The sequence below is a fragment of the Saccopteryx leptura genome, chromosome 10 (genome assembly GCF_036850995.1).
Source record: "Saccopteryx leptura isolate mSacLep1 chromosome 10, mSacLep1_pri_phased_curated, whole genome shotgun sequence".
Classification (NCBI taxonomy): Eukaryota; Metazoa; Chordata; class Mammalia; order Chiroptera; family Emballonuridae; genus Saccopteryx; species Saccopteryx leptura.
In genome coordinates, this window is record NC_089512.1 from 45,351,200 (window position 1) to 45,422,976 (window position 71,777).

At 44.8% G+C, this 71,777-nt stretch overlaps 1 protein-coding gene and 2 pseudogenes across 1 annotated transcript; all 3 read left to right on the top strand.

Annotated features, from left to right (window-relative positions):
• The first annotated feature begins 2,289 nt into the window (after nucleotides 1-2,289).
• GRK7 (G protein-coupled receptor kinase 7) lies at nucleotides 2,290-39,355 on the top strand. Its single transcript, XM_066350486.1, has 4 exons — nucleotides 2,290-3,047; nucleotides 5,277-5,714; nucleotides 26,989-27,263; nucleotides 37,682-39,355. Exons 1-4 carry the CDS (start codon nucleotides 2,436-2,438, stop codon nucleotides 38,016-38,018), a joined length of 1,662 nt encoding a protein of 553 aa, XP_066206583.1. The 5' UTR covers nucleotides 2,290-2,435; the 3' UTR covers nucleotides 38,019-39,355.
• Nucleotides 13,702-15,030, top strand: LOC136382404 (secretoglobin family 1C member 2-like; annotated as a pseudogene).
• Nucleotides 39,356-49,580: 10,225 nt separating the features above from the next.
• Nucleotides 49,581-59,269, top strand: LOC136381844 (large ribosomal subunit protein eL36-like; annotated as a pseudogene).
• The last annotated feature ends 12,508 nt before the right edge of the window (nucleotides 59,270-71,777 follow it).

Genomic DNA, 71,777 nt, shown 5'->3' on the forward strand with positions numbered 1-71,777 from the left:
TTCTTTAGGATCTATAATTACTGTTTCATTAAGTTGGAACATGAACCCTAATTGTTAATAATCACATAAAGTGTTTCATTTTAAGCAGACCTCTTTTTTATCCAGGTAGGTAAACCACAAAACAATGATACTCTGTTTACAATTGCCAGAAGACAACAAATAGTTATTCTATAACTTCTAAATTGTGTGTTCAGATATTATCTAAATTTTGTTCTCATCAGTCAGGTCATTTTAATTACTACTAGAGTGCGGTTATTTTGTTTGTTGCATTTTGTTATTTTTTACCCAGGTTATCTAAGTTATTACTCATTAGAAAACAAACAAAAATAAGAAAAACTTTCTCTTATTTATGAATGGAAACTCCGGACACAAAAAAGGACCTAAAACTTTGACATCAACTACATGGTGAAATGATAACATTTTGCATACATTGGGCTAAATAAAATTTATTATTAAAATTAATTTCACTTGTTTCTTTTTACCTTTTTCAGGTGGCTACTACAAAATCATGAATTCCATATGTAGGTTTGCATGTATCTATTGAACAGGACTGGGAGAAAAGAAAGTATTTGTGTGAATGGAATGAAGCAGTTTGTAGCATATAGATTCATCAGTGAAAAGCATACTTTTTTCAGTGACAAGGTTAAATATCTATGTGATGACAATTCTACCATTTTCTCAAAGTTCTGCCACATTGGAGTGCCACTGTATTTGTAAAAACCTGGGGAAAGGCATTTCCTCCTCAGGAGAGTCTCAGACTAATTCTTCACTACTGGGAAATGTGCTTAGTTGTTTAGAGCATCATCCGAAGTGCAGAAGTTGCCAGTTCAATTCCCAGACAGGGTACATACAGGAACAGATTAATATTCTTGTCTCTTTCTCTCCCTCCCTTCTTCTCTTTCTCTAAATCCAATACAAGAAGGAAGGAAGGAAGGCAAGAAGGGAGGGAGGGAGGGAGGGAGGGAGGAAAGACATGTCAAGTACCAGCATTTCTTATGTGGGATTTAAAATATCTGGCACGGTTCTGAGCAGTGGTTACCCGCCCAGAGCATTCATCTCTACCACTGGGGTGATGGTTTCCAGCGCAGCAGTGCTAAGCCAAAGGGCGCCCACGTGTTCATTACATAATTCCTGGTAGCATGAGACCGCATGGTATCTGCTCTGGAGAACATCCGCAGGCTCTGCCGTGCAGACTGGGGGGTCACAACGATGTTTTGACAGAGCGTGTGCTAGAGGTTGTTTGTTTGGAAAAAGACTGACCAGCTTTTCCCCCACCTCCTTCTTCTCTCTCTCTCTCCCCTCCCCCATCTTAAACACTCTGGCATAGTACTGAATGACTTTGTTTTCAAGCTGCCTTAGCCTTCCTTTGTGAAGAAAAAGCCTGAGTATTCTTTCCCTGTAGGACACAAGTGTTATTTTTGGAGCAGAGGTTCTTAGCCTGATCTCTGTCTAAACCAATTTCTGTTCTTGTGAGGTCGTGGTCTGGGGCGGCTCTGAGTGATCTCGGGGGAGGGAGGCTGCCTGGCCAGTGAGGGAGCCAGGGCCAAGGTGTCACAGGGCACCCTAAAACTGCACCGCTCTGGGCTCAGTGCAAGTTTCCTTCGCACAGCAGACTGTGCCCTGGGAACAGTTTCGACCATGTGATTGAAGTGGTGTGCTTTTCTAGCTTCTCTGTCACTTCACCCATGAAGTGTTTGGGGTCAAGGTGACTATTTGTAACCGGGACCTTAGGTCATAGACTCTTCAGAACTAGGAAAGCCATAGTTGGACAATCTCTGCAGAGAGTTCAGGGTGTGGTGGCTATGGGAGAGCCACAGGCCACTCTGAGGGTCACAGGTTGAGTCCCCGAGGGCCTCTGAGAACAGGTCTCAGGACTCTGAGTTCAGAGCCTCCTCTCCTGTAACCCGTTCTGCCCCAGGCTGCGGGGCACCGAGAGGAAGACCTCTGCAGCTTCTCCCAGTGCCTCCTCCTGCCCTGTCATGCGTGGGGTTCCCAGAGCTGGAGCCTGCCAGGAAACGTGAACTGAGAAACAGTTTAAAACACTGCTGGCCCAGCAGGTAACACCACACCTCATTCTGACTTCCTTCCTTCGGAAATAAAATCGGTAGCGGTGTTTCTGGGAGCAGGTGTGTGGAGAAAGGCCGAGGGATGTCCAAGGAGCCCCTGCAGGTGTTTCAGGCTGCCCCCACCCCTGGGGACCGGAGGTGACCTGTGATGTGGCCTTCTCTGACCAGCTATACATAGCCAGCAAAGCTTCTTATAAGAGAAACCTCTTTCTGCAGCCCCCACCAGTCCCACCCACCGGCCAGAGGCCTTCCTGTAAATCCCCTGGGAGCTACTGAACCTCGGAACCGAAACCAGCCAGCTGGCACCCCGGACCTGACCGAGTCCCCCGGCAGGCCTCCGTCCTGCCTCTTCTCTTCCTGTGCTCAGCCATGGTGGACATGGGGGGCCTGGACAACCTGATCGCCAACACGGCCTACCTGCAGGCCCGGAAGAGCTCGGAGGGCGACAGCCGGGAGCTGCAGCGGCGGCGCCGGAGCCTGGCGCTGCCCGGGCCGCAGAGCTGCGCGCAGCTGCGCCAGGCCCTGGCCCCGGACTTCGACAGCCTGTGCGAGCAGCAGCCCGTCGGCCGCCGCCTCTTCCGGGACTTCCTGGCCACGGTGCCCCAGTACCGAGAGGCCGCGACCTTCCTGGAGGAGGTGCAGAGCTGGGAGCTGGCTGAGGACGGCCCGGCCAAGGGCCTCATGCTGCAGGCGCTGGCGGCCACCTGCGTGGCTGCCCCCGCCCCCGGGCACCCGCACCCCTTCCTCAGCCCGGCTCTGGCCTCCAAGAGCCAAGGAGCCAGCACCGAGGAAGAGCGAGCGGCCCTGGTGGCCCTGGCCAAGGCTGAGGCTATGGCCTTCTTGCAGGCCCAGCCCTTCCGGGACTTCCTGGCCAGCCCGTTCTACGACAAGTTTCTGCAGTGGAAAGTCTTTGAGATGCAACCGGTGTCAGACAAGTACTTCACCGAGTTCCGGGTACTGGGGAAAGGCGGCTTTGGGGAGGTAAGTGGCCCAGACAGCCAGGCTGGAGGATGAAGGATGCCTTATAAAAGGGTTTTTGTTTGTGCCTCCCTTCTCTGCCCCCCAGGAAACTTCCTTAAAACTAATTTCAGTGCCACCTGTGGAGAATTCCTAGCTCGCTCTCAGCTCTCACCTCTTTTTTCTCATCACCATGGGAAATAAAGTGAGGACGGCCTAGGAATGACAAACAAAATGTGGAATTGGCCAAGAATCTTTATCTCGGGGTCCACACCAGGAACACACTGACATGCCCCGACATTTTGGAGAAGGATAGCAGCACAGAGTGGGAGAGCTCCCTTTCCCTCTTCATTGTAGTAATAGAGGTAATGTGAGGGAAAACTGCAGATATCTGAGAAAGCCCTCACCTTCGGGTAAAGCTGAGAACTCATGTTCACCACTGCTGTGCTCTGCTCTTTTCTTATTTTTCCAGTGAGAGACAGAGACAGAGAGATCCAGAGAGAGACAGATAGGAACAGACAGGAAGGGAGAGAGATGAGAAACATCAATTCTTCATTGAGGCACCTTAGTTGTTCATTGATTGCTTTCTCACATATGGCTTGACTGGCCAATCCAGTGACCCCTTGCTCAAGCCAGTGACCTTGGGCTTCAAGCCAGTGACCATAAGGGTCATATCTATGATCCCACCTCAAACTGGTAAGCCTGCACTCAAGCCGATGAATCCATACTCAAGCCAGAGACCTTCAGGTTTCGAACCTGGATCCTCAGCTCCCAGGCTGACGCTTTATCAACTGCGCCACTGCCTGGTCAGGCACTCTGCTTTTTCTTAAGTAGAAAAATATTTTTGAGGTAAAATCACATAACATAAAATTAACCATTAATCATTTTAAAGTGTATAATTCAGTAGCATTTATCATCTGTTAATGTTGTTTAACCATTGCTTCTATCTAGTTCCAAAAGATTCCCAACACCCCTGTACCAATTAACAGTTAATGGTTCTCCGTCCCCCTTCTTCCCTATGGATATGCCTATTCTGATGTTTCATATAAACGGAATCATACAATATGTTACCTTTTGTGTCTGGCTTCTTTCACTGAGAATAATTTTTGGAGATTCATTTATGTTGTAGCATGTATCATGCTTTCTAGGGCTAAATAACATGCTGTTGTATGGGTGTACTGGATTCCAATTAGCCATTCATTTGTTGATGAACACTTGTTTTTTTTTTTCTACCTCTGGCTATTATAAATAGTACCACTATGAACATCCATGTACAAGTATTTATTTGGATACCTGTTTTCATTTCTCTCTCATGCATGTCTAGGAGTAGAATTGCTGAGTCATATGTTTAACTTTTTGAAGAACCACCAAAATGTTTCACATAGTTCCAGTGTCTTCACATCTTCTCCAACACTTGTTATTTTCCCTTTTTTCAGTGTGGCCAACCTACTGGGGGTGAAGTGGTACCTCATTGTGGTCCCAGGTGTTTCTTTTTAAAAAAATTATTTTGTGTGTGTGTATGTATGTAGTTTTCCAAAGTGGGGGGGGAGGGTTTTGCAGACAGACTCCCGCATGCGCCCAACCGGGATCCACCCAGCATGCCCACCAGGGACCAATGCTCAGCCCCTCTGGGGTGTTGCTCCGCTGCAACCAGAGCCATTCTAGCCCCTGAAGCAAAGGCCATAGAGCCATCCTCAGTGCCTGGGCCAACTTTGCTCCAATGGAGCCTTGGCTGCGGGAGGGGAAGAGAGAGACAAAGAGGAAGGAGAGGGGGAAGGTGGAGAAGCAGATGGGTGCTTCTCCTGTGTGCCCTGACCAGGAATCGAACCCAGGACTTCCACACACTGGGCCGACGCTCTTCTACTGAGCCAACTGGCCAGGGCCAAAAAAAAGTTTACTTTTTATTGATTCATTTTAGAGAGACAGAGAGAGGAAGGGAGAGAGAAAGAGAAGCATCCATTTGTTGTTCAACTATAGTTGTGCATTCACTGATTGCTTCCCTCAACCGGACCGAGGATTGAACCCAAAACCTTGGTGTTTTGGGACAACGCTGTAACTGACTGAGCCAACTGGCCAGGGCCCAGATCTTTCTTGAAGAACACTTCTTAATTACAGTTTCTCTTTTCTCCAAAGCCTGCTGTCTTTTCACTTTGGCTGATTTCCCCCCTCCACCTTCCATATCATCCTCTCCCCTTCTCTCTCTAGTGCTTTCCACTTCTACCTTTTCCTCTTCCTTTCTTTCTCTCTTTTAAGGTATGTGCTGTCCAAGTGAAAAACACTGGTAAGATGTACGCCTGTAAGAAACTAGACAAGAAGCGGCTGAAGAAGAAGAATGGCGAGAAAATGGCCCTCTCGGAAAAGGAAATCTTGGAGAGGATCTGCAGCCCTTTCATTGTTTCTCTGGCCTATGCCTTTGAGAGCAAGTCTCATCTCTGCCTGGTCATGAGCCTCATGAATGGGGGAGACCTCAAGTTCCACATCTACAGCGTGGGCACACGAGGCCTGGCCATGAGCAGGGTGGTCTTCTACTCAGCTCAGATGACCTGTGGGGTGCTGCACCTGCACTCTCTCGGCATCGTCTACCGAGACCTGAAGCCTGAGAACGTGCTTCTGGATGACCTTGGCAACTGCAGGCTGTCCGACCTGGGGCTGGCTGTGCAGATCCAGGATGGCAAGCCTGTCACCCAGAGGGTGAGTGGCTCTCCATCTGCCCTTTGGGTGGGGCACAGAGTCAGCGAGGAAGGGAGAGGGCTGTTCTATTCTCAGGGCAAACAGAGCCTTGAACTTAATTCTTCTAATTTCCTTTTCCCTAAAGCCCTTATGTTGTCATCTTGCCTTAAGAGGATTAACTTAACTGGTTATTTGGGGGCTACTTAGCTCTCCTTTCATTGGAGGCCAAGGGGAGCCTTCTTTGTGAGTTGGAGGTGGTCCACTTTGAATCTGTAGTCAGGGCCTGGGTTTGTTCCACTGATAACCACCTCCCTGGTGCCATGTTCTTTAGTTCAGTGGTCCCCAAGACCTCGGGCTGCGGACCAGTATCGGTCCGTGGGCCATTTGGTACCGGTCCGCAGAAAAAGAATAAATAACTTACATTATTTCCGTTTTATTTATATTTAAGTCTGAACGATGTTTTATTTTTTTTTAATGACCAGATTCCCTCTGTTACATCCGTCTTAGACTCACTCTTGATGCTTGTCTCGGTCACGTGATACGTTTATCTATTCCACCCTAAAGGCCAGTCCGTGAAAATATTTTCTGACATTAAACTGGTCCATGGCCCAAAAAAGGTTGGGGACCACTGCCTTAGTTAATAAAGCCTTGGTTTCCTTTTCTGGAAAATGAGAGGGTTGGACCCTAAAATTCCAGAATATTTGCAGGTGCACTTCAATAGGATAAGACAGAAGAAATTCCCAACTCTTAGTATATTAAATTAATTATGTCCTTGCCTGTTGAGTGTGGAATGGGGGAATGTTTTATATTAAATAAAAATGAAATTTGAAATGAAAATATGTAGAAGAGAACAAAGGCAATTGATGTTTATTTTGAGCAATGTGGTTCAAAATTGCGTGCAGAGAATTATTTGACTAAAAAAGGAATTATAAATAATTAAGAAATTCTGTTAAGTAAACAATACAAAAATCGCTAGAATTCTGACTGGTCTTTACCACTAAATTCTGTGCATGAAGGTGGGAGATTCCCCAGGAAGACAAGTGTCCAAGTCACATTCTTAAATAGTCACTTAAAACTTTGTCTTTGCACAGTTTCCAGTTTACAAGGAAGAGAAAACAGTGAGGCAAGGAAGTGAGGAAAATTATGGCGGGTTTGGAAAACTGCAGGTGATTGTACATGGCTGTAAGGTGAGGGATTTGGACAAGGTATGTAGGGTTCAGATGATGCCAGGGCACTGGAGTGCTTTCTTATAGGGAATAAGGAGCTGCGGAAGGGTTTTAAGAAGGGGAATGACATGAGCCAATTGGCATGTTTAAAGTCCAACCTGGGCTCTGGCTGAGTGCATCATCCTGGTACACTGAGGTCACGAGTCCGATCCCTGGTCAGGGTACATACGAGAAACAATCAGTGAGTATACAGCTAAATGAAACAACTAAGTGGAACAACGAATTGATGCCTCTCTCTCTCTCTCTCTCTCTCTCTCTCTCTCTCTCTCTCTCTTCCTCTCTCTCTCTCTCTCAATCAATGGAAAATTAAAAATAAATAAATAAATCCTTCTTTAAAAAATAAATAAACAAAAATAAAAGGAAGGTAGATGAGAGGCAGAGAAGCAAGTTCGGAGCTTCGTGTGGAGCACCCGGAAGGGATGACAGAGGCCTGAAGGAGCCAGTAGGACTGAAGAAGTGAGAGTAACTTGGAGCTATTGGAAAGAGAGCTGTGAGGGACAGTGAGGGACAGTGAGGGACAGTGAGGGGTGAGGGACAGTGAAGGTCTCTAGCTTTAGTGATCAGAGGAGGAGCAGAACTGTGGGAAAGCAGACAAGTTCCATTGTGATTGTGTTGCATATGAGGCTCCTGCATGACAGGCAGGTGGAGATATTCTCTGGACATTTAGACCTGAAGGTCCGCTGCTGTAGAGAAAGGCCTAGGCTTCACGTGAGGACCCGGAGTCATCACGGCTTGGGAAGCAGCAGGCACCGCCGCAGCCTCTGCCGCAGGAGCCGAAGGAGAAGAGGGCTTCAGGAGGGAGGGTGGTCAGCACTGCCAAATGGTGTGGCGTGTACACAGTCTGCGGGGTTTGGCAATGAGGAGACCATAGTGTCCTTGGTCAGAGCAATTTTCGAGGTCTACACTCAGTCTATGGAGGTTAGACTGAACTGGAAGTAGAGGGTAAGACTAAGGATGGAGGAAGCTGGTTGCTAGAGAGGAACACGGAGGAGGGCGGGGCTGTACAGAGAAAAGAATGGAGCAGATGGAGATGCCGAGGCAAGAACCAGGAGAGCAAGTGCTGCTTCTATGGGAAGGAAACAGGGTGCATGATAGAGGAGAATCCAAGGAAGAAGGAGGATGGAATGGGGGCCTTCAGGGAGGAGGATGGGTGGGGAGGAGGCAGAGTGTTTTATTGGGCCTCACTGTGGAAATAGAAATGTCTGTCTATGCACGAAAAATCTGATGTGCATTACTTCAGGGTTTGGGATTTGTTCTGTCAATTATGCAGAGTAGAAATGTTACTTCTGAGTGTCCCAAATGTATGTATCATGCTAAAGTGATCTATTTCTACTTTGCTGGAGGCTCAGAAAACATATAGCTTCATATCCCTCCATCTCTCTCTCTCTCTCTCTCTCAGAAATTCTTTCTCAGTCTTCCTTTAGCTTCGTTTAAGAGCCAAGAGAATGTTTAAGGAAGGACAATTCCTTTAGTGGCTTCTGTGTCTGGCTCTCCAGCTCTTTGGGAACCCACAGACACTTTCTGTGCCCCCTGGTTATTATCCACTATAATGAATACACTTGGTAGGGAAGTTTGTTGCCGAGACCTCTGACCCTTTTGTCTTCCCTGAGTCTTCTGTCCCATGAGACCAAGCTTCAGGTTTTAGACTACTTGCCCCATCTAAGAAGTTTTATGTCCCTGTCCCCAGGCCTGCCACTGAAGCCTAGGGGATTATCAAGAAGAGTGGGGGGGAAAGAGTCAGAGAGCAAGATCAGAAGCCAAAATAAAAAGAAGGAGAAGGAGAAGGAAAAGAGGAAGAAGAAGGAGGAGGAGGAGGAGGAGGAGGAGGAGGGGGAAGGAGGAAGAGGAAGAGGAGGAGGGGGAAGAGGAGGAGGAGAAGAAGCTGCCTCCTCCCTCCTCACTGTTTACCCCTCTGCATAGCTAAGAAAAGCCCCTCCATTTCCTATTTACTGCAGCTCCCACACATATAACGGGGCCCCCAAGTGAATTTGAAGGTCATAATATTCATAACATGTCACAGAAGAAATGAAAAATAACATATTTACAGGGATTTTGTGACCACTAACATTGTTTTAATACCAAGATACTATGTAAAGAATGACTGTGAACATTATGAAGAGGTGCAAAGGAAAAAATCACCCTGATTATAAAGGTTGATAAATGTGTTGACTCTGTGCAGTCCTTCCAGAAATATTAAGTTGCCGTGGCTTTGGAGTGTTGGCTAGATTCTTCTGATTCAGCTACTCATTTAGTCTTGTATAAGTTAGGGTTGCTCTCTGCTACCTATAACAGAATACCAGATTCTCAGCAGGCCAGGGCCAAGGTCTCTATAAAAATCTCCTGAGCCTTTCTTCCTTGTCACAAGATGGCTTTTGCATCTCCAAATATCAAGTCCACATTCCAGGATGGAGGAAAGGGGAAGAATGAAGCAATATCAACAGACTTCCACTGACATCCATTGGCCAGAACCAGGCCACACGTTCACCCCCAGCTGCAAGGAGCCTGAAAAATTGCTTTTCATTTTCAGCTTCTGTTGCAGAGGAGGTTAGTGAGAAGGCGTTGGTGAGCTGATGGCATCTGTTACACCAGCACCCCCCCCATCACCACCACCAGGAAAAGAAGTATTGATAAGGACTAGGAAATCTTATTCAGCTATTTACTCACTGAGGCAGTAAGTAAAACTAGAGAATGACTTACAAGGAAGTGGTAGGCAGAATGCTAAAGTGACCTCAAATAACCCTTGCCCTTTATCACTTCTTCCCCTTGAGTGTGGGCAGGACCTGTGACTATAATGAGATACCACTCCCATGATTATATTATAAGGCAAAATGTGTTTTAAAGATGTGATTAAAGTTACTAATTGGTTGACTTTGAGTAATTCAAAAGAGAAATTATTCAGGTGGGCTTGACCTAATCACATGAGTCCTTTAAATATGGGAATGGAAGTCAGAGACAGCAGAAGTCGGAAATTCAAAGCATGACAGGGCTTCAGCACACCACTGCTGGCTTGGGAGATGGAGAAAACCATGTGGCCAGGAGCTGAGGGCTGCCTCTGTCTGACAGCCAACAAGAGAACAGGGACCTGAGGGCTACCACCACAAAGAACTGAATTCTGCCGGAATCATGTGAACTTGGAAGAGGATCCTGAGCTCCAGATGAGAATGCAACCTGCCAGACATCCTCACTTTGGCCTTGTGAGATCCTGACCAGAGAACCCCACCATACTGCACCCAAACTTCTGACCTACAGAACTGTGAGCTGATAAATGAGTGTTTTAAGCTACGAAGTCTATGGTTATTTGTTACACAGCAATAGAAAACTCATATAAATCATTACTGAAGGAAGGCAGCCAAAGGAAAGATCTCTTTGAATGACACCTTAAAATTAATGGAGAAACTAGCAAGGTGCTGGACCTTGTTAAGGGGACGTTTCCTTTCTCAAAAGGCTCTGCAGGCCTACCGTTTATTATAATAGAACTTGAGGCTATAAGGGAATTTGAAACTCTGGACTTTATTCTGCCAAGTGGGTAACTCTTTCCCAGGTAGAAGTTGGGCCTCCCTGGAGGGGCACCCATCTTTTCAGGCTATGGAGGACACTAAATGAAGAGCTTTGACCTCGTTCTATAGGGAGGAGGGAACCATTTAAGGTTCTTCAATAGGAAAGTGGCATGACCAGAGTGATTCTTTAGGAAGATGATTCTGACACTATATAAGATAAATTAAAGGAAAAAGCGTCGGAGGTTGGGCAGAAAGAGGGACCCCCAGAGAGTTACTGTAATGATCCACATATAAGGTAATGAAGGTTGAGGCAGCTCCCTGGGCTGCTAACTGTCTTAGGTCTGAACGCTCTCAGCCTCCTGGCCTCTCACCTGGGTTCCACCAAGCCCTATGTCTGTACTCACTTCTCTTTAAGTATGGCTGCCCTTGGAGGAGGAGGTGAGGAGGTACCAGACCTACTCCTGGAGTGTGGTGACTGAAGGAGGCACCTTGGGGGTGGAAGGGCCCCAGGTGGCCCTGCGGGCTTGGAAAGGCTGAGGCAGGCACACGTGGAGAAGCAGGGGCGCTTAAAAGCACTGGCTAAGGTCCCAGGTATAGCACTGGGTCACCGTGTCCACTGTCTCAGGCAGGGCCTGGGACATCTTTATTATTCTATAAAATGGTCTCTGGATTATTTAGAGGAAAAGACTTATAGACTCAAAAGATTAATATATGGAAGTTACTGTGATTTACTGGACTCTCAGTCTTTTTTTTTTCATTTTTAAAGAGGAGAGAGAGAGAGGGAGAGAGAGGAGAGAGAGACAGAGAGAGAGAAGGGGGAGGAGCTGGAAGCATCAACTCCCATATGTGCCTTGACCAGGCAAGCCTCAGCATTTCCAGGTCGACGCTTTATTCACTGCGCCACCACAGGTCAGGCCTGGACTCTCAGTCTTTATGGTACAAAAAGTTACTTAAGAAAATGAAATGCATGGTTTACATAGCTAAGGAGCCCAGAGGCCTGGCCTACTGACACCAGTGTCTGAGCCATGTCCCTGGAAATCTCTCCCTCCGTTTCCCAGCTCCAATCTCCTTGGTGTTGACCTCACTCTCAGGCCAGTGTTCCCGCATAGAGGCCCCTTGCAGCTCCACACATGTCCTGCCAATGGAGCAGACCCCGTGGAAAGAACACACTTCCCTATTAACAGTTCCTCTATGATTCCCAGGGAAGACTCTCAATGGATAACCCAGGTCACATGCCCAACCACAATCAATGCTACAGGCAAGGATAAAATGGCTGCTGTTCCCAGGAGCCAGGAACAAAGTCTGTCCCACCTGCTCTCACAAACTTAAAGCAGAGGAATGCATTCTCCAAAGGAAAGTCAGGAGGGAAAAGAATGCGAAATAAATGTCAGGCAAAAACAGTGGAGGCCTCTCATCATTGCTATTACCGCAATGATTTAAAAAGCTCAGAAGCTTTCTGACCTTTTAATTAAAGGGTAATGGGATTTAGATCCTCTACAAAAGCTTCTATGAGATAGAGACTAGTATTAGCTCCATTTTACAGATTGAGACTCAGAGAGGTTAAGTTACCCACCCAAAGTCACATCACTAGTATATGATAGGTACCAGGTACGTCAGATTTGAGAGCACTTACAGTTTTGAATCAAACCTTGTTAAGTTCTCACATAGGGCAGACCAGCCTGTGGCTTTTAATGCTATAAAAGGCTCTCTGTTCAGGAAAACTCAGACAGAACAAATGCATGTGATGGCATCAGCATATCTTCCTCAGCCTGGTCTGATGTGGACGCCAATCACAAGCCTAGCTGAACCACTAGCAGAGTTATGACTTCAGAAAACAAGCACCGTCACCGACACATGGAATCCCATGACAGTCTCAGTGCTGGCCTCCCACACAGAGACACAATGTCATTAAGCATGATCTCAGCCACTGTCTAAGTTCATTTGTAATAAATGTAATAAGTGCTCCTGCCTGTTCTCAGCTGACATGGACATGCACACAATAAAACAAACTCATATCACTTTTTAGAGGCTCCAGAAAAATATAATAGGAAACTTGGGAAGTGGGGCTCGTGCTGGGACTTTTCAGATTCAGCATTCTATGTAGAGAACAGTGACCTTCAGATTCTATGGAACATGAGTCCTTATAAATTGTTATTTTGTCAGGAACGGGAATAAAGTTAGAATAATGACCCAAAAGTTTGAACTTAGTTGGTTGCCTTGTCCAGCCTTGAAGCCTCTGACCAACTCCTTACATTCAGAAAGATAATGGGTGACAGAGGTTAGGCATGATCATATTTATTTTTAAAGCTTCTACTATACTGAATACAATGATAGAGACACACTGAATAAGTGGTTTTTAAGAGATCTCTGCATGCGTTTCATCAGAAGTTAACACCTGCATGCAGCACAACCATTCTGACCCTGTTCCAAAGTTTCTCTTTTTGAAAGTTACTTCTGGCCCTGGCCGGTTGGCTCAGTGGTAGAGCGCGTTGGCCTGGCATGCGGAAGTCCCAGGTTCGATTCCCGGCCAGGGCACACAGGAGAGGTGCCCATCTGCTTCTCCACCCCTCCCCCTCTCCTTCCTCTCTCTCTCTTCCCCTCCCGCAGCTGAGGCTCCGTTGGAGCAAAAGATGGCCCCGGCGCTGGGGGACGGCTCCGTGGCCTCTGCCCCAGGCGCTAGAGTGGCTCTGGTCACGGCAGAGCGACGCCCCGGATGGGCAGAGTATTGCCCCCTGGTGGGCATGCTGAGTGGATCCCGGTCGGGCGCATGCGGGAGTCTGTCTGACTGCCTCCCCATTTCCAGCTTCAGAAAAATACAAAAAAAAAAAAAAAAGAAAGTTACTTCTGAGTAGCAGTTTAAGAACCACACAGGAGAGGCATTCTGGTTACTTCGAGGTCACACATTGGTCTCCGCCAAAATTATAACCACCGTCATTAACTAAATTAGTTCCTAATAACTTTTTACCACTACAAAAATTTCAAGTCCATTCTCAAAGTATTTATACTACTATTAATGGCATTCAAAAATCTTCACAACAGTCTCAAAATTATTTTTGTTAACATTCTTGCATTGGAAAGGCAGTCATTCATTCATTGACTCAGTCAGGCAAGCATCCAGCATATATTTGTTGAGCATTTCCCAGGACTGTGAAGCATGAAGGCTAGAATGGTGAGCTAAAAATGGACATGATTTTCTGCCCGCATGGAGCTTAGGGTCTAGTAGGAGAGATAACACTTAATAATCATTCGAATAGATGTAGAATTTCAATGATAAATTCTGCGAAGATGTGGTATGGTACATGGGGCTCTCCAAGGAGGATTTGACAATGTGTAAGAACCAGAGTTAACCACAGGGAAATACCAATTACTTGTTATCAGAAGGTAGACTGGAACTCATTCAGCAAAGTAGCAGTGGCGGTGTCTTAGGCTGAGTTTCCTGGAAATGGACTGTAAGACAGATCTACACGTGGAAGATTTATGAGGGTATACTCCCATGCAGTACATGTGCAAGGAAGGCAGGACCGGGCAAAGAGCGAAGCTGACCCACAAGGAGGTTGAACTAAGACCTGGGGCAGTCCTTCAGCAACCTCTGGAACTGAGATTGCTCTCAGAGTTGTCTCAAATCAAGGTGGGATCCAGGCTTTTGTATCCCTCCATGAGCCGGCCGATGACCTTGGCCAGCTGCCAGAATGGGGGAACCTCAGGCGAGGCAGTTCCCTGCTGCGCAGGACAATTTCCAGGGTGGGGAGCAGCGGGGAGCCGTCAGCAGTCAGTGGTCCCAGCCGGGAATGGCTACATAAATTTCACTGCTCATGGCGAAATGAAAATGGGGGTCCCTTACTAAGATATCAAAGAAAAGCTTTCTCCTCTCTTTCATGTTCAATCTTTCAACCAGTCATGGTTTGTTTGTTTTTTATTGCTATTCAATATTGCACCCCCTCAAGCTTGGAGGTACATGAGGCATGAGGGAACAGTGGACTGACCCCAGCCAAGAACCCATCGCTAGGAGGCAAGAAGGTGACGGGGTAGGATTCCATGCGTGTGAGCCAAGGCTCCAAGACCTGCTTGCATACTCCATTGTCTCTCTAGATTTAACTTACAAAAAAAAAAAATTTTTTTTTAAGCCTTTATTCATTTTTAGAGAGGGGAGAGAGAAGGAGAAGGGAGGAGCAGGAAGCGTCAACTCCCATATGTGCCTTGACCAGGCAAGCCCAGGGTTTTGAACTGGTGACCTCAGCATTTCCAGGTTGATGCTTGATCCACTGCGCCACCACAGATCAGGCCCAGAATTTGTTAAGACAACCTTCAAAACCTTCACTGTCTGCTAGGCAGGGAAGCAGCACCATCCTGCTGGTGGACCTCCCCTTGCTCTGCACCTGTGGGCTGGCCACAGGAGAAGGCAACAATGAGGTTTTTCACGGACTTTTGATAAATGCTGCTGGTGGGTTCCCCAGAGGAGCTCTATGAGGGGGCCCAGGGCAAGTACCATGTCAGTGCAGACGTCAAGGTGGTGATGACAGAGCTCAAGTCCTGCAGAGATGTCGGACAGCTATGCACAAGGCAGAGCTGGTCAAGCTGCTGGTTCAAGTGTTGGACAGCCAGGATGGTGCGTAGCTGACCCCAAACATGGCTCCAAGAGGCCACAGGACCGGCTACAAAAGCAGCCATGGCCACACCATCCCACTTCCCCACGTGGGAATTCATCTTCAAACGCTTCCTGCAGCCGAACAGTATTTAACCCCAGCACGGGGCTGCCTCTGAGCACAGGCCCTGTCTGACTGCACTGGCTGGCCCTGGTCCCAGCGGCTGGGGAGTGGAGGCCGAGGACCTGAAGAGGGACCTGGGCGGAGTACTCCAAGATGCCCTCCAGGAGGGGCAGAGCACGTCAGGCGATGGGAATGGCCAGTGCAATGGACCTGCACTAAGGAAAGTGAAAGGGAGCCGGGAGAGGAAAGCACGCAGCAAGAGGACACGCGGTCAGATGAAGCTGCAGGGACACCAACCTGGCGTTACAGGCCGTGCACAGGACTGGCTTTTTGCTTACAAGCACTGGAAAGCTTTTAAAGGATCTAACCAAGAGGGTAACATGCTCAGAATTCTCTTTTGAAAAAAATTACTCCATCAGAAATGAAAATAGATCCGAGGGGATTCAAGTGGATGGTGGTCACTTGTCACCCAGGTGAGAGTTGATGGCAGCGCAGGTCACAGCGAGGGTTGGTAAAGCCAGAGCGCAGTTGGTGAATTAAGAGGAAACTTCAGAAGGAACAGGACTCAGTGATGCCTTGGATATGGGGGAAGGAAGAGAGAGAGGTGTCCAGAGTGATTTATTAGGTGAGGTTTTGTTGCAGGTACAGACTTGGCTCCTGAGTACAACAGGGAACGAGACAGACAAACACCAGCTTTCATGAAGCGCCAGGAAGGAGAAGAGACCCACAAGTAAAAGGACAGTGCCATTGCAGTGTGCTCAGGGCTGTCCAAGTTGGGTGCGTGTGAGGGCGCCCAGCCTGACATGGGGACATGGGGTAAGGAAGGGCTTCCAGGAGGAAATGACAACCGAGTCACACTTACCAGGCAAACAGAAGCTAGGCAAGTACAAGAAAGGGGAGTGGATGAGGCAAAGGAAGCAGCACGGGTCAGTGGTCCACAGCTGAGGGTGATTTGGGCCCCCAGGGGACATTTGGCAATGACTGGCGACAGTTTTGGTTGTTATGTCTGGAGAGTTGCTACTGGCAACTAGTGGGTAGAGGCCAAGGATGCTGCCAATGTCTTATAATGCCCAGCACAACGCCCATCCCCAAACAATAATCTGGCCCACAATGTCCATGGTGCCACAGTTGAAAACCCTGGCCAAGGTAAAGTCATAAAATGAGAATGTGAGTTCAGTCACAGAACAGAGTGGTTCTGCAGCTACCTAGAGTGTGGCGTCACAGGTGTGAGTGGTGACAAAGGGTACCACTAGAGATGCCAGACCCTAGGAGGCTGGAGCAATCAGACAAGGGCATTCGAACCCGATGACTAAGGTATTAGGGAGCCACTGAAGGCTTTCAGTTTGAAAGTGACAAAACTAGTCTTGGAAGGACAGTCTGGAAAACTGTAAACAGAAGGGAGGTGAAGCAGAGGGTCTGAAAACTGGGTGGGTTGGCACATTGTCTGGTGAGTTGTGGAGGTAAGGAGAGAGTTAGGAAGCCTGCAGGGTGCACCACAAAGGGGCTGCCATGCAACATGGTGCGATCCAGGGACCAAAAGGATGCTGCATCATCTAACTTGATATAGACAGGTGTCGGAAGCCCAGAACATCCCTTCAGATCAAGTGCAGCTGATGAAATATGGTCCACAGGATCATAAGATGGGAGGAGCATGAGTGTGCCGACGCATCTGCCACTTACTATGGCTGCTTTGTACAGATGCACAGTCCTCTTCTCTAAGCCTGGTTAATACCGCCTGCCTCTTAGGCTTAATGAGAAGATTAAGAAACAAGGCAGATAAATACCTTGCATTGGGTCAGCCACTTGGTAAGCAATCAAAAAATGACTATTCTGATTATTCTACAAGAAGTCAAACGCCAGCCCTTCCGTCCCAATTTCTACTGTTGCATTGTTTCTGCCTCACCTGATGGGCACTGTACCCGCTCAGGTGACCTCTGCAGCTGTGCTTTGTTCCCCGGGGAGAGGCACGGGGAGCCAGCAGGAGGCTGGGACTGCGGGGGCGGGCGAGCAGGGGCGAAGGCGCAGCTCACCTCCTGGCGGAGCAGGGTAGGCACACGCCCTTGTCTTGCTCCCTCACAGCCACGTGGAGCCTCGCTTGTGGTTTTATTTTGAGCATCGTGGAGGCACCATGGAAAATATGCCTCAGCCCACAGCTGGATAGATTCACAGAACATGAAACCACCAAAGAACACACTCGGGTGAAACAATCACAACTACTGTACTGATTGATCTCGGGTGAAATGCCAGGCCCGTCTTTCAACCCAACGGAGTCTTAAAGGGTTCTGGGTTTTTCTTCTTGTGCAACTGCCCTGCCAAAGACGGCCAAAACCCAGGCTTCATGAGCATCACAGCTAACCTACCAGGGCCTGTCAGGTGTCAGGTTTCTGGAAGGCACGAATTGGGTGTGATCACTTTCATCCTTATCACAGTCCTATGAGGTAAGAGCTGTGCAGCTCAGAGAGGTTGAGTAACTGGTCCTAGGTGACCAGCTCTTAATGGGTAAAGCTGGGATCTGAACCACAGCAAACTGACACCAGGCTTTATAGCTCACAAAGCATGACTCCAGGGAGCCTTCTTTTGGGTTCCCTGTGGGCTTTTTGAAACTGTGTCCTCCCAGGGGTGTCAGAAAGAGCAGAAAGCCACCTCCGGTGCGGCTCCTGCTCCCCAGCCAGGAAGTGGCGGCCCCGCGCAAAGCGGCCCGGTGAGCGGTGAGCCGACAGCACTCTGGAGGCGGCTGCCTGGGCCCGAGCACCTGGGCGGAGCCTCGAATTAAGTCCCCTGGGGTCTTGGGCCGCATTCCTCAGAGGTCTGTAAAGGCCACCGCTTAAAGGCGCAGAGGAGCAGCTGGGAATGAGAACAAAGCGGCCAGGCCCCCCTCAGAGGAAGGAAGGAGTGAGCCCCAGGAAACAGCTGATAGCGCTAAGCTCAGCTTGTTTTTTTCCTCTGCTCAACAGTTCTCCTGCCACGGCAAACAAAAGATGTACATTCTGATTCCCTCTTCTGTTTGGATTGTGCTGTCGAGTGGATCTGGTTTGTGATGAGCTTGAGGGGGTAGGGAGGGGGGGAGAGACATCCGCGGGCGTTTCTTGCTCCACTGTCCAGTTCGCTGGGCTGCCGCTGCCAGCCGCCTGTAAAGGCAGAGGGCTTCCTTTCTGTGTTTTTCCCCACCTGGTCATCAAATCCAGCTTGGCCTGGCCACGCCAGGGGCATGACATCAGCATTTCTTCTAATGATTGAATTTAAGGGTGCCAACTATTCAGATTCAGTGGAAGCTGGAGGTTTCCTCCTGACCTTGACCTTGAAGGACCTGCATGTACGTGCAAGTATGCACACACACACTATTTTATGGATGTGTAAAACTATTAAGATATGAATTGTGCCTTCTCAGACCTAGTTCTGAAAGGCTCCTCCTAGTTCTCACCACATCCGAGGTCACAGTCCACTACTGACCAAAACCACCGTGGGACTCCTTGGAGTGCAGAGTTCACCCAGCCTGGACACTGCCACTTAGCCCGGTGGGCCCAGGGATGAGAGTGACAACAGCTACAGGATCAATGGAAACCAGCATCCAACAGTACAAGAAATGTAGGGGATGTCTGTCTGCACAGGTCCCAACAGGCTGGCTCTGATCCTGATCCCAACTTAGAATGTCCACCTTCCTCAAAGTGTGGACACCTGTAGGTGACAAGTAGCCCTGATGGGACTAAGCAATCCACGTGCAATGACTGGTAGAGGGACTTCTTGCCGCTTCCTGGAGAACAGTGGGGGAAGGGGCAGCCTCCAGTGGCTTCCTTTTAAACCCTGTGAGGTCTGGTGCTGGAGACCCTGCAATGCTGGGTATGCTTTGTTTTGCCTGACCAGGTGTTGACTGTGTGAGTCCGCAAAGGGCACAATACAACCAAAAGCAAAACAAAATGAAGCAAGAGGGAAAAAAAGAAAAAGAAAAACCACTCACGAAAACGTCCATTAAGATTTCTGTTGCTGCTAACACTTGGGTGATCCCTACAGCTCTGGCAATGGCACTTCTGGTCATGCGAACTGAAAGCAACTGTTTGATGGCACAGAGACTGCTGTGCGGGGGCCCTTTGTAACTGCAGGAGTTAAACTGAGCGGAGAGGTCAGCATGGCTGGACCCCGCCCCATGCTGCTTGGCCCCTTCTCTCCTCCCACCCTGCTCTGAGGAGGCAGTTCACAGGCAGGAGACAAATGGCATAAAGGGCAGGCAATTAATTTTTTCAGCTGGAGGCTGCGATGGAATTTGGTGCTTAGACTCTCGTGTGCGCCTCTAATTCCATTCTTTTCCTCTGTGAAATACTGCCATTCTTCAAGGAGGTGGTGCCCTTCAGAATTCCACTGTGACATTTTCTGTCTAGAGCCAAGAGGTAAATTTAGTCCTAAAATTATTTGGAATGAATCTCAGGCTACCCTGCTGTCTCGTGCTTTTTCCACTACACCAGAAGGCTATAGTGTTGTAAAGATGGTGGCCAATTCTTCATTCATTTTCTCCAGGGGCGGGGGGCAACGTGTTCCCAGAGTACTACTCGGGGTCTGGCCCCTACCTCCCAGCAGTCTTTGTAGTGTGGAGCAGCCCAGCCTGCCTCTGAAGAACAGAATACAGGAAAAGAATGGGAAACTTATTGGGAAAGGGGGAAGGGCAGCAGCTTAATTAAGCAAGACTGGACTTAGTACTTGGCAAATGGGAACGTGAAGGATGGGATACTAAGGGGAGAAAATGAATCCTAAAGGGGACTTGGAGAGGTAAGAAAAGCCACTTCACCTACTTCCATAGAGACAGTGTAATGCAGTGGTTCAAAGTGCAGACCTGGGTGTGAATTTGGGGTGGGTAACTTTGGGCAAGATTTAATCTCTCTGTGGCTCAGTTTTCTAATCTATAAAATGGAAGATAAAATAGTTTCTATCTCATAAGACTATCATGAAGCTTAAACAAGAAATTCATGTAAAGCACTTGAGAAAATATTTAGCATGTAATAAGCACTCAGTAAGCATTATTCGTGATTATTTCTAATTTTTCTCCCAACATGTAACTCACAATCCATTTTTCAGGACAAAGCATGTTTTCCATTTTCACCTTATACCTTCTACTGAGCAACTGATGTTTATCTGGTTTTTTGACTAGTGATTTTAATCCTTAAAGTCACTCACCTCTGAAATTTGCTCATTAAGGGTGCCACACACAGAGCAAGTTCACAATAAATATTGTTGAGTAGATTTACCAATCACCACCATCTGACCTGCAATTGGATGTTGTTTGTAGTCTTTCTGTGTGCCTCTCCCACCCCAGCATAAGAGACTGAACAAAGAGAAGCTGGATAGGAACAGGAAGAACTTCAGCCCTTTCCCTACCTCGGGGTTCAGGATAAGGGTAAGCAGGCTGACACCTCCCAGGTAGGGTACTGGAGAATCTCTTATGGGGAAATGGAACCGCCTAACAGAAAAGGTCAGTGTATCCTCGCAGGTGAGGTCCCCATTGAAATGGCCTGGCAGAATCACCCTACAGTGAAACCCATTCATTGACCAACTTCTTGTTAGCTTTTTAGTGTGCACTCTTACTTGTGCACAGATAGTCAAAGATCATTTGTCATTTCAAAAAACATTCTAAAGTGAAAGACAATGCAACAAGAAGAGAGAGAGGGAGGGGAAAGAAACTTGTAGAAAACAGAAGCAATGCAGGGAGTAAGAGACCATTTTTAAAAACTTATTTTTAATATCCTTTGAGATTTAAGAGAAGATATCAATTGCATCCATGAAACAAGAACAGATGCTATGAAACAAGGAACATTCAGAGAAAAACAATAAGGATATGTATCTACCATTCAACTTTATTTATATGAAATCTGAGAACAGACCAAACTAATTTACAGTGACAGAAATCAGAAAGCAGTTGCATGGGAAGGAAGATGGACTAGAAAGGGACACAGAGAACTTTCTTGGATGAAAATGCTCTGTATCTTTTTTGGCTGGCCTTTATGTGGGTGTATTCAATTATCAAAATTTATTTAACTGAATATCTAAGATCTGAGCACATTATTCTACACTAATTATATGTTAATAAATACGTATTTGCAGAAATGACAAGTTCAGTAGAAAACTTAAGCCTCTAGGTCTAGCAATCAATATACAGGAAATACACTGCTCACAAAAATTAGGGGATCGGGGAACGTGCAGATACTCCAGTACTTTCAGCCTTTTGTATAGTGTATTTTCACCAATGAAATAAGAGTTGGTTTTGCAATTCATTTGCATAATCAAACAACTTTCTTTGACTTGTTATTTGCTTTTCTGATGTTCTTGTTTAATAATAAAAAAAATGCTTCTTTTTTTTATCACTTCATATTCATTTAAAAATGTTCCCTAATATTTGTGAGCAGTATACATAGAACAGAGGAACATGTTAAATGACACCACAGAGATGCAGTCAGTCAGCAAAATCTGAATGTGGCAAACTGCAGTTCCGCCAGTTTTTTCCAATACAAGCTTGCAGGAGGTGTGAAAGGTGGAAACTGGCCCTGGCCGGTTGGCTCAGCGGTGGAGCCTCGGCCTGGCGTGCGGGGGACTCTGGTTCGATTCCCGGCCAGGGCACATAGGAGAGGCGCCCATTTGCTTTTCCACCCCCCCCCTTCCTCTCTGTCTCTCTCTTCCCCTCCCGCAGCCGAGGCTCCATTGGAGCAAGGATGGCCCGGGCGCTAGGGATGGCTCCTTGGCCTCTGCCCCAGGCGCTAGAGTGGCTCTGGTCGCAACAGAGCGACGCCCCAGAGGGGCAAAGCATTGCCCCCTGGTGGGCAGAGCATCGCCCCCTGGTGGGCGTGCTGGGTGGATCCCGGTCGGGCGCATGCGGGAGTCTGTCTGACTGTCTCTCCCCATTTCCAGCTTCAGAAAAATACAAAAAAAAAAGATGGAAACTGCCATGGACTAGCGCGGCTAGCAATTGTCCAGGTCCTGAGTGAGAATGGTGTGCAATGAAGAAATAAACTCAGAGAGAAAAAGGATGGGAATGGGAGGTCTCTGTACAGCCCATAGCTTGCAAGAGCAAGTCTCTACCCCAAAACCACTTAATTTATAGGGCAGAGCAAAGACATTAGCAAATCAAAGAGATCTCTGATACAAAGTCACATTTCTAAGGCAACTCAAGAATTCTTGCAAGTGCAGAAAACCCTCCATCCTGCATAACATCTTAACTTCACAAAACAAAGAGTAAACACAGCTAACACGGAGGTGTGGAGAAGGGCATGTAAATTGCTCTTACCAACTTAAACTAGTCAGAGATTGTGGGGAAGAACTTAGCCTTTAGCAACTTAAGCAAGTGAGGTGGGAGGATGAGCCCAGTAGAAATACTCAGCTTCATAGCCAATATGGAGGTGTGGGGAAGAGCTTAGCCTTTAGCTTAAGCTTTAAACTGGGAGGGCTTGGCCAGCTTGCAGTCTCCCACAGGAAACCACGGAGCTGCACTAAGAACATGAAGCCAAAATGTATTAAAAGTGAAAGTATTACAAACACCCGGGTGTGAGTGGGCTGACAGAGACTAAGCCTAGTCAGCCCTGAGCAGAGAAAAGGCACTTCCTTTTATACTGAAAGGTGGGGAATGGGGAGTTGATCAGCAGGTGGGTTTTGGTTAACTCCCGGGTTTTCATTTATTTTATTATTTTTTTTTTTTTTGTATTTTTCTGAAGCTGGAAATGGGGAGAGACAGTCAGACAGACTCCCGCATGTGCCCGACCGGGATCCACCTGGCACGCCCACCAGGGGCGACGCTCTGCCCACCAGGAGGCGATGCTCTGCCCCTCCGGGGCGTCGCTCTGCCGCGACCAGAGCCACTCTAGCGCCTGGGGCAGAGGCCAAGGAGCCATCCCCAGCGCCCGGGCCATCTTTTGCTCCAATGGAGCCTTGGCTGCGGGAGGGGAAGAGAGAGACAGAGAGGAAGGAGGGGGGGGGGGAGCAAATGGGCACTTCTCCTATGTGCCCTGGCCGGGAATCGAACCCGTGTCCCCCGCACGCCAGGCTGACGCTCTACCGCTGAGCCAACCGGCCAGGGCCAACTCCCGGGTTTTCAGTTCCCAGCCCAGCATGCCTCAGTAACTGTCTTAATTGGCCTGTCTTCAGGTGATTGATTAACAAATTTCTCCCACAGTTTGATCTGACAGCAGTCAAACTGATTTCAAGCTGTAGAATGGGAGCGAACTGCTTCTATTTACCTAAGAAGGTGATAACAGACGACAAAATAAGAATTCAGATATTCACAGAGATTTAAGAGACATATTAATCACCCATGTTGTATGAACTGTATTTGAATCCAAATTTAAAATAAACTGTTTAGAAGACAAATTTATAGGACATAGTGAAAGTGTTAAATATCCAGGTTTTTGATAATACTAAAGAATTGTTACTTGAAGTGAGATAATGGTACTGTAGTGCTTGGTTCTTTGGATTTTTTAAAGCAATCTTATCTTTTAGAGAGTCATAGTGAAATACAAACAATACAAGGTCTAGGATATTCTGTGGCAATGGGAGTGGGTAGGGGTACAGAGGCAGTGTGTTTAATATGGAATTTGGGTGACCATATATTCCAGTTTGCCTAGGACAGTGCCAGTTTACATCTGTTACCCATCCCTTTGTTAATCTACTAGTCCATTATATCTTGAACGTATTCTCACATAAGCTCTCGTCCCTTTTTCCCAACCTTCATCTTGCTCATATCACTTGATCACCCTTAGTGCAAAGGATACTGGGAGGTGGAATACTTATGCTTCTAGTTTCTATAATAGAGGTATGCAAGGGAAAAGGGAAACTGGGAATGGCCGTTTGCTACCTTGGCTCTTACAGCATTTCTCAGACTCATCTACATCTCCCCTCCAGACTCCCTTCTCACTATTTTTGCAGGTGTTGCTCCTGAGTGAAGTATCTACACACACACACACACACACCCTCTGGCTTCCCTATGCTTACTTTACACTCTCATTATGGCATTTACCCTTCTCTATTGAATTAGCCTTTTGACCTGTCTGTCTCCACCAGCCTGTAAGTTCTCAAGGGCATGGCTCAGTGCTGAATGGAGAGCATCTAGTGACCACCTTACTAGTGCTTATTTAACAAACGTTTTGTTGGGCATGCATCAAGTAAGGCAGTAAGGACCCGGTTTGGATACAATAATGAGTAAGTATATCCTGGGCCTCAGAGGATCCTACAATACACTCCTGTCCAGGCAAATGCAAAACTAGACAAGACACCAGGACAACAGATGTAAACTGGAACCATCCCAGGCAAACCAGAATATATGGTCAGCCAAATTATATCTTCCAGACACTCACTGCTTCTGTGAAAAAGCAGTGCCATGCTGACTCATACCCAGCCTGTCAGACCCCAGTCATTTCCAGAATTTTCTTGCACATGCCAATTACTCCTTATTAGTACTTGGGTCGTTTAACTTTTTGTTGTTGTTATTCATGTAAAAATTATTATAAGTGCAATATTCCTAAGGCATTACATGCACTGTGCAAATAAAAAATACATACTTAAGCAATTAGAAAAAAATCACATCATGAGTAGCTGAAACACTTTGCAACCTTTTTCGTGTACTAAAATGCATATTAATAATCAGTATGTGAAACCCATTACATATATAAATTTCTTGGTACTAGCACTAGACCTTGGTCTATTGTCTCTATTGATGGACATTGTGGGTATTTCCATCTTGTGACCACTAAGAATAATGGAACAAAGAAATCTCAAAACACATCCCTTTTCCTTTCTTCTAAGTCATTTCTTTGAGGTATGTACTCCAGTTAAGTAATGTAGCCAAAGGACAGAAACAATTAATGCATCCAATTTTGTACTCTAAGTCTTGTTGCTCCCCTAAAAGTCTGGTTCAGTTTACGAGTACATTTTTTCCTTACAACTCTGCCAATAATTTATATTATCATTTTCATGTACTAATATGAGCTTATTGTCATTTTAAGGTATTCTGTTTGCATTTTTAATTGCTGTACACTCTAACCAAAAGCAATTTAGTTTGGGGGAAAACATATTATGTAAATATGTATTTTATCATTGCAAGGTAAGTTGTAAGTATTCATTAAATATTTGTTGAATGAATAAATATATTAAAATCACACAGTCGCACACAAAAAAAATACTACATGATTCCAGTTAAGTAAGGTACCCAGAGTATTCAAATTCATAAAGACAGAAAGTTTCATGGCGGATTCCAGGGGTCAGGGAATTGTTGTCTAAGGGTATAAGAGTTTCAGTTTTGCGAGATGAAAAGAGTTCTGGGGACTCATTGCACAGTGGTGCAAATGTACTTACTTTTCTTGAACTATACATTTAAAAGTGATTAAGATGGTAACTTTTATGTTATATGTATTTTACCAAAATAAATAAATATGTATATATTATATAGTATGTATATATTATATATGTATTTTTTTTAATTTAGTGGTCATTTGGTATATATTATCAGTAGAAGTATACCTACAATATATTGTTTTTTTTTGTTTGTTTGTTTGTTTTACAGAGACAGAGAGAGAATCAGAGAGAGGGATAGATAGGGACAGACAGACAGGACCGGAGAGAGATGAGAAGCATCAATCATCAGTTTTTTGTTGCGACACCTTAATTGTTCATTGATTGCTTTCTCATATGTGCCTTGACTGCGGGCCTTCAGCTGACTGAGTAACCCTTTGCTCGAGTCAGCGACCTTGGGTCCAAGCTGGTGAGCTTTTGCTCAAACCAGATGAGCCTGCACTCAAGCTGGCGACCTCAGGGTCTCAAACCTGGGTCCTCTGCATCCCAGTCTGACACCCTATCCACTGCGCCACCGCCTGGTTAGGCTAACTACAATATATTGTTATGAATGTTATTTTAAATGGAGAAGTTTCATTCTAGATGAAAGCAACTGTTAATTTTTAATGCAGACAGACAGACCAAGATGTGTAATATTAATGTCACCGTATAGCAAATAGAGTAAGAAATATCATAGACTAGATAACATTATTTGAACACTCTAAATTAACAATGAAATGTTCAACCTTAAAAACATCATACATTAATTTCCTATTCTGTGATTTAAAACAGAGGCAGAATTGAGAGGATTTTAGAGAATTCACTTGAACTTTTCACCTAAAAATGAATGACGAGACCAAAAGAGGCCAGGTGATTTTCTCACTGCAAGAGTAGTCACATCTATCCCTTTTATAGAGCACTCTAGCCGAGTCCTTTTTCTATCTCATTGGCCAGAGAGACCTCATGGCATGCCCTGACTGCATCAGAGGTTGCGGGGAAAGCAGAGAATAGAATAGGTTAACCACAGCCTGACCAGGCGGTGGCGCAGTGGATAGAACATCAGACTGGGATGCAGAGGACCCAGGTTTGAGACCCCGAGGGTCGCCATCTTGAGCACAGGCTCATCTGGTTTGAGCAAAAGCCCACCAGCTTGGACCCAAGATCGCTGGCTCCAGCAATGGGTTACTCAGTCTGCTGAAGACCCGCGGTCAAGGCACCTTTGAGAAGGCAATCAATGAACAACTAAGGTGTTGCAATGTGCAATGAAAAACTAGTGATTGATGCTTCTAATCTCTCTCCGTTCCTGTCTGTCTGTCCCTGTCTATCCCTCTCTCTGACTCACTCTCTGTCTCTGTAATAAATAAATAAATAAATAAATAAATAAATAAATAAATAAAAATTTAAAATCCCACATTTCAAAAAAAAAGAATAGGTTAACCACAATGCACAAGCAAATAAATTAGGTTTCCCTTAACAAGGAAAGAAAAGGAGAATAGGTATTGGGTAGACAATCAGTAATGTCTGTTACACTCACATTAATGTTTTGTTTTGTTTTGTTTGGGGGCTACAGGCTGGAACCAATGGTTATATGGCTCCTGAAATCTTAGTGGAAAAAGTGAGTTACTCCTATCCAGTGGACTGGTTTGCGATGGGATGCAGTATTTATGAGATGGTTGCTGGAAGAACACCATTCAAAGATTACAAGGAAAAACTCAGTAAAGAGGACTTAAAGCAAAGAACCCTGAAAGAAGAAGTCAGATTCCAACATGATAACTTCACAGAGGAAGCAAAGGATATTTGCAGACTCTTCTTAGCTAAGAAACCAGAACAACGCTTAGGAAGCAGGTAAACTACTCCATAATAGTCAGTGATGTCACCGTTGTCCACAGGGATTTGGAGAATATTTTGGATTAATGACAAAGCCTTGGGCTTAAGGAGAATTATTATTGCCCTACTGTTATTTGCATATTATATAGTTAAGTATTTCTGGATACTTTCAAACACTATGGCCACTTGATACAGAACAATCTCTAAGATATACTTTAGAGTTGAAAACTGAGGTGCAAAACAGCATACATAAAAAAGAGAAAAATATATAATTCAAATAGTTGCATAAACTATTTTGAGCAGAGTATACAAGGAATGTATAGGATTGGTTGCCTCTAATAAAGGGAAATTGGAGGGCTGGTGACAAGGATGTAAATGAAGATTTTCACTATAGAACTCTATTATCTTTTAAACTTTGAACTACATGAACAAATTATCTGATCAAAAATTAAAGCTCATGCTGGCCAGTTGGCTCATTGGTAAAGTATCGACCCAGCATGTGGATGTCCCAGGTTCTTCTATTCTTGGTCAGGGCACACAGAAGTGACCATCTGCTTCTCCATCACTCCCCCTTCTCTCTCTTTCTTTTTTTTTTTTTGTATTTTTCTGAAGCTGGAAACGGGGAGAGACAGTCAGACAGACTCCCGCATGCGCCTGACCGGGATCCACCCAGCACGCCCACCAGGGGCGACGCTCTGCCCACCAGGGGGCGATGCTCTGCCCCTCCGGGGCGTTGCTCTGCCGTGACCAGAGCCACTCTAGCGCCTGGGGCAGAGGCCAAGGAGCCATCCCCAGCGCCCGGGCCATCTTTGCTCCAATGGAGCCTTGGCTGCGGGAGGGGAAGAGAGAGACAGAGAGGAAGGAGGGAGGGGGGTGGAGAAGCAAATGGGCGCTTCTCCTATGTGCCCTGGCCGGGAATCGAACCCGGGTCCCCCGCACGCCAGGCCAACGCTCTACCGCTGAGCCAACCGGCCAGGGCCTCTCTCTCTTTCTCTCTCTCTCTCTTTCCCTCCCGCAGCCATGGCTTAATTATTTCGAGCACTCAGCCCTGGGTGCTGAGGATGGCTCCATGGAACCTTTGCCTCGGATGCTAAAAATAGCTTGGTTGCAAGCATGGCCCCAGATGGGCAGAGCATCCACCCCAGACTGGGGTTGCCAAGTGGATCCCAATCCGGGTGCATGTGGGACTATGTCTCTCTACCTCCCCTTCTGTCACTTGGAAAAAATTAAAAATTAAAAAAATTAAAGCTCAGGCCCTGGCTGGATAGCTCGGTTGGTTAGAGTAGCATCCCAATACACAAAGGTTGCCTCTTCAATCCCCATCAGGGCACATACAGTAAGGGGTCCCCAAACATTTTACACAGGGAGCCAGTTCACTGACCCTCAGACTGTTGGAAGGCCGGACTATAAAAAAAACTATGAACAAATCCCTATGCACACTACACATATCTTATTTTAAAGTAAAAAAACAAAACGGGAACAAATACAATATTTAAAATAAAGAACAAGTAAATTTAAATCAATAAACTGACCAGTATTTCAATGGGAACTATGGGCCCGCTTTTGGCTAATGAGATGGTCAATGTCCGGTTCCATATTTGTCACTGCTAGCCGTAACAAGTGATATGACACGCTTCCGGAGCCGTGAGGCGTGCATCTTGAGTCACCGGAAGTAGTACTGTACGTGAGCGATGCCACCACATACAGTGCTCCTCTCACTGACCACCAATGAAAGAGGTGCCCCTTCCGGAAGTGCAGCAGGGGCCGGACACATTGATATTCCTGCCTCTCTCTCTCTCTCTCTCTCTCTCTCTCTCTCTTCCTTTCCTCTCTCACTAAAATCAATAAATAAAAATTTTTAAAAAACCCCTAAAGCTCAAAATAAAATAAAAACCACCACTACTGATAGCCAAAGCTCTGGAAAATTCTTCCTCTATCAAATGTCTCTGTAAAATATCATCAACCACTCAACAGATATTTAGTGAATACATAAGATGTTGCCTGATCAGGTGGTGGTGCAGTGGATAGAGCATCAGATTGGGACACAGAGGACCCAGGTTTGAAACTGCGAGGTCACTGGCTTGAGTGCAGGCCCATCCAGCTTGAGAGCAGGGTTGCTGGCTTGAGTTAGGGGTCATTCGCTCTGCTGTAGCCCCCCAGTCAAGGCACATATGAGAAAGCAATCAATGAACAACTAAGGAGACTTAGAAGCCACAACTAAGAATTGATACTTCTGATCTCTCTCTCTTCCTGTTTGTCCTTATCTGTCCCTCTCTCTGTCTCTGTCACACACAAAAAATGTTGCCAGCTAAATTAACATAGTCAAAATTAATTTTGAGGAAAGTCAAGTTGTACTGCTTACAATGGAATAATAAAGTCAAAAATTTTTTTATGATCAAGATATTTTAGAAGAAAAAAACAAAAACTAAGTAAAAGCTGACCTATGAAAAAAACCTTGGCAGAGGGTGACTGAGTTACATAAGGATGAAACCAAGGCCCTGGAGCCACAGATATATCCCACATCCCTGCTTTGCTCTAGTTTTGCTATATACTGGTCATTTTACCTTAAGCAATTGAATTACTTTCTCTGAGTCTCAATATCCTTGTATTTAAAATGGATGTGTGGATGGGGGAAGGTGAATATAATGGTTAATCTTGGTATCAACTTGACAAGGCCACAGTACTAGCACATTTGATCAAGCATTATTCTAGATGTTTCTGCTCAGGTATTACTGTATTTCCCCATGTAGAATACGATCCCATGTATAAGATGCACCTTAATTTTGGGGCCCAAAATTTGAAATAAAATGTATTATATAAAGTTATTGAACTGCCCTGGCCGGTTGGCTCAGTGGTAGAGTGTCGGCCTGGCGTGCAGGAGTCCTGGGTTCTCCTGGCCAGGGCACACAGGAGAAGCACCCATCTGCTCCTCCACCCCTCTCCCTCTCCTTCCTCTCTGTCTCTCTCTTCCCCTCCCGCAGCCAAGGCTCCATTGGAGCAAAGTTTGCCCGGGCACTGAGGATGGCTCTGTGGCCTCTGCCTCAGGCGCTAGAATGGCTCTGGTTGCAACAGAGCAATGCCCCAGATGGGCAGAGCATCACCCCCTGGTGGACATGCCAGGTGGATCCCGGTCGGGCACATGCGGGAGTCTGTCTGACTGCCTCCCCGTTTCCAACTTCAGAAAAATACCAAAAAAAAAAAAAAAAAGTTATTGAACTCAACTTTTATTCATCATAAGATGAATAAACTCCTCATCATTGTAAAAACTCCCATCCATTAGCTTGTCCTTATCTGGGTCTGATGATGAATCACTGTCTTCAACAATGAGCGCAAAAACAAGCGCGAAAAAGCGGGAGATGCAAGTAAAAAAATCTACAACCAATATATAAGATGCACCCAGTTTTTAGACCCCAAATTTTTTGAAAAAATGTGCATCTTATACAGGGGGAAATACGGTATTTTTTTTAGATGTGGTTAACATATATATCAGTAGGCTTCCCGTAAAGCAGATTATTGTTCACAATGTGGGTAGGCCTCATCCAATCAGTTGAAGGCCTTAATTTTAAAAAAAAGGAAAAAAAAAAAATCTGACCACCCTTGGAAAAGAGGGAATTCCCCCAGAAAACCATCTTTGGACTTGAATTGTTACCCTTCCCTGGGTCTCCAGCCTGATAGCCTATCTTAAAGAATTTGGACCATAAACCTCTCTCTCTCTCATTTATGTATACACTACTATATATACTGCTCACAAAAATTAGGGGATATTTTTAAATGAATACTAAGCAATAAAATATCCCCTAATTTTTGTGAGCAGTATATATATATGAGGGAAAAATTTTCTCTACCCTCTTAAGTTCAAGAATGGAGGCCTGCAAATTAAATGGGCAAAACATAGATTTTTTTATTCATGTACATACATAGAAGTTCACAGAATAATGTGACTAGGAGGTGTTAGAACTGGGGGTTTGTATACCATCTTGATAGAGAAAGGGGAGAGGAGAAAGCACCCACCTACAAGCAGACAAATGACTTCTTAGTACTGGAGCAGGGCACTATTTGAGAACAAATGCCTTTTAAGAAAAATAAATGGAGAATAGATAGGAGATACAATAGTTTTGTGACAATATCTATTTAGGTGTGGTGCTGATTTCTGTAACTGGTGATGAGAGTCGATCTTCCCTGGTTCTGACACTTCTGAAATTCCCCAGGAGAGGATTTATGAGTTGAGTTCTTTTGGGAGGGTCTGCTTTTATACAGATAAGCATCTGTTGATGCTGAGTGTGGGTTGGGGAAGGAGCTCGATGAGACCACTCTTGCTGCTGGGGTGCAGTCTGCCTCTGTAATGCTGGCTGCAAATCAAATACTGAACACCTGTTTTCATAAAGGTGAAAATCCTCTTCTGATTTCTTTCGGTTAGCGAGAACAGGTACTAACACACCGTAGATCTTTCGGAAAAGTGAAGCGGTGTGACACAAACTTTAAAAAAGCGGGGGATACCTGCATTACTAATTTGTTCTAAGGGGCATAGCAGATAAATATTTTGACCAAACTATGAGCTTGAATGTCTTAAATTACTTGGATTGAATCTTCAAAATCTAAAAATATATACAAATATGAAAGTTCTAACAATAGAGTTATGTGACCGATTCTTAATATTACATGAGAACTTAGGCAGCCAAATGACTCTAAATCTTCCAAGCAGCTGCCATTGGAGACTCTAGAACAATGCTGCCTTAGCTCAAAATGTTTGAATAGAGAGGCAAGCTTTTAATTTTGACCTGGTATTTTTATTTTATTTTTTATTTTTTATTTTTTTACAGAGACAGAGAGTGAGTCAGAGAGAGGGATAGACAGGGACAGACAGACAGGAACAGAGAGAGATGAAAAGCATCAATCATTAGTTTTTCATTGCACGTTGCAACACCTTAGTTGTTCATCGATTGCTCCCTCATATGTGCCTTGACCGCAGGCCTTCAGCAGACCAAGTAACCCCTTGCTGGAGCCAGCGACCTTGGGTTCAAGCCGGTGGGCTTTTGTTCAAACCAGATGAGCCCGCGCTCAAGCCGGCGACCTCGGGGTCTCGAACCTGGGTCCTCTGCATCCCAGTCCGATGCTCTATCCACTGCGCCACTGCCCGGTCAGGTTGACCTGGTATTTTTAAACAGTGAAACAAAATTCATTTATAATTTTTAAAGCATGACAGATAGCCAAACTAACAAGTATTTTGAAATTAGGTGGAGCTCTACATTTATGTGATGTAAAATGTGAAACTGATTTCTCTGTGTAGATTCCAACAGTCAGAATAGACAATGCTATAACCAGCAAACCCACAGCTTAAACTTAAAGGATTATTTCTCATGCAGTCCATTCCCACAATGGGTCCAGCAGTTCTCCAGGGATACAGAGAAGCAATCTCTGTATCTCCCTTCTGAGCAGTGACTCAGAGATCCCTGCTGCTTCTATCTTAGAGCTCGGTAGCTTCCAGTTGCTGTGGCAAGAGGTGGGAACCCAGGGAGCTTTGAACTGCCTCAGCTGGGAAGTGGCCCACTTCACATATCACATCTGATGGCCAGAACCTTCCTTGGGCCCTACCTAAGGGTGAGGGAGCTGGCTAGTATTGTCTTCTGTGTGCCCAGGAAGGAGAGAACTGGATGTGGTGACCACTGACCATCTCTACCATCCTGGTTCTTACTTATTTATGAGCAACTGGTATCTTATCTTCATTGCATGGCATAAGAAAATCCATTGTAACCTCCATGTGGGGTTCAGTAACAAGAGCTCCTGTTAATGCTCGGAAATATATTCTACTCCAACAAACAGAAGTCTCCCTGCAGCTGCCAGTTTGGCTATAACAGAAGATGCTGCCTCCATCAATAGCCTCTCTTCTTTGTAGAAGAGGATATGGGCCAAAAGAGCCCTGCATTTAGTGACCAGGGCAAGATTCAAGAGTGGAATCAGCCCAGCACTGGTGGCCAGTGGCACCAGGAGCACAGTTTGATCCCAGGGTCACCGGCTCAACCTCGAGGGCAGGCATGTATGAGAAGCAATCAATGGGTACACAACCAAGTGAACAATGAGTTGATGCTTCTATCTTTCTCTCTCTTTCTCCTTCTCCCTCTCTCTCTCTTTCTCTCTCTCCTTCTCTTCCTCCCCCCTTCTCTAAAAATGCTATTTCTAACTACAAATCTGAGCTGAGAGCCATTAGTGCAAAGATCAAAGTGACCAGCTTTGTGGTGGCCTGGACAGAGTTAAAGGAATAGATAGAGCTTGAAAAGCCTAGTCTCCTGTTGTTAACATCAGCAACCAGACAGTAATCGGAACAGGGTATTTTTATTCCCGGGCTGAGAGAACAAGACAGTCCAACAATTCCATCTTTTCATCAAGAGTTTACTAAAGGAGCCTACATACGAGGCATGTCTTGGACAAAATGCCAGGAGAGCCTCTGTGCCGTGTGGCAGGCTACAAGGGGTTATAGAGTAAGGCAGGATGGATAGGGTTCTGGAAACTGCCTTACAAGCTTGCCTGGGGCTAGGCAAAGATCTATCCCAGAAACCAGCCTTCCCGGAGGCTAGGGGCAGGGTCCGTCAGATGGTCTCTGAGGGGATTTTCAGGAAGCAATCTCTGTTCCGGCCAGGATCTGGATGGCAGGTCCTGCAGCAGGCAAGCAGTGGTCACGTCATGAAATAGTCTCTCCTCCGTGAACATAAAGCATGGTCCTTGCCTTTTTTTTTTCTTCTTAATATATCCTTGCAGTTTCAGTTTATCTCAGTAACCCTCCATCAAGGCTCTTTCTCAACAGGATATACACCCCACAGACACTGGGCAATAGGTTCTAAGAAGTGGCAACCCTGCATTTTCCTTTTCTTCAACTGATGGTGACTTGGTGGCCTTGGGAGGAAAGAGAAAGCTTGTACATACTATTTTGGGAAGCAGCTCTCTGTCCTTGTCTTGTCAGTAGGTTAGAAAGGGCAAGGTCCGAGGAGGCCTGGATGGGACTGGTCCGGAGTCACAGCACAGCAACCCAACCCGGGGAACGGCTGGACACAGCAACCCAACCCGGGGAACGGCTGGACATCAGTGCCGCCAACCGAGTTTCTTTTTTTCATAACAGTTTACTACAATTTTTCCTTTGCAAACCTCACCTCTATTTTCTTGCTTTCTCAGATGCACAGCTATTTATGAATGCAGAAGAGGTTCAGAGAAGTTAAAACTACAATTTAAAAACAGACAGGATTGCTGTAGTAAAATGTGACACCATCAGTGAAAGGCTCAACATTGTATTAGCTGAGAGTAGGTTCAGAATAAATGTTAGTTATTGTCACTGTTATTAGCAATGTCATTATTGTGTTTAGATTCTAGTTGCCTTACCGGGTAGAGTGTACTACAGTCATCATGTGGCATGGTGCGGCATCTCTAAGGTGATGTACTGGGGAAGTTTTCAATCCTTTTCCTAAAAGCTGTGTGATAACTGGAATGAAAAATATAATAGGAAAGACCATGAATGTTATTAATTTTTAAGGTTGATTTCTGGCAGAAATTGACTTCTTCCAAAAGGAATATATTTCTTAGTCAGACCTGCATATCTATTCATATAAAAGGAAAAGGAAAAAAATTATTTAAATCTTATGCCACAAAATAGTCCCTTTTTATTTCTTTAAAACATGGGCTTAAGCCTGACCAGGCAGTGGTGCAATGGATAGAATATCAATCTGGGACATTGAGGACCCAGGTTCAAAACCCCAAGGTCACTGGTTTGAGCTCGAGCTTACTAGCTGAAGCCCAAGGTCGCTTGTTTGAGCAAGGAGTCACTGGCTTGGCTGGAGCCACCCGGTCAAGGCACATATGAGAAAGTAATCAATGAACAACTAAGGTGCCTCAACGAAGAATTGATGCTTCTCATCTCTTTCCCTTCCTAACTGTATGTCCCTGTCTGTCTGTCTGTCTGTCTCTCTTTCTCTCGCTCTCTCACTAAAAATAAATAAAACATGCACTTAAGAGAAACCAAGAGAAGTGTGTGGTAGGCCACCACTAATATGGTCCCCAAAGGTCCCCATTTCCTGGCAACCTCCCTTTCCCTAAGGGCCAGCTATACCTACTGACTTGTTTCTAACAAACACAATGTGGCAGAAGTGATGAGATCTCATTTCCAAGATTAGGTCATAAAAAGACTGTGCCTTCTACCTTGAACTCTTTCTCCCCCACCCTGCCTGCCTCTCTCTCTCTCTCTCTCTCTCTCTCTCTCTCTCTCTCATTACTTCTCTTTTTCTGTCTTCCTCTTGTCATTTGCCCTGGGGAAAACTAGCAACAATGTTATAAGGCAGCCCTACAGAAAGGCTCACATGGTGAGGGATGGAGGTTTGCTAATAATTACGTCAGTGAGCTTGGAAGGAGCTTCTCCCCCAATCCCAGGTGAACTTTCAGATAAGACCACAGCCCTGCCTGACCAAGCGGTGGCGCAGTGGATAGAGCGTTGGACTGGGATGTGGAGGACCCAGATTCAAGACCCCGAGGTCGCCAGCTTGAGCACAGGCTCATCTGGTTTGAACAAGGCTCACCAGCTTGAGCCCAAGGTCGCTGACTCGAGCAAGGAGTCATTCGGTCTGCTGTAGCCCCCAGGTCAAAGCACATATAGGAAATCAATCAATGAACAATTAAGGAACTGCAACAAAGAATTGATGTTTCTCATCTCTCTCTCTTCCTGTCTGTCTGTCCCTATCTGTCCTTCTCTCTGTCTCTGCCAAAAAAAAAAAAAAAAAAAAAAAAAAAAAAGACCACAGCCCTGACCAATAGTTTTACTGCAAACTCACAAGAGACCATGAGCCAAAGGAATCCAGTTAAGCCATGTCTACATTCTTGACCACAGAAACTGTGAGATAATTAATGTTTATTGTTGTAAGCTACTAAATATTGGGGCAATTTGTTACACAACAATAGGTAACTAATACAAGAGGTTACACAGTTGGGAACATATATTTTTCCCCTTATTCTGAGGTAAATACTGAAATAATTTTTAGCATAAGGAAGGAAAATTTGATAACAAATAAGCATAGTGTTGAACACCAAACATATGCTCATTCATGCTACTAAAAATTACTAAAAGATTTTTTTAAAGTCTTTAAAGATTATTAAGGTAGTTAGGGCAGATAGGTGGGTTCCTAGAAATCACATCATATGAAAAGTGAGGAGAGGTGAATGCAGTCTTTTAAAATGTCTATGATGGTCATGTGGAAAGAAACATATTAACTTGTTCCGTGTGACCTTGAAGGGCAGAGGAAGAGGCAAGGACCGTAAGCTGCAGGCAAGCAAGTTTTGACCCCACTGTTTTTTGTTTTGGGGTTTATTTTTGTATTTTTCTGAAGTTGGAAATGGGGAGGCAGTCAGATAGACTCCCGCATGCACCCAACCGGGATCCACCCGGCATGCCCACCAGGGGCGATGCTCTGCCCATCTGGGGCATTGCTCTGTTGCAACTAGAGCCATTCTAGTGCCTGAGGCAGCGGCCTTGGAGCCATCCTCAGCGCCCAGGCCAACTTTGCTCCAATGGAGCCTTGGCTGCGGGAGGAGGAGAGACAGAGAAGAAGGAGAGGGGGAGGGGTGGAGAAGCAGATGGGCGCTTCTCCTGTGTGCCCTGGCCGGGAATCGAACCCGGGACTCCTGCACTCCAGGCCAATGCTCTACCACTGAGCCAACCGGCCAGAGCCTGGCCCCACTGTTTTTTGCTGGCATTTCATGTAAACACCAAGAATAAAAGTCATGTATGGGCCTTGGCCGGCTGGCTCAGCGGTAGAGCGTCGGCCTGGTGTGCGGGGGACCCGGGTTCGATTCCTGGCCAGGGCACATAGGAGAAGCGCCCATTTGCTTCTCCACCCCCCCCCCCTCCTTCCTCTCTGTCTCTCTCTTCCCCTCCTGCAGCCAAGGCTCCATTGGAGCAAAGATGGCCCAGGCGCTGGGGATGGCTCCTTGGCCTCTGCCCCAGGCACTAGAGTGGCTCTGGTCACGGCAGAGCGACACCCCGGAGGGGCAGAGCATCGCCCACTGGTGGGCAGAGTGTCGCCCCTGGTGGGCGTGCCGGGTGGATCCCAGTCAGGCGCATGCGGGAGTCTGTCTGACTGTCTCTCCCCGTTTCCAGCTTCAGAAAAATACAAAAAATAAAAATAAATAAAAAAAATTATGTATGTCAACAGCTAGACTCTTGAAAAATCGCATTACATGTGAAAGCTGTTTGCAAACAATGAAAATGTTACGTTCTGCATGTGGTGGAATTGTGGGTGTTTTCAAATTTATTATTTTCCTGTTATTATTATGTTGTTATAGTATCTTTGCAATAAAAATGAAATATGTTATAGGAAAAGAATGCTATACCCTTTGTATTGTTAGAACATTTCCTGGTTTGGTTTGTTACTGTGTGTCTGGCTGACCAGCTCTTTTCTTCACAGAGAAAAGTCTGATGATCCCAGGAAACACCCTTTCTTCAAAACCATCAACTTTGCTCGCCTGGAAGCAGGCCTAATTGAACCCCCATATGTGCCAGACCCTTCGGTGGTTTATGCCAAAGACATCGATGACATTGGAGATTTCTCTGAGGTTCGTGGAGTCGAATTTGATGATCAAGACACGAAGTTCTTCCAAAGATTTGCAACAGGTGCTGTCCCTATAGCTTGGCAAGAAGAAATTATTGAAACAGGACTGTTTGAAGAATTGAATGACCCTAACAGGCCTGCAGGTTGTGGGGAGGGTAATTCATCCAAGTCTGGTGTGTGTTTGTTATTATAAATTGTTCTCTCTACCAGACAGGCAGCAGGAGTCTCAGCTGACCTAATCCTCGAATGTTCCTGTTAACCTAAAAATAAAAAAGGCCTTTCAAAGTGAGAGGCAACAAGCATTTATCGAGATCCATAAGAATAGCTATCTGGAACACATCGATTCAGGCAGAAGCCCAAATAGTGTTTCAATTAGCAGACAAAGGCAATGAGTATTTATGGAAAATAAGAAAAGGAAGCAATTACACCAACAGAAGGAAGGCATTTCTATTGGTGCAGGTAACATAACATAGCGATATTAATTCTAAATGGGTTTTTTAATATTCACTACAGTAGTCATAGTAACTGCTTTCTTGTTGTCTTTGCAAATAGTTTTTTGGGATATAAAGTTGCCCTAGGCTCATTCCAAAGGTTATTTTGCCCCGTTTTAACATTCCAAAGATTAGAGGTATAAAAAAGTAGGTCCTCTGGCGTGGCAGCTCTGGCTCCATTTTAAAGTGGCTCCATTTATATTATTGTTTACATTCCTAACACAAAAATGCCACTTCCCTTCTCTCTCTCTCTCTCTCTCTCTCTCTCTCTCTTTCTCTTTTCTTCCTTTTTCTTTCCTTCCCTCTTCCCTCCTTCCCTTTCTTTCTTTTTTCATAAAGATGAGTAAAGTCTCCATTTTCACTGAGGGCTGGGAAAAGGAACACTCAGGTTTATTTTGATAAACTAAGAGCAAGAGCTCTCTACTATCACATCCCTGAAAATTACACAAAGTCCCAGGAACAGAAAAAGGAACTTTGTGGTGTGTGCAGAAAATGAGCATTTGCAATTCTTAGTAAATAACCATTTTAGTTTTCCTTTGTTTATATCCTTTCTTGCCTTCATCGTTCAGTGTTTCTTCCGCTTCTGTACTTCAAAAAGGATTTTGATGCTGAAAATAAACAATTCTAATATTCTGCCCTGTTGGGCAGATAAAATGTATTATGCTCACTTTGTTAAAGATGACACTGCCCACGTGGAGGCTATTGCCCAGGTGATATTAATGTGTGTTGGGGGTGGGCTGTGGGCAGGCAGAATCCTTGTAGCCTGGGGCTTGGTTTTGGGATTAAGCCTTTCCCACCCTTTTTGATGTGGGGTGGTACAATCCCATCATGCCCCAGATAAGTGACTTTGTATTAGAGACTTCCCTATTTTGTATATTGGATTAAAGGTTTTGAATCTACACTATAAAATGGGGGCAGAATGGGAGCTTGCTCTCTTGGTTCCTGGGATTAGCGTTAGAGAGCAGAGCAGAGAAAGGCCACGTGGAGGAGGCCAGGAGAAGCAGCCAACATGGCGGAGTGTTGAGTGAGAAGCCAGTTAGTGCAGAGTTTGTGCAGGGAGAAGGAAGGAGATGGGGAACAGAGGTGAATAAGTCTGGTGAACTAGAAACCTTTGATTCTAGGAGAACTCGGATTAAGTCAGTAGCTTTGTGAGCACTGAATGTGAGTGGGTTTTGGAGCCCAGTGTGTGTTTTTACTTGCCCACCGGGTGCAAGCTAGGATTAAAGATGAAGGCCCACCAGTTTTTGGCTCCATTGTTTCTTTACCGACTGTCTGAATCCAATGCGAACCTGCACGGGCCGGGCTGCTGTGATAGTAGCCCTGGATACTGACCATACATGCCCATAAAAAGGAGTGGATTGTAATACTTTGGCAACATTTCAGATTACAAAATAATGTTTAATTTACTGAAAGTCTCTTTTTCATAGTTTTGAAATATTTTACCATTTTAATGTGAAGCATTTAAAATCTAAATATGCGTGATGTCTGAATTATTCTGTAAAATGAATCCTTTAAGTAATATGCTACAAATTGCTTACACATATAATTCCATAGGCTATTTGTTCCCAATTTTGCTGAACTTTGGAATCACCCAGGGATCTTTTAAAATACTAACGTCTGGCTCCCAACCCCAGATTTTAATTTACCTGGAGTACTGCCTGTGCTTCTAGCTTTTCAAAACCTCTCCAGGGGATTCTAATGTGCAGGGAAGCTTAGGGACCACAGCCATGTAGGTGCAAATGTTATTACACATGGGTCTTTGTTTTGATTGCTCAAAACCTCATTCATACATTTTGACAACAACTTTTTTTTTTTTTAATTTTAAATTTTATTTTTTTTACAGAGACTGAGAGTGAGTCAGATAGAGGGACAGACAGGGACAGACATACAGGAATGGAGAGAGACGAGAAGCATCAATCATTAGTTTTTCATTGCACGTTGCAACATCTTAGTTGTTCATTGATTGCTTTCTCATATGTGCCTTGACCGCGGGCCTTCAGCAGACCAGTAACCCCTTGTTGGACCCAGCGATCTTGGGTCCAAGCTGGTAGACTTTTTGCTCTAACCAGATGAGCCCGCGCTCAAGCCAGCGACCTCAGGGTCTCGAACCTGGGTCCTCTGCATCCCAGTCTAACGCTGCATCCACTGCGCCACTGCCTGGTCAGGAGACAACAACTTTTCAAATACCCAAAAACATGTAACTTTGGCAATTGCAGTATAAATGAAACTGAAGATTAATCTATATTTATCTTGTAGATTTTCAAAATAATTTTTAAAAAGATTTTATATATTGATTGTACAGAGAGAAGAGTGGGGGTGTGGAGGGAGAAGTATCAACTCATAGTTGCTTCACTCCAGTTGTTCACTGCTTGCTTCTCGTATGTGCCTTAACCGGTCAAGCCCAGGGTTTCGAACCAGCAACTTTCAGCATTCCAGGTCAATGCTCTATCCACTGCGCCACCATAGGCCAGGCTCTCTTGTAGATTTTCTTGTCCTTGCACACTTTAGTTTCTCATACATATCTGGGGAAGTAAGTAGATCTCTTGACTATTTCAAAACATGAAGAAGAAATATGGGCTTGGAAACCAATTTGAACAAATAGTGGCCCTCATTTTGAGTGGCCGCCCAACCAGCACTTCACTAAAGAATTAGCACGTCTCAAAAGCACAGCCAAAGTGAGAGTTCTATGAATGCAAAAAATAGTTTGGATACAAATATAAATCTGGGCTGATTTTTTTTTAAAGTTATATGTATGCATAAGAAAATCATACTTGTCCCAAAGATGAGAAGCCTGGCTGAAGTCATTTTAAAAGTTCCGTCCCTTGAGACCAGAGGAAAAGAGAACAGAGGGAAGGGGGATGATAGGATGGGATAAAGCTGAAGGGAAGGGGGGAGGGCGCTATGGGGGGGCAAGGGAGATGTTGAGGGGAATACGGGGGAGGGGGGATGCATTCAGGGTAACACTAGAATCTACGTAAACACAATAAATTAAAATCAATTAAAAAAATAATACATTTCCAAAAAATAACTGCTAATAACCCTGAGAGCAACTTTAATAACAATAATTTTAAAAAAAAACTTTAGTAAGCATATAGTACTAAAAATTAAGCTGGATGTACTTCCTTCTTTTTTTGAACTTTTAACATGTAGTTTATATGCTTATTTATCTTTTTAATATTTTTTAATTACAGATGATGTGCAATTTTATATCAAATTTAGGTGTACAATCCCAGTGATTAGACATTTATATAACTCATGAAGTGATCATCCCAATAAATCTAAAACCCATCTGAACCATACATAGCTATTAAAATATCATCGATTATAAATAAATAAACAAATAAAAATAAAAAGTTCTGTCCCTTGAGTACAGGACCCAAGAGTTGCAAAGACACTGGCCAAAACAATTGTGGTTCACTGGAATCCAGCAAACAGTAATCCTCAGCAGCATTAGCCACATCTGGAATGAAAAGGAAGAAACCCTCTTGGAATGGAGCCCTGGGTTAGTGCTCACGCCACTCCCTGCCCTGTTGATCCTCCATCCTCAATGAGCCCCATACTCCAGATCCCACCCTGAGACACTGCAGGGTCCTGAGTCACCAAAGCATGACACAGGAATGACCAGCAGATTCTTTTTCCTAAGACAAGAAAGTAGATTAAATTTTGGAAAAATTTGATAACATTTCTAACAAGCCTATTTTAACAACAACAAAAAAAAATTAACAATAAACAGAAATCCAATTAACCAGAGCATTCCACAAGTAGAGGTCTCATGAGTTAACTTTATAAATATTAGACACTGAAAAGTAATGTCTTGTTCAGCTATGAACATGAAGAGCAGGGGCAATAGGAGAGAAGGAGATAAGCTGATGCCCAAAGGTGTCTGCAACTCCTCCACCCTGCCTTCTGGTGCTCCTCCTTTGTGCAACAGGGAGTCAACAGACCTCGACTAAGTGCCTGTTGTATACTGGGGAACAGGGTGCAGGAGCTCTTGTGTTCATCCTGCAGCCTTGACTGCAGCCACACACACACACACACACACACACACACACACACACGGTAGCCCCAGGCCCTCTGCATCCCACCCCACCAAGCCTCCACATCTGGCCGCCTCCTCAAGGCCACACCTAGAAGACTAATTTCTCCTTTTTTTTTTTTTTTTTTTTAAATACTTTATTGATTTTACAGAGACAGGAGAGAAAGGGGAGCATGGAATGGAAAGTAACAACTCATAGTTGTTTCAGGCTAGTTGTTCATTGCTTGCTTGCGGTATGTGCCTTGACCAGGGAAGCCCGGGGTTTCGAACCGGCAACCTCGGCATTCCAGGCTGAAGGTTTATCCACTGTGCCACCACAGGCCAGGCTAATCTCTCCTTTTAAGTACTATTATTTTTGTTGCTTTGTAACTTCTTAGGCATTTTGTAAGATATAAACAAAATCAACAAAATGTGCTTTCTTCCCTGGGGTCATCTGGATGCACCTCAGCTCCTATGAGCATGCCCGGCTCTAAGTTCTGGGACAGCTTCTTTTTTTTTTTTTTTTTTTTGGTATTTTTCTGAAGTTGGAAATGGGGAGGCAGTCAGACAGACTCCCACATGTGCCCAACCGGGATCCACCCGGCATGCCCACCAGGGGGTGATGCTCTGCCCATCTGGGGTGTTGCTCTGTTGCAACCAGAGCCATTCTAGCGCCTAACCAGGGGTCCCCAAACTACGGCCCGTGGGCCGCATGCGGCCCCCTGAGGCCATTTATCTGGCCCCCACCGCACTTCCGGAAGGGGCACCTCTTTCATTGGTGGTCAGTGAGAGGAGCATAGTTCCCATTGAAATACTGGTCAGTTTGTTGATTTAAATTTACTTGTTCTTTATTTTAAATATTATATTTGTTCCCATTTTGTTTTTTTACTTTAAAATAAAACATGTGCGGTGTGCATAGGGATTTGTTCATAGTTTTTTTATAGTCCGGCCCTCCAGTGGTCTGAGGGACAGTGAACTGGCCCCCTGTGTAAAAAGTTTGGGGACCCCTGGCCTAAGGCAAAGGCCATAGAGCCATCCTCAGCACCAGGGCCAACTTTGCTCCAATGGAGCCTTGGCTGCGGGAGGGGAAGAGAGAGACAGAGAGGAAGGAGAGGGGGAGGGGTGGAGAAGCAGATGGGCGCTTCTCCTGTGTGCCCTGGCCAGGAATTGAACCCAGGATTCCTGCACGCCAGGCCGATGCTCTACCACTGAGCCAACCAGCCAGGACTGGGACAGCTTCTTTGTAAGGACCCTTAGGGGCTTCAGAGCAGAGCACAGTTCCTTGCCTGAAGCTTAGAGCAGAGAGTCCCAAACACCAGGCGTTCCCATACTGCCTCATCGTTTTTGTCATAACCAAGGTCCTCTTATTCCCTTACTTCTTTTATATATATATATGCCCATCCCAGGCCTCATCCTCATCTTATGCCAGGTGGGTGTCCCACCTAAGCCAAGTCAGAGAGCAGGACCTGCTCACTGGGACCAGGGCGAGCACAGTGAGGGACAGATCTGATTCGAGAGAGTGAATGTTTGAGGTGGAGAGAAATAAATAAATGCAAAAGGGTCTGTTCAGGTTGGGGTTGGAATTCAAATAAAGACTTAAGATCCAACCAGTGTCTCATCAAAGGAAGGATTTTTTTTTTAAAGGAAGGATTTTTAAAAAGGGGTGATGATGCTTGCTTGTCTTTAAAAAATCAAAATGATCTTATGTTTTTATAGAAACATTTCATAAATATGATGAATCACCAGGAGAAACAAAGACATCTAAGAGTGAAATATTTAGACAAAGAAGAGCCAGGGAGAAGCCTTTTTTTTTTTTTAGTTTTTTTTTTTTATTATTATTACTGATTGATTTTAGAGAGACAGAGAGAGGAAGGGGGTGTGGGAAACATTCATTTGTTGTTCCACTTAGTTGTGCATTCATTCATTGCTTTCTGTATGTGCGCTGATCAGAAATCAAACCCGCAACCTTGTCGTTTCGGGACAATGATCTAACTGACTGAGTTAACTGGTTAGAGCTGGGAGAAGTCATTTTTACTCTTCCAGTTTGTCAGGGATTAATTGAAATGTTTATTTATTAAAGCAGAGATGAACTTGATCAGTTGCTTACAAGGACTCCTACAAAACAGGAGGTAGATATGCTGTTTTCGTAGGAAACAGTATGAATCATTGATTTTAAGATGGTAAACCACAAAGAGTTAAAAAATATTCTTAATTGTTTCTTTTGAATGTCAAATTTAAGATGTTTCTCATTTTGGTGACAAGGCATGAATGTGAAAATAATTAAATAACTTAAACTTTGCTTCATTAGAAATTGCATGTTTTAAAATCATGAGTTTACCAGATCAGTTTCTAAAGATTATATTGTATGTATCATTAGAGTAGTTTAATAATAAGACTTATGAAAATTGTTTGGATAATAAAACATGATTAAAACTAAAATACATATTCCTTGTTTCTTAAATCATTGTTCTCAGCAGTTATAAGCCATAAGAAGAACAATGCTACAAAGGAAAATAAATAGAAGAAAATTTATTGGAATACTTACCATATTGGCCTTTTGATAATAAAAATAATTTTTAAATGTACTGAATTTTTGGGGGTCATCTAAGATAAATTATAGCAGTTGTTTAGCTTTAGTTATTCTTTCAGTAAATACTGCTGCCTGTCATGTGTCAACCTTATTTTGGTTTGGGGATATATGCTGGGCTCTGTCCCCTTAGATTTTTAGATTGGAAAGTGCTTTTCTTCTTCTTCTGTCTCAATAAAACTTAGTGTCTCTCTGGGTACAGATGAATTTGGTTCTTTTCATTTCCTCTCAAATTTTCTGCACTGAACACATCTTTCTTTTAAAAAAGCAGGGGAAAGTATATTAATTAAAGCAAAGTAAGACCATGAAATTGGACCTGGGTGCGTGGGGCATGCCTAGGCTGACTCTGGCAATAACCTGCCTCCAAGGAACCCCCTCTTGGTCGAAGGGCCACAGCTTGGGTGCCAGAGTGAGGCCAGGACTGCTGCTATGAGCCAGTAGTCTCCTCGTGCAGAGCCAGCAGTTGGTGCCCAAGACTGCGCTACCTTGGTGGTTCCACAATCCAATCCAGAGCATGAACTGTTGGTGAGGAAGTTGTTACCAAACCCCAGAGAAATGAAAGAAAGAACAATGCAGCAGGTGTTTCGTGTGCTAGTCACTTCAAAATAGTTTTCAGGAAGTAGTTTAAGTGTTATCTTTTATAAAGCCATTGATATTTGACAGAAGTGAAAATTGGAGATCCTATAACCATCCCTCAAAATTTTTTTTATTTTTTATTTTACTGACCTGCTTGGCCGGTAGTGGTGCAGTGGATAGAGCGTCGACCTGGGACACTGAGGTCCCAGGTTCAAAACTCCGAGGTTGCCTGCTTGAGCACAGGCTCATTAACATGATCCTAAGGTCACTGGCTTGAGAAAGGGGTCACTGGCTCAGCTTGAGGCCCCTCCTCCCTGTCAAGGCACGTATGAGAAGCAGTCAATGAACAACTAAAGTGCCACAACTATGAGTTGAGGCTTCTTATCTCTCTCCCTTCCTGATTCTCTCTCAAAAAAAAAAAAAAAAAAGTAAAAATGAAAAAGAAATTTGAGATCTCAAAATCTAGGAATCCTTGGCTTGAATGAGCTTGAATAGCATTCAACTGTAGGAAAACGTTTGTGTTCAGTAGAAAATGAAGCGTTATCTAGAGGAGGATTTGTAAACTTTTTTGGAAAAGAACAGATAAATATTTTAGACTCTGCACATGGCAACTACTTAATTCTGCCTTTGTAGTGGGAAAGTAGTTGTAGATAGTGTGTAAGGACTGAATATGGCTGTGTGCCAATAAAGCTTTATTTACAAAACCAGGAGGGGGCTGGATTTGGCCCACAAGCAGTAGTTTACTGTTCTCAGTCATAACCCTGCCTCTTCCATCTGCACTGCCAGCCGTCACATACATTCCTGTATGCCCACAGCTCCTGAATGCAGTAGGAGCTTTCAGGGAAGGAGGGGCAGAAGCAAAAAGGCGGGAATCAGAAGAACCGAGGACAACTTCAGAAGTTCACCTGCTAGTAATGCGGGGTGCGTTGAGGCCATCAGTGCAAACTTGCATTGCAGAGGCACACCAGAGGCGAGCACTGTTTTATTTTATTTTTTATTTGTTGATTGATTTTTAGAGAGAGAGAGGAAGGGGAAGAGAGAGAGAAACATCGATTTGTTGTTCACTTATCTATGCATTCATTGGTTGATTCTTGTATGTGCCCTGACCAGGGATCATACCCGCAACCTTGGCAAACGGGGAGAACACTCTGACTGAGCTGGCCAGGGCAACGAGCACCTTTTAGAGTCCCTGGTCAAACAACTCTCCTCCAAGGTTTGCCATGGTTCAAATGCAACATGTCCACTTAAATTTAAATTGCAGAACACAACAAAATTTTTTCTAGTATAAGTATGTTCCAAAAGTTGCATAGGACATACTTATCTTTTAAAAATAATTTGTTGTCAATGAGTGTCACCCCAATAAATTAAAAATTTTTTTTGTATTTTTATGAAGTGAGAAGTGGGGAGACAGAGAGACAAACACCCACATGCACCTGACCGGGATCCACCCAGCATGCCCACTAGGGGGCGATGCTCTGCCCACCTGGGCCGTTGCTCCATTGCAACTGGAGCCATTCTAGTGCCTGAGGTGGAAGCCATGGAGCCATCCTCAGCACCTACACCAACTTTGCTCCAATGGAGCCTTGGCTGCGGGAGGGGAAGAGAGAGAGAGAAAGGAAAGTGGGAAGGGCAGAGAAGCAGATGGGCGCCTCTCCCGTGTGCCCTGGCCGGGAATTGAACCTGGGACTTCCACATGCCAGGCTGACGCTCTACCACTGAGGCAACTGGCCAGGGCCCAATAAATTTAATTTTAAAAAATCATCTGTTGTCTATAAGTAGAGAATCAATTTAAGAATAGTCTGTGATCAGGATTTTTTTTTAATGCAGGAAAACTCCTAGCATAGCGCCTACAGAATGTGTAGTCAGAGCCACACCTTAAACTTACATAAATAAATACCCAAGTTGAGTTCATCCGATCTGCCCTCCTACACAATTTTGGCGGATTTCTCCCTGCAGGTCCATGCATGTACTCTCCCTCACCCTGAGAACTGGCCAGGCAGAGTGGCCAGCGTCACCACTACTGCTGCCAGTAGTAATAACACAATAAAAGCTTCCAGAGCATCTACTATGTGCTGCTGTGCTTGACACGTGTGTGTGTGTGTGTGTGTGTGTGTGTGTGTGTGTGTGTTACTCTCAATGCTCACAATCATCCTGTGATGTGGGTATTATCTGCACTGTACTGATGAAGAAAGGAAAGCTCCAGAGGTTAATGGATTATCCAAGGACACAGTAAGAACTGAGTAACCCCATCCTCCCTGACAACTCTTTTTTTTTTTTTTTTTTTTTTTTTTTATTATTCTGAAGTTGGAAACAGGGAGGCAGTCAGACAGACTCCCACATGCGCCCGACAGGGATTCACCCAGCACGCCCACCAGAGGGCGATGCTCTGCCCATCTGGGGCGTCACTCTGTTGCAACCAGAGCCATTCTAGCGCCTGAGGCAGAGGCCACAGAGCCATCCTCAGTGCCCGGGCCAACTTTGCTCCAATAGAGCCTTGGCTGTGGGAGGGAGAGAGAGAGACAGAGAGGAAGGAGAGGGGGAGGGGTGGAGAAGCAGATGGGCGCTTCTCCTATGTGCCCTGGCCAGGAATCGAACCCGGGACTCCTGCATGCCAGGCCAACGCTCTACCACTGAGCCAACCGGCCAGGGCCCCTGCAACTCTTGGCTGTGAGGTTACTGGTTTCCCAGGCTGGGCACTGGCCTCTGTCTCTCCCTATACCCTGAAATGTCTCTATGAGCTCAGGACAGAGTAAATGGACCAAGCCCAAAGAAGAAATAATTTTGAATGAATATATATATATTCATTTTTATATATTTTTATTTGGTAGGCCCTGAATGGACTACTAGCAAGGCTAGACTAAAGTGAAGTGAGTGAGGCACCAAGGACACAATAATTATGACAGCACTCGCTCTCAGAGTCAGACAACAACAGAATCAAAACTTGCACAAAACTGAAAATGGGTGCCTCCTTCAATTTTGCACCCTAGGGCTTCTATTCCACCCACACTGATTCCGGTCCTATGAACTAAACAGCTCAGGTGTAGTTACTTAGGAAAATCCTTTTGAAACCATTTTTCTTTATTTCTTTGCATCTTCAGAAACAACCATTTACATTCATTCATTCAACAATTATTAATCCAGGGCTACCATGTGCTAGGCCTTTCAGCAGAGGGAGATACAGCCAAGACAGCCTGTGCCACCCTGAACCCTGCCGAGCCTTTCAGCCGGGCATCTTCATTAGCCGACAAGGATCAATAATTTTTCCTACTTCTTTTGTCACCTTTCAGTTGATGCCAAGGACCAAGAAACACAATGCCCAGGGGGTATCTAAGAACCAAAATTCAGATTCTCCTATTCCATTTCTCCTCAAAAAATTTCCCCTGGGTTTATGCTTTAAAATCCTTCCCCTAGAGCAGGGGTCTCAAACTCAACTCAGCATGTGGGCCACAGAGCAAGATCACAGCCGTTCAGCGGGCTGCACTAGGTCTACAAAAGGCAACTGTTACGCAACACTTTTCTCACTGCAGTTGAAAACAAAAAAAAAATCAGTACAACAAGCACAATCGTACATGCAGTTTACTCAGTGTCACAAAACGACCAGAAACTGTAGTTCGCATCACAACTGCTGTTAACTAAGCTAATATCTAGCTAGGATGCTAGAGAAATGAAAAATACAAGTAGGCCCCTAGGCTTACTTAATTTTATCCAAAATATTTTGAACTTCGTGGATTAGTCTGCGGGCCGCACAAAATTGTTCGGCGGGCCGCATGCGGCCCGTGGGCCGCGAGTTTGAGACCCCTGCCCTAGAGGGTCTGGACAGGTGGCTCAGTACGTAGAGCCTTGTCTTAGCACAGTGAGGTCACAGGTTTGATCCCCGGTCAGGGCACATATGAGAAGCAATCAATGAGTGCACATCTAAAAGGAACAACCAGTTCTCTCTCTCTCAAATCAATGGAAACAAATTTTAAATATATATTAAAATCCTTGTCCTGGAAAAGCTGTGACATAGGACTTGTAAACTCCTTATTGCATCTCCCTGAAAGTGGAAAGTTACAGGCAGGCTCAAAGGCACATCCAGATTGGATCATGGTGAGTGTTGTTTTAGCAAATGCCAGGGAACTGAAGGGGCGAGAGCTGCGCTGGCACATGTCAGAACTGGTAACAAGGCAGACAATGGTGAAACAGCAGCTCAACCAAACGTTCAGTGCCCTCCGGCCCTCGCCTCTGCTTCGTCGTGCTCTGGGCTTGGCCCATAAAACAGCACTGCAGATGCTCCCATGTGGAGCTTCGCCCAGACATGTGCAGTTTTCAAGTGTTATTACTTTGTATGTCTTTGTCAGCAACATTTCCTGCCACAGTTCAGTGTTTGGTCAATTCTAAGTCCTTTAGGTCTGATAAGCAGTTTGTGGACTATCTGGTCACCACGCCTCTCCTTCCCACAGTCCATTTTGGTAATTTTGTCACACCCATTGTGTGTAGGGATGCAGAAAGGAAGGAAAATAAACCCATTCATTAGATTTGGTAAATGGAATTTAAGAAGAAAGCCAAAACCATTCACTGAAATCTGGATTTTCCGAGAATTTAAGTGACATACTCTCTCTGCTCCCCTCCTCCTACCTTTTTCATAGCCTTAGGTCACTCTAATGAGCCTCAGATATTATATTGAATTGAGAATTTTTAAAATACATTTTTGTATTTTTCTATTACAGTTTACATTCAGTATTATTCTCTATTAGCTTCAGACGTATAGCATAGGGTTGGAAAATCATGTACTGTACAGTGTGGTCTCTGCCGATGTTTCAAGTACCCACCTGGCCCCCTACATAGTCATTATGATATTATTGAGTCTAGTATTTCCTGCGCTGTAATTTACGTCTCTGTGACTATTGTGTAACTACCAATTTGTACTTCTTAATCCCTTCGCCTTTTTTATCTAGCCCTCCCACCCCCTCCGCTCTTACAAGAGTTAATCTGTGTTAAGAATGCTCAGCCTGACCTGTGGTGGCACGGTGGATAACGCATTGACTTGGAACGCTGAGGTTGCCAGTTCAGAACCCTGGGCTTGCCCGGGCAAGGCACATACAACAAGCAATCAATGAACAACTAAAGTGAAGCAACCATGATATGATACTTCTTGTTCTCTCCCCTCCTCTCTCTGTAAAATCAATAAATAAGATAAAATAAAAAAAAATTATTTTAAAGGAGTGCTCTTGTAACACTTGAGACACACAAAAGGAGTCAGTGTCTATATTTAAGCCTTTCTCCTCCCCCTCACGGTGACCGGCCTGGCAGTGCAGGTGCCCCTAAGCCAGCACTACCTCACGCCAGGAGGAGGAACGGTGCAGAAGACTGAGAGAAAAATGCAGTTCCAGGTCCAAGTGTACTTCCCATCAGACCTTGTGCCAAAGACCAACCCGGAGAGGATGCGTGCGGAAGGTTTCCTATGGAATACAGTTCCCGAGAGACGGTTTGACCCGGCCTTTCCTGTGGTGGAAGAGGGAAACTGTTGGAACCATGTGTCATGAGGACGTGCCTGAACTTGGCTGCGTGGTGTGTGGAAGCCAACTGTGCCCACCTCTTCCCTGCCCCACGTTCAGGCGCTGACCTCATGGCAGTCGCTGGAATTAGGCCACAGTGAGTGCATCTATGTCACAAAAATCAACAAATCCCACAAGTCCGATTTTATTTTTTCTGGGGAGTGGGCAGTTAAGCATTTCTCAGCACCTCTCTGACTTATCCCTGAAATGTCCTGTAGTTGCTTAGTTGTGGCTTTGCCCAGGACCTGGCAGGGTCTGCCCCAGCCTTTGGTTCCTTTTTTTTTTTTTTTTTTTTTTAATTTTTGTAGAGTTTATTTGAACCAAACTGATGACATATGTCAGGGAGCAAAATCTCAAACCCTCAAGCTTTGTTTCCTTTTGCAGGGGATGGGCCAGGCCATAGGGAAGAAACCAACCAAAGAGTCACAGGCCCTTGCCCTGGCAGACATACACCAGGCAGAAGGGCTGCAAAGGGCCAGGGAAGCCTGGACAGGAGGCTGCCAATGTCTAGAAAAGCAGAGTGAGAGAACATGAAAGCCAAGGGCAAGCACCAGAACCAGAACAAAGGGGAAGGAATGTGAAGAGAGGAACTGGAGCTGAGGGGTCTGTATGCTCACTGCAGAAATTTTACATAATATCCCAAAGCAGGAATCATCACTCCACAGCAGGGGTTCATTAAAAATGTGATTTGGGCCCTGGCTGGTTTGCTCAGTGGTACAGCATCAGCCCAGTATGTGGATGTCCTAGGTTTGATTCCCAGTCAGGGCACACAGGAGAAGCACCCATCTGCTTCTCCACCCTTCCCCCTCTTGCTTCTTTCTCTCAGTCTCTCTCTCTCTCTCTCTCTTTCTCTCTCTCTCTCCCGCTTCCCCTCCTGCAGCCATGGCTCAATTGGAGTGAGTTAGCCCTGGGTACTGAGAATGACTCCATGGCCTCCACCTCAGGTGCTAAGACTGTGATGGTGAACCTGTTGGGCAGATAAAATATGTATTATGCTCACTTTGTTAAAGATGGCCCTGCCCATGTGAGGCCATCTCCCAGGTGATATTAATGTGTGTTGAGAATCCTTGTAGCCTGGGGCTTGGTTTTGGGATTAAGCCTTTCCCACCCTTTTTAATGTGGGGTGGTACAATCCAATCATGCCTCAGAGAAGTGACTTTGTATTAGAGACTTCCCTATTTTGTATATTGGATTAGAGGTTGTGAAGCTACACTATAAAATAGGGGCACAGTAGGAGCTTGCCCTCTTGGTTCCTGGGATGATTAGCATGAGAGAGCAGAGGGAGCAGAGCAGAGAGCAGAAAGAGGCCATGTGGCCAGGAGAAGCAGCCAAGATGGCGGAGTGCTGAGTGAGATGCCAGTTTGTGCAGAGTTTGTATCTGGGATAAGGAAGGAGATGGGGAACTGAGGAGAATAAGTCTGGTGAGCTAGAAACCTTTGATTCTAGGAAACTCGGATAAGTCAGTGGCTTTGTGAGCACTGAATGTGAGTGGGTTTTGGAGCCCAGTGTGTGTTTTTACTTGCCCACCGGGTGCAAGCTAGAATGAAAGAAAATGGCCTATCAGTGTTTGGCTCCGTTGTTTCTTTACCGACTGTCCGAATCCAATGCGAACCTGCATGGGCTGGGCTGCTCTGATGGTGGCCCTGACCGTGGCTGCTGGCATTACAGAACCTTTTTATAGAAACTGCCCACTTTTACAGTCTGGTCAACCTGTTCCCTCCTGCCCATTAGTGGGTGTTCCAGCTTTCATGGTGGGCCAATCACAGCACCATTTGGTTGCTCCACTATGGGGGGGGGGGGGGCCCACCATGAAAACTGGAACACCCACTAGTGGGCGGGAGGGACCAGGTTGACCAGCACGGTAAAAGTGGATGGTTTTTATAAAAAGGTTCACCATCACAGCACTAAGATGAGCTCAGTTGCTGAGCAACCGAGCAATGCCCCAGATGGACAGAATATTGCCCCCTACTGGGCTTGCGGTGTGTATCTTGGTCAGGATGCCTGTGGGAGTCTGTCTCTCTGCCTCCCCTCCTTCTCTCACTGAATTTTTTTAAGTGATTTGATGGAAGCCACTTCATGTTAATGAGTCTGCCACTCCTTTCATATGCATTGACTTAAAGCAAATGTGATTCATTCATCTGCAAAAGTACAAACACAGAGAATTAAAAGTGTCCCCCACAGGCTCCAGAAAGACTTCCTTCTGGTCAGAATTTTGTCCTTCAGGCACAAATACCACCTCATGCACCTGCCACAAACCCAAGCCATAGACCCCCCAGAGCCACAGTGATGAGCTGCTGGGCTGCTGGATGTCACTAAGAAGATCCTGGAACTCCCTCCTGCCCTGTAAGTCCCCCTTATAAAACTTTTGAGGTTGGGGCATTAGGTATCAAGGTGTGTGGCCAACTGAATAATGCCCTGCCCCCCAAATATTCCTGCCTTAATCCCTGTAAATGTTACCTTATATGGCAAAAAGACTTTGCAGGTATGATACTTTAAGGATCCTGAAATAAGGAGGTTACCCTGCACTAATAATCACACCCTTAAGAGGAATGCAGAAAGAGGTCAGAGGAGAAGGTTGTGAGACACAGGGAAGCAGATGCCATTGGTGGAGTTACCCATTGAAGATAGAGGATGAGCCCACAAGCCAAGGAAAAGAGGAAGCCACTAAAAACTGAATGAAGGAAATGGGTTCTCCCCAGTTCAAGAAGGAACCAGCCCAAGCAAAACTGTTGACAGTTAGCACAGTGTTGGGCAGATAAAATATATTATGCTCACTTTGTTAAAGATGGCGCTGCCCACATGGAAGCCTGTCGCCCAGGTGATATTAATGTGTGTTGGGGGCGGGCTTTGGGCAAGCAGGATCCTTGTAGCCTGAGGCTTGGTTTTAGGACTAAGCCTTTCCCACCCTTTTTGATGTGGGGTGGTGCAATCCCATCATGCCCCAGATAAGTGACTTTGTATTAGAGACTTCTCTGTTTTGTATATTGGATTAAAGGTTTGGATTTCTACACTATAAAATGGGGGCAGAATGGGAGTTTGCTCTCTTAGTTCCTGAGATTAGCATTAGAGGAGGCAGCAGAGAGCAGAGAAAGGCCACGTGGAGGAGGCCTAGAGAAGCAGCCAGGATGGCAGAGTGCTGAAGGAAAAGCCAGTTTGTGCAGAGTTTGTGCAGGGAGAAGGAAGGACATGGGGAACAGAGGTAAATAAGTCTGGTGAGCTAGAAACCTTTGATTCTAGGAAACTCGGATAAAGTCAGTAGCTTTGTGAGCATTGAATGAGTGGGTTTTGGAGCCCAGTGTGTGTTTTTACTTGCCCGCCAGGTGCAAGCTAGGATTAAAGATGATGGCCCACCAGTTTTTGGCTCCGTTGTTTCTTTACCAACTGTCTGAATCCAATGCGAACCTGCTTGGGCCAGGCGGCTGTGATGGTGGCCATGGCTACTGGCTTTACACACAGTGAAACTGATTTTGCATTTCTGGCCCTCAGAGCCATGTTAAAAAAAAACACAGTCCCAAAGTGGAGTCACTGTTGCTAAGCCCCACCAAGATTTAATACCTAACCCAGGGGTCGGGAAACTTTTTGGCTGAGAGAGCCATGAATGCCACATATATTTTTTTTGTTGTTGTTTGTTTGTTTGTTTTTAATTAATTAATTTATTTTTTACAGAGACAGAGAGTGAGTCAGAGAGAGGGATAGACAGGGACAGACAGACAGGAACGGAGAGAGATGAGAAGCATCAATCATTAGTTTTTCATTGTGCGTTGCAACACCTTAGTTGTTCATTGATTGCTTTCTCATATGTGCCTTGACCGCAGGCCTTCAGCAGACCGAGTAACCCCTTGCTGGAGCCAGCGACCTTGGGTTCAAGCTGGTGGGCTTTTTCCTCAAACCAGATAAGCCCGCATTCAAGCTGGCGACCTTGGGGCCTCGAACCCAGGTCCTCTGCATTCCAGTCTGAAGCTCTATCCACTGCGCCACCGCCTGGTCAGGCGAATGCCACATATTTTAAAATGTAATTTCATGAGAGCCATACAACGACCCGTGTACATTATGCATTATCCAATAAAAATTTGGTGTTGTCCCAGAGGACAGCTGTGATTGGCTCTAGCCACCCGCAAGCATGAACATGAGCGGTAGGAAATGGATTGTAATACATGAGAATGTTTATATATATATATAATTTTTTTTTTTTTTTTTTTTTTTTACAAAGACAGAGAGAGAGTCAGAGAGAGGGATAGATAGAGACAGACAGACAGGAACGGAGAGAGATGAGAAGCATCAATCATCAGTTTTTTGTTGCGACACCTTAGTTGTTCATTGATTGCTTTCTCATATGTGCCTTGACTGTGGGCCTTCAGCTGACCGAGTAACCCCTTGCTCGAGCCAGCAACCTTGGGTCCAAGCTGGTGAGCTTTTGCTCAAACCAGATGAGCCTGTGCTCAAGCTGGCGACCTTGGGATCTCGAACCTGGGTCCTCTGCATCCCAGTCCAATGCTCTATTCACTGCGCCACTGCCTGGGCGAATGTTTTATATTTTTAACGTTACTATTTTTTTTATTAAAGATTTGTCTGCGAGCCAGATGCAGCCATCAAAAGAGCCACATCTGGCTTGCAAGCCATAGGTTCCGACCCCTGACCTAACCTAACTACAGTTTCAACATCTCCCAGGAATGGAATTTTAAACCAGTCTAAAATTTCTTGGTCAGCACTAGTGAGGTAATCTGCCTGATAAGACCACTGCCTTCCCCTAAGAAAAAATATCCTTGTCTGAAATCACCTTATCCCACCTTCTTTCTGCCTAAAAAACCTTCCATTTTGTACAACTCTTCAGAGCACTCTTCTAGTTGCTAGCTAAGATGCTTCCTGATTCATGAATCACTTAATAAAGACAATTAGATCTTCAGAATTACTCAGTTGAATTTCATTCTTTAATAGCTGTAGGAGAATTGTGTTAAGTCATTAAGTAATTTGTTAAAGCAGCCATAGGAAACTAACACAAGGCACACATATTTTTTTCTGGCCTTGAAATTAAAGAATTTTCTGAGGCCTTAGGAGAGTTAGGGAAACACAGAGGTCAATTATCCTGAGAAAGAATAACTATGAATTTCACGAGAGAGAAAACTATGTCTCCTGTTCCTTGACCCTGGCCTTGACCCCGACCTTGCTCCTGCCCCAAGCCTTCTACTCTTTAGGCCAGGGGTCCCCAAACTTTTTACACAGGGGGCCAGTTCACTACTATCCCTCAGTCCATTGGAGGGCTGGACTATAAAAAAAACTATGAACAAATCCCTATGCACACTGCACATATCTTATTTTAAAGTAAAAAAACAAAACGGGAACAAATATAACATTTAAAATAAAGAACAAGTAAATTTAAATCAACAAACTGACCAGTATTTCAATGGGAACTATGCTCCTCTCACTGACCACCAATGAAAGAGGTGCCCCTTCCGGAAGTGCGGTGGGGGCCGGATAAATGGCCTCAGGGGGCCACATGTGGCCCGTGGGCCGTAGTATGGGGACCCCTGCTTTAGGCCTTTGGGAAGGAAGGATATGAGAAAGGATTATATGGTAGCCTATTCAACAGCCATCACTCCTTTTTCCTGGCACACAGATGTCAAATATGGCTCATGGAAGCCACACACCCTTTCTTAGGGGTAAGCCATGACTGGTCTAAGCCTACCATCCCCTTTGGCAATAATTGGTCTAGGTGTGGTCATGTGACCTCACCCTGTCCAATGAAAAGTAAACAGATGCCTGTTGGAATGCTTTTTTAGATAAATTATTTTGTCCTAAATAAATCTTTTTTGACCCTTTCCTTTTTTTTTGGTTTTGTTTTGTCTTTTGGTTTTGCCCCCTTCTATTTTTAATGTTTAAGTTACGTTATCAGAGGACAATGGTAACTTGTCCTTGAGGCCACAGGGCATGAGCTTGAAGACAAGCACTAACACAGGAGGAGGAGAATAGCTAGAGGGAAGGGCAGGGTTCTTGATGACATCACTGAGCTGTCAAACTTACTGGGTGATCCTCCTGTCCTCTGACTTAAGATAATATAGAGTTTAAATTTTCACTGATAATTAAGTTTCTGGTTATTTGCTGCCAAACATATTTAAAGAATAAAAGGAGGAAGTAAAGAAGGAAAAATAAAGCTAGAGGGATATATGCCAGGCCCTTTATAGAAGTGGGCTGTCAGGCCGCAGCTGCTGGAGAGCTCTCAAAGCTAGAATCCCCCAAGGGCCAGGAGGCCTCCCTACTGGGCGGGTGGCACCCGACACACCTGCAGCTGCTAGAACTCCACCTGTGCACTGCCCGCTCACCACAGAGCTCTCTGTAAACCCTGAGGCCAGTTTTCCAGGGGGCCAAGTGTTACTTAGGGCTCCAGCACCAACACCCTGAGAAAAGCATGCAGTAGCAAAATCAGAGGAAAAAAAAATTTTTTTTTTCACAGAAACAGAGAGAGAGAGTCAGAGAGAGGGATAGACAGGGACAAACAGACAGGAACGGAGAGATGAGAAGCATCAATCATCAGTTTTTTGTTGTGACACCTTAGTTGTTCATTGATTGCTTTCTCGTATGTGCCTTGACCGCGGGCCTTCAGCAGACCAAGTAACCCCTTGCTTAAGCCAGCGACCTTGGGTCCAAGCTGGTGAGCTTTTGCTCAAACCAGATGAGCCCACGCTCAAGCTGGCGACCTCAGGGTCTTGAACCTGGGTCCTCCACACCCCAGTCCGACGCTCCATCCACTGCGCCACCGCCTGGTCAGGCAGAGGAAAATTTTGTCAGAGGAAAAATTTTAAACTTTTTAAAAACTCTCTTAGTCTAATTCAAAATTTATTGTGATATACACTTAGATTACATATGATAAATCCAAGCACAATATTTTTGGTGCCCGGACTCTCAAGCAATGGACTCACAGAGTAATTCATTGCACCTATGCTATGGCCAGGCTGCTTAGATTTGACTCCTGGTTCTGGCACTTACTAGTTGTATGACCTTGAGCAAGATGCTTGATTTTTAGTTTGTGCCTCACTTTCTTCATCTCTAAAACAAAATAATGAATGATACTAATAATAGCACCTACCTCTTATGATTGTTGTGAAGCTTAAATAAGTGTATATATACATAGTGTTTAGACAGTGCCCAGCACAGAGTAGGTGCTATACGTTGATAAGCTGTTTCTATTACTGTTAGAATTTCTGAGTATCTCAGTGTAGTCCTAGCTCTCTGCCTCTGACCACAAGGACGTGACTTGACCCAAGGCCCACCAGATAGAGGCCTCTCCAGGTTGTATGACTGGGAGCAGTGGGGATCCCCCCCCATCTTCTTTGCTGAGAGACTGTGAGCTGACTTCCTGGGACTCAGGTCAGGGGCAAGAGAGAAGGAGCAGGCCCAAGGCCCATGGCCCTCTGCATCCACCAGCCACTTGACCGCTGCCTGCTCTCCATGGGATCACACGAGCCAACAGCTTCCCACATCCACTTGTGAAAGGCAGGTTTCTGTCACTTGTACCAGAATCTAGCTGACTGGGATGTGTGCCTGGAGAAGACCTGGCCTAACTCTGTGCGGAGTGGCTCTTACTTGCTCCTGATATGATTAAAAATTCAGCGCTCTGGGCCACTCTGAATCCTGAACTAATTTCTTTACTGTTTGTTTAAATGCTGAAAGAGAATGTGGTCATGAAATAAACAATACTTCCTCTCAGACTCTTGAATTTTAAGTAGTTATTTTTTTTAAAACAGTTTTCATTTTGTTGACCACTTCCAGAAACAAGAAAGGGCCAAGTTATTCTTTATGTTGTTGATAATAACTTCAATTCTCATAACTTGTCTGAGAGGTTTTTTCCCCTATTAAAAAGCAAAGCAACCTGCCCGCTGTGGCAGCCACTGAGGAGCAGTAGCCACGGCCCTGCACTGCGCCGTAGCCGTGGGCCTCAACAAGGGCCACAAGGTGACCAAGTATGTGAGCAAGAGGAGGAGCAGCCACCGCCTTGGCACCTCACCGAGCGCGACAAGTTCATGCGGGACATGGTCCAAGAGATGTGTGGCTTTGCTCCCTGTGAGCCGTGCACCGTGGAGCTGCATCAGGTCTCCAAAGACTAGGGGGGCACTGAAGTTCATCAAGAAAAGGGTGGGGACACACACTGGTGCCAAGAGGAAGAGAGAGAAGCTGAGCAACATCCTTGCAGCCGTGAGGAAGGCAGCAGCCAAGAAGAACAAAGCCTGTCGCCACTGTGTGTAATAAAACCTGTTGAGAAAAAAAAAAAGTAATGCAGAAGGAGCAAGATTGGTCATGAGTTGATAACTGCTGATGGGTACATAGTAGGGAGGGAAGCTTTAACAATTTTTTTCTACTTTTCTATTTTAATTTTTCAAAACAAAAAGTTTAATTTTTCAAAAACAATGAACAGCATGTTCATTGGATAAAATTAGTAAAAATCTAAATACAAAAATGAAAATACCAATCACTATCTTGAAGTAAATACTGTTTATATTGGATTTTGATAGTATATTTAGTTCACTGGTTATATATTTTGTGGATTCAGTAGATTTTTTTTGATGGAAAGATATATATTGCTTTTAATCACTCTGGGGCTATAGTATATCTATTGTGATAATTTGTTTTGGATTTAACAATATATTGTAATCATCTTGCCATGTCCAAAAGTTCCTTGTTGATCATTTTTTACAACGCATTTCATTCCATAGCTGCACCATAACTTACTCAATCCTCTGTTTTGATTATTATTTTCCACGTTTTCTTTATTATAAATAATCCTGTAATGAACAGCCTTGTAGCTATCTTGCAGCATCCTTAATTAGTATTCATCGCTGTCCTAGGATAAGCTAGACATGGAATTTGGGGGTACACATAATTTCAAGGCTTTTCATACATATTGCCAGATGGACCTCCAGAAAGACTGTGCCGGGTTACACTCCCACGAGCCACAGGCTGAAGTCCTCTGAGATAACAGAAAACCAGCAGCACCAAGGCATTGGCGGCCAGCTCCCGCCCAGTCTGATTGTTGCTGTGTGGCTATTTATCAAGGACAGATATTCCTTGTAGACCTCAGTATTTCCATTAGAAAAATACAGAGAATATGATTCCAGACTCTGAAAGTCAGTTTAGACCTCATCTGATGCAACCCTCTCATTTTACAGGTAAGAAAAATTCAGCCCCAAGATCACACTGCTAATTGAAAACTTTCTGGAACATCTGTGCTAGAGAGAGCTACTGTGATGTAGTCTTAATAATAATAGCTAATGCTATTGAGCACTTACTCCATACTTTCCATGAATTAGATCCCTCTCCAAGCCCATGGTGTTGGTTCCATTATATCCCCATTTTATAGTACGGTAAGGAGGCGCTAAGCAGTAAAGAAACTAGACAAAGGACACACAAGTACTTTGAAATTTTCAGGCTCAAGTCCAGGAAAACATGTCTAAGATCCAAACTTAACCATTGATTATCAGCACATCCCTTATTTTTAATGAAGGAAGGGAAATTCAATCCATAGTTCCATTCAGGCCAGGCTGGTCCACACCCAGTTTTTAGCACATGTATGATTGGAATCTTGTCCCTACTATTATTCTAAATGTCTCCTTAATCTAGTTAGAGCTGGATGTCCAAGCTTTCACCTCTGCAGTAGCACTGGAAATGACAAGCCCACCAATTGTACACTGTGAATGGCTACTCACTGACAGCTCTTCCTGGGGTCTTCCTGTCAGAAGGAAAAAGTCCTGGCTGTCCCTGGGCTATTATTTGCTTAAAACAATGAAAGCACCCACAATAGCAATGAGGAAAAGTTACTGGATCTGGAGACCATGTAACCTGCCAATCCTCTCCAGGTCTCTTTGGAACAAAGCAAAGCAGAATTTAAAAGCTCTTTTCTCCTTGTAACTTCCAAAGTAGCAAAGCGTAAGGAATGGTGTCGCCTAGGCAGGGGCACCCCTGACTCAGATGCAGGGTCGGCGACAGTCCCATCTGCAGCCCTCACTGGGAGGGAACTGTTTATGATAAAAAGCCCTTCATTTCGACCTTTTCCCCCATTCAGCTCTAACCTACATTTAAAATGCTGAAAGAGAACGTGTTCATTAAGGAACAAGACCGCCAGCTCATTACAATCTTATACTAATATAATTTTTTTGCCAGAAAGGATCACCCCACCGCATGAGTCATCCAACCACTATACTGTTTGCTTTTTCTCAGCTCCTTGTTTTAGTTCTATCGCCAATTCTGTAGCACAACCATGTGAGGTAGGGTGTGCCCTAATGTCCTTAGCAGGAAAGAGCTGTGGTGGACAGGTTCTATGATGTCTGGGCTGGGACCTGGGGGGCAGAGGGCCTGGACAGCTTTGACTTTCTCCAGGGTATCAGCAGAGCCAGCCACACACCTTACTTGCCACAGGTTAGCTGCCAATTCACCCACTTCCTGTTGAAGGTCAGAAGACAATTTAAGAAAGGATGTTATGAAAGCAGAATAGTTATCTGTGACAAAACAGCCAGATTGTCTTTTCCTATCAGTGCACTCCAGTGGGCTGTTCTGGCAGATCTTAATGGTTTTGAATGAAACGTTAGTTTTTGTGTCCATGTGTACAATGCTGATCATCAGCACCCGTGTTGTGGAGAGTTGTTCCTGTTGGTTACAGCTCCTCGATTCTCAGTTCAGGTGAGCTCCCAGGCTGTCATTCCCAGGCTTTCCTCTTCACTCTTTTTCATTCATCCTCACTGTCATCACAGAGCTCTGCTTCATTCCTTGCCCATTTTCTCTCTCCTTTGTAATTTCAATAGGATTTTTCAAAGTTCTTGAACCTGAGTATAATTTTTGAAATTATCAAAACTTTGAGCAAGTGAATATTCAGAAAAAACCCTCTGAGAGCATTTGAGCCTTGCCTGTATTCTATACATTGTATTAAATTTAAAATAGGTGATGAGTCCCTGGCTGGTTGGCTCAGTGGTAGAGCATTGGCCCGATGTGTGGAAGTCCTGTGGTCAGGGCACACAGGAGAAGCGACCATCTGCTTCTCCACTTCTCCCTTTCCCTGTTCTCTCTCTCACACTCTCTCTCTCTCTTTCCCTCCTATAGTTATGGCTCAAATGGCTTGAGCAAGTTAGCACTGGGTGCTGAGGATGGCTCCATGGCCTCACCCCAGGCACTAAAATAGCTCAGTTGCTGAGCAACAGAGCAGCAGCCCCAGATGATGGGCAGAGCATCACAGGGTAGGGGGATTGCTGGGGTGGATCCCAGTCAAGGCACATGCAGGAATCTGTCTCTCTGCCTCCCCACTTCTTACCCTCTCATTCAATAAAAAACAAAACGTGTGTGTGTGTGTGTGTGTGTGTGTGTGTGTGTGTGATGAAAGTTTGACTTTAAGAAGTGTACCCTCCCTGACCTGTGGTGGCACAGTGGATAAAGTGTCAACCTGGAATGCAACTGAAGTCACCGGTTCAAATCCCTGGGCTTGCCTGGTCAAAGCACATTGGAGAAATAACTACTACAAGTTGATGCTTCTTCCCCTCCCTCACCTCACTCTCTCTCTCTAATAAATAAAATTTTTTTAAAAAAGAAGAAAAAATATAGAGCACTGGCTGAATAACTTAGTTGGTTAGAGTGTCATCCCAGTAAATAAGATTGTGGGTTTGATCCCCAGTCAGGTCACACAGAAGTATCAATCAATGAATGCAGAAATAAGTTGAACAACAAATCAATGGTTCTCTCTCTCTCTCTTGCCCCCTTCTTCTCTCTAAAAATCAACTTTAAAAAACTATTAGGCCCTAGCTGGTTGGCTCAGTGGTAGACCGTTGGCCTGGCATGTGGAAGTCCCGCGTTCAATTCCCAGCCAGGGCACACAGGAGAAGCGCCCGTCTGCTTCTCCACCCTTCCCCCTCCCTTCTCTCTCTCTCTCTCTTTCTCTTCCCCTCCCACAGCCAAGGCTCTGTTGGAGCAAAGTTGACCCAGGCACTGAGGATGTCTCCATGGCCTCAGCGTCAGGCACTAGAATGGCTCCGGTTGCAACTGAGCAACGGCCCAGATGAGCAGAGCATTGCCCCCTGGTGGGTATGCCGAGTGGATCCCATTCGGGTACATGTGGGAGTCTGTCTCTCTGTTTTCCTGCTTCTTATTTCAGAAAAATACAAAAAAAAATTATTAAAAGAAAAAGAAATGTAGAGATTCTAGGCTGAATTTCAAAAATAAATAAATCACAGTCTCTTCATGTAAATGGTCACTGTCATTGACAAATTAACCAGGCTGAAAGACAGTAGAGGAAAAAGCATAAGCATGTAGACTTTAGAATCAGAATCAGATCTGCCTGGGTTCAAATCCCACCTCTACTAGCTGTGTCACCTTGGCCAGATTACCTTAAGTCTCCCTACCTATAAAATAGAGGTGAGTGAAGTAGCATACCTCACAGGATTGTTGTGATGATCAACACTATTTTTATGATGATTATTAATTTAATAGTAATTTATAAAACTATTTGCTATTGATATGTTCAGAGGATCCCAAGATACCAGGAATATGTGAATGATTTTACTAATGAAAGTCCTCTGTTCATGGAGTTTTCCCCCTTAAATTTATAATTAGTACCAGAAGATCCTGAACATCATAGAGTTTGTATTAACAATTTCATAATTGCCTCACCAGATGGTGGTGAAGGGGATAGAGTGTCGGCCTGGGAGGCAGAGGTTCAAAACCCCAAGGTCACCGGCTTGAGCGTGGCTTTACCAGTTTGAGTTCAGGGTCACTAGCTTAAGTGTGGGATCATAGACATGACCCCATTGTTCCTGGCTTACGCCCAAGGTTGTTGACTTGAGCAAGGGGTCACTGGCTCGGCTGGTGCCCTAGGTCAAGGCACATATAAGAAAATAATCAATGAACAACTAAGAGTTGATGCTTCTCATCAATCTTTCTTCCTCTCTTTCTGTCCCTGTCTCTCTCTCTCTCACAAAAAAAAAACAAAAAAAATTTCATACTTTTTAATAATAAACTCTAATTATCAAAGTTTAGCCTAACTAGTACACACACACACAGACACACACACACAGACACACACACACATTAAACCTAGAGTATATAGCTTTAATTGGATATACTAAGATCGTCAGGTTAGCATTCCTAGGAATTTCCCTTTACTCTTCCACCCAGTTCACGTACCTGCTCCCTCCCCTGAGCTTCCACAGCACTTCCATTTCAACAGGAGGTGGGGGTGGAATGCCATGGACTCTGAGAAACACCCAGTTTGACTCTAATCCTTCCCTTGCTAACTGGGTGACCTTAGGTAAGTTCCAACCCGATCCACATTCTGTGTCTTCTTGGGTAATATTTCTACCATTTGTTATCTACAGCTGTCAAACACTTTATAAGTTAGCTCATCTATTCCTCCTCACAATCCTAGAAGAAGGAATTACTTTGCTTATTGATATAGATATCTCCAGCCTGGACAAGTTTTGACCCCAGAGTCTCTGGCCCTAATTTATTTCTGATATATTATCCTCCATCCTTAAACTGGAATGATTCTTTTGTGATTCCTGCTGCCCTAATTCTTTGAAAGGGCTAAATAGGTAAGTATGTAAACAGCTTTATGACTCAGTAGTTGGGTTGCTCGCCTTCCCTCTCTGCCTTGCTACTCACTCGGTCTTAATCATCCTCCACCAGACTGGCCTAACAAATGCAAATTCAGTTGGTCCTTGATACATATCACAGATGCACATCACAATTATGGAACATTTGTGTTGACTACACCCTTAATCTTTCTAAAAATACAGACACAAGTTTTAAACTGTGAAAAACAACATAGATACTGAAAAATGCATAGAGCAGCCTGACCAGGCTGCGCAGTGAATAGAGCGTTGGACTGGGATGCAGAGGACCTAGGTTTGAGACCCCGAGGTCGCCAGCTTGAGTGTGGGCTCATCTGGTTTGAACAAGGCTCACCAGCTTGAGCCCAAGGTCGCTGGCTTGTGCAAGGGGTTACTCGGTCTGCTATAGCCCCCGCCCCCGGTCAAGACACGTTTGAGAAAGCAATCAATGAACAACTAAAGTGCCACAACGAAAAACTGACGATTGATGTTTCTCATATCTCTCAGTTCCTGTCTGTTTGTCCCTATCTATTCCTCTCTCTGACTCCCTCTCTGTCTCTGTAAAAAAAAAAAAATGCATAGAGCATAAAAATGCATGCTTGCCTGACCAGTGGTGGTGCAGTGGATAGAACATCGACCTGGGATGTTAAGGACCTAGGTTCAGAACCCTGAGGTCGCCAGATTGAGTGCAGGCTTGCCAGCTTGAGTACAGGGTCACTGGCTGATTTAATTGCAAGATCATCCACATGATCCCGAGGTCGCTGGCTTGAGCAAGAAGGTCACTGGCTCAGCTAGCGCCTCTCCCCACCAAAAGCCTATATGAGAAGCAGTCAATGAACAACTAAAGTGACGCAACTACGAGTTGGTACTTCTCATCTCTCTCCTCCCTCTCTCTATCTTCCTCTCTCTCTCTCTCTCTCTCTCTCTCTCAAATCAATTTTTTAAAAAACACATGCTTGCCTGGCCTGTGGTGGCACTGTGGATAAATCATTGACTTGGAATGCTTAAGCCCCTGGTTCGAAATCCTGGGTTTGCCCAGTCAAGGCACATATGACAAGCAATCAATGAACAACTAAAGTGAAGCAACTATGAGTTGATGCCTCGTACTCCACCTCCCCCTGTAAAATCAATAAATAAAAATATTTTCACAAAGAATTATAAAGAATTGTTATAATGGAAAAAGCCATGTAACTACTACCTAGGTCGAGAAATAGTTCATCACTAGCACCCAGAAGCTCCCTCATCCTCCTACCCAATCATGACCTCCATCTTTCTTTTACCAGAGGTAACCACTACCCTGACTTTTTTTTTTTTTTTTTGTATTTTTCTGAAGCTGGAAACCGGGAGAGACAGACTCCCGCATGCGCCCGACCGGGATCCACCCGGCACGCCCACCAGGGGCGACGCTCTGCCCACCAGGGGACGATGCTTTGCCTCTCCGGGGGGTCGCTCTGCCGCGACCAGAGCCACTCTAGCGCCTGGGGCAAAGGCTAAGGAGCCATCCCTAGCACCCGGGCCATCTTTGCTCCAATGGAGCCTTGGCTGCGGGAGGGGAAGAGAGAGACAGAGAGGAAGCAAATGGGCGCTTCTCCTATGTGCCCTGGCCGGGAATCGAACCCGGGTCCCCCGCACGCCAGACCGACGCTCTACCGCTGAGCCAACCGGCCAGGGCTACCCTGACTTTTATGAAAATCAGTTCTCTACATTTCTTTATAATGTACCTCCCAATAAGCATCCTTAAACACTTTTTATCTTGCCTGTTATTGACCTTTATATAAATGAAGTCATACCCAACATTATGTTTGTGAGAGCCACCCATGTTCTGTGTGAATGCAGTGTGTTCTTTTTCATTACTGTATAGTATTCTACTCTATAACAAAACCACAATTTATTCATTCTTCTGTGGATAGCTATAGGGATTCTTCCAATTTAGGACTATGATGAAAAACAGTGGTTTGAAGACCCTTTATATATTGACTCCAGTGGTCTTTTTGACTAATCAGTAGGTCTCTTATCTCTATCTACTTCCCAGAAAAAATATTTTCTCCCCAGCACACACTTCCCCACCCCTACCACTTAGTGTACTGTTTAGCTCAGAAATGTTGAAACATTATAGTACAAGCTAGGAACCAAAAGCTGTTAAAGAAATGGGCGGTCAAAGACTTTCTGGAGACCTCCCTTCCTTTCTGCTTTAGATTCGACTTCTGATAACAATAGCTACAACAACAAAAAATACTTTAAAGCATGAAAAGAATTCTTATTCATTTCCTCCAGGTCTTGGAGGCTATAAGGGAAAAAGTACTGAGCATGTTGGTATTGCTGGTGAGCCTGGGCCCAGGTTTTTAAAAACGTCAAATAAGGTGGGGGCTCTGTTACCGGAAAGGGACTGGGCCCAGAGCAGGTCTGCCTCAGGCTGGCCTGTAGGGTGTGGGTTCTTGATTTCATTCAGGAAAGATTTCACAACACAAGTCCGGGTGATTTTGAGAGCACATTTATTAAAGCTTGAGAGAGTGAAATAAGGAAGGGCTTAGGGTAGAAGAAGCAATAGCAGAGAGCCTCAGAGGGCTGCTTTGGCTCTCTAGAATCTAGAAATGTTACAGGAAAGAAATGAGCTAAGGCAGGGCTTGCTGTTAGCTCACTAGAAAGTCAGAGAAAAGGCTGCCTTGGCCTTGGAGACATGGTCAGAGAGTTAGCCTGGGAGGAGCTGCCACCGCTTGCTGCTTCCCTGGTTGCAAGTCTCATGGGGACCCTTAGAGTTGAAGAGAAAGCTCACGCCCAGAAAGAAAAGGCATGGGTATTCTACAGAAAGAGCCCAGTGGGTCTTTCGTCTTGAGGCTTTTTAACTCTATTTTTTGAGAGAATTTTAGGGGATTTTTCAGTGAAGGGATTCAGCAAAATATTCATCAACGTTCCAGGTAATTTTGTTTGTTTCTTTGTTTTTTAGAGAGAGAGAGAAAGAAAGTTACATCAATCTGTTGTTCCACTTATTTATATAGTCATTGTTTGATTCTTCTATGTGCCCTGGCCTGGGATCAAACCCACAACCTTGGTGTGCTCTAACCAACTGAGTTACCCGGCCAGGGCTAATGTTTTTAAATTATATGTTGATGTACCAAAATGAGCACATAAAGGCACCAAGGTCATTTTCCGGTCAGCTTTGTCTCTATCTTGGATTTGTTTGGTTCCAACTGGGCTTTTTGTCATTTACCCAATGACTTCATCTGTCCTTGGGTTTGGCTGGAACTGATTGTACTAACTGGGTCTCTGTTATCTATCAATATCTCCCTGACATGGGTGATTTAAGTAAGCTATTTACCCTCTAGTTAGAGAAGAGAGGTATAAACCATTTGCTCTCAAGTGTCCTTGGTTAGAGAAGATGAAATCTTTTTTTTTAATTGATTTTAATTTATTGTGTTTACATAGGTTCTAGTGTTGAGAAGATAGGATCTTGTGATCCACTAGCTGGCTGTAAATTGCTTGACTTGTTTGGCCCTATTTGCCTAACCATCTGTCTTCATTTCTTTTTTCTTACCTGTCAAAAATTATCCTAACATCTAACTATCCTGCCTAAGTTCCTCTTCTGCACAAGAAGAGAGGAAAGATCTGGGCTTCTGCTCCATGCAAGGCCTGATCCACAGCCATTTTCAGATCATTGGGAGGAAGGACAGTGAGGCTACTAGCAGCAAAGGAGCTCATTCCAGCTGCAGACCATGCAAGAAGCTGGCCGGGCTGGCTGGGCCGTCAGTTCCCTCCGTCAATGTGGCTCAGAAAAAGTGGACCTGGGTGAACCGGAAGCAAGGTCTCCTCTCCTGCTTATGCCACGAGGTGCCTGAGTGAACTTCACCACAGTGGAGAGGATGTATCTGACCTAATGGGCTTCTCCCTGAGGAGGTAACACGTGGAGGGCTTTAAGTAGTCTACAGATGACAAAGCTTGAGTAGAGTGAGACTCCAGGGCCCAAGCTACAAACCTCCCTCCTCAACTCACTTTCTTGGGTCATCTAACAGAGAAGCCATCCAGCTGCTATGGTTTATTTTAAATTTCCATTGTTTCCATGTGTTGCACTTAAATATTTGCAACATTATACTGCTGGCAGAAACATAATTGGTACCATCTTTCTGGAGGGCTATTTAATAATAAGAATCAGAAACCTGGAAAATATGCTTTTTCTTTGACCCAGCAATTCTACTTCTAGGAAGCCATCCTAAGGGCATGATCAGACAACAGACACAAGAATATTCACCACATTTATAATATGGAAAAACTAGAGACAAGCTACAATAAGGAACTTGTTCAATAAATCTCTGTACATTCTGATAGAAATGTTATTAAAGAATGGTTTATAACACAGAATGATGTTAACTCATGTTATAAAATAATAGTTAACAGTACTATCCCAAATGGGGAAAAAGACTGAAAGGATGTATATCTTCATAAAAAAAGATCTATGGATTCATACATAATTATAGAATTAATATATATGGAATATTTTAAAATCTTTATTTTTATTGTAAAGTAATACATGCCCACTGAAAAAATTCAGAAGTCTTTATTCAAGGCCACACCTTGGAGGTAATCACTGTCAACAGTTTGGTCTCTTTCCTTCACACCTAGTTACATTTTCAAGTGCTTTAACGATTTACAAGCTATTTTTATTCACTCCATTTTACAGCTAAAGAAACAGGCTCAAAATGGTTAAATCTTGCACACCGTCACTATTTTCTGGAATACAAAATGGACATCACCATAAAGAGTCATGTCCCTGGTTGAACTCAGACCACTTCTAATGTCACTTCTTGGGCTCTTGGGAGGTTAGATTTGGAGAGATTTTTGAGGTGATGACCTCCAACTCTTACCTGACTAAAGGGGACTGTTTGTCTTTGTTCATCAAAGCCCCATAAGACACAAACAGGAGTTTGCAGCAAAGTAAAGATTTATTTTTAAGAAGTGGCCTTGAGACAGATTAGCTAATGCTCAAATCCTGGCTCCCTGATGGCTTCCAGGGCGTGAATTATATAGGGGAAAAACAGTCATGGTGACTAAGGGAGTTAGGGCTGTGGTCTCAACTGACTGGTTGGCGCTAGGGTAGGTAGGGGTGGCTCATCAGTGCATCTGGTCCTGATGTGGGCCATAGCGTGGGCTTCATCTAGTTTCGCCGTTTTTCTGGGCCTGAGCTGAAACGCAACTGAGGCCTAGATGTTATCTCTAGTTTGACCAAAACTCTGTCTCTGGGGTCAACAGACCTGAGGCTTTGTTCCTATTATTTGATGCTGATCAGAACCTCATTATCTTGAGGGCTTAATGATTGGGAGAGTGGACCTGTTAAGGAGAAGGAGGCAGGTGAGTCAAGGTGCTGGATGAAGCCAGTCTGAACCAAAAAGAAAGAAAGGAGAAAAGATCAGATTAAAGAATTGGAGTTTCTAAGGGGTTACACAACCCCTTCAAGGTATAGAAGTTCCCCAATTCCATCAGAGAGGTGGCCCCTCCAGCCACCTCTTACACATGACAAGGTTCCTGCTTTCCAAAGGAGTCTCCTTCACTTCAGAGAGCTGAAATTTATGCACCTGCAACTTGAATTCTCTGGCTCCAGTTTTTCTTCTGAGTTCACGTTCTATTGGTGAGTCCTGGCAAACCCGGCAGGGCTGGAGGCAGCATTTTATGATGTAATCATGATGAAGGAAAATGTTGCTAGGCCAGAGGTTGGACCAAGGGCCTGATTTGAGAGCCAGTGTCCAGGCTCTGGGGTGGGGGAGGGGATTAGGGGTTCAGAAATTGCCTGTGTGTAGGGAACAAATTAAGGTTTAATAACATGAATACCTCCTGGGCACATGGGAGAGACCCAGGGAAACGGAGTAATTAGCCAAGATGGCTGAAGCTTCCACCTTAAATAGCAGCTTCAGCTGAAGGCGGAAGCTGATGCTGGGGAGGGGTCAGCTATGGGAGGTGCCTGGAGAAGCCGTAAACAAGGGTCAGGTGGTTATGCAGGTTTGCATCTCTGTCTTCTGCATTGATAAGAGTTTCCAGAGAGGAGGTCAACCCCCTTACAAATGGATTCGGTCCTTATAAATGTAAAGGTCTTTTATAAAGAGTAACTTCTAGTTGGTTTTTGGAGCTTCTCCCATGTCTGTTATTTCTTAAAATTAACCAGCCTAATACAGGGTCATGCAAAAGTAGGTTTATAGTTGTGAGTACACAAAACAAAGTTTGTTCTTATTTTATTATTTATTAATTAGTGTATTATTTATTTGTATTACAACTGTATATCTACTTTTGCCTACTCCTGTATAATCCTTATGCCAAATGCATATATTTTGGGGTGACTAATTTTGTTCCCCTGAAGCTCCTAGGTGACAAACCTGTACAGCACTGTTGCACTGACTACTACAGGCAATTGTAACACAATGGCAAGTATTTGTGTAACTGGTTGTGAAATGAAGGCTCCGATGTCACTAGGTGTTAGGAATTTTTTAGCTCCATTGTAATCTTATGGTACCACTATCCTATATGCCACCCTTTAGTGACCAAAACGATCATGTAGTGATTCCAGGAAACAGAAACTGCCCAGCATCTTAAAAACTAGGCTCAATAAAAACAACAAAACTAGGCCTGGAATTAGCACATGCTTCATTCCACCATACTCTATTGGTCAAAATGGTCATAGGTCAACCCAATTCAAGGGCACTGTCAGTGGGAGGAATAGAGTATGTGGCCATGTTAAATCTGCCACAAATAGTAACATAGGTAAGTAGTTATGTATGTGCTTGTACATGGGACATGGCATAGCAATAAAAATGATGAATCACTGCTACTTGCAATGAGTGACTCCCACAGACCCTAATGTTAAGTGAAATGTCAGATACAAACAATACATTCTGTAATATTCCATTTACACAGACTTTTATTTGTACAATCAACCTAGGGTAACAGAGGTCAGAATGGTGGATACCCTTGAGAGCATGCTTACTTGGATGGGGTGTGGGGGAGCCTTCAAGAGTGCTAGAATATTCGATAGCTGACCTGGATGGCAACAACATAGATATATACATGTGCCAAAATTCACCAAACTACACACTTAAGTTAGTGTCTTATATATGTTTAAAAATCTAGAAGAAAACAGAAATGAAGAGGAAAGAGGAGACAGCTGCTGGGAGGTTGGGTGGCAGGATGCG

Bases quoted from the DNA above. Each gene is read 5' to 3' on its own strand.
- GRK7 (XM_066350486.1), top strand. From the start codon at position 2,436: ATGGTGGACATGGGGGGCCTGGACAACCTGATCGCCAACACGGCCTAC. The intron at 5,715-26,988 runs GTGAGTGGCTCT...TGGGGGCTACAG, and splicing joins GCAAGCCTGTCACCCAGAGG to GCTGGAACCAATGGTTATAT. The intron at 27,264-37,681 runs GTAAACTACTCC...TTTTCTTCACAG, and splicing joins GAACAACGCTTAGGAAGCAG to AGAAAAGTCTGATGATCCCA.